General features: G+C 41.4%; 1 protein-coding gene across 1 annotated transcript; it reads right to left on the bottom strand.

Annotated features, from left to right (window-relative positions):
• Nucleotides 1-8498: 8498 nt before the first annotated feature.
• On the bottom strand, nt 8499-40811 carry nkx1.2lb (NK1 transcription factor related 2-like,b). The gene is made up of 3 exons (XM_061686396.1): nt 40503-40811; nt 39003-39234; nt 8499-9241 (listed from the first exon to the last, which is right to left on the bottom strand). The coding sequence occupies exons 1-3, from the start codon at nt 40809-40811 to the stop codon at nt 8499-8501; spliced, it is 1284 nt and encodes a 427-aa protein (XP_061542380.1).
• Between the last annotated feature and the right edge of the window lie 27937 nt (nt 40812-68748).

Below are 68748 nucleotides of genomic sequence, written 5' to 3'. Positions count from 1 at the left end.
ATATATATATATATATATATATATAATAATAATATAAAAAGCATGTAAAACAAGACATGTATACAAAATAGAATTCTAAACTGTTCTCTGTGCCTAAACTATCCAGTTCAATCCATCAGCAATGTTATTTGTTTGTTTGCAAAATAGTGTGCTGAGTTTTAATTGACTTTGGAGATCTGATTAATATGATTTAATAGACTTGCTTTAAAAAATAAAAGTTTGAAAGCAGAATTGGTAAAGGTGAAATAATCCATGGTCACAGATATGTTTGATGATGGCATGTCAGCATCTCATATACTTTGATTCAGGCTGCAACTGCGTCCGTCATTATATGGTTGATGCAAAAAACAATTAAAGATATTGAAGCCATAATTTATTAACAATTATAGAGTATTGATTATTTTGTGCAATTTAACAATATGCAGAATTATTTTTGTCCTATTACAAAAGATACAGCAAAAACTGCCCCATGGTAATCTTGACAAAACATTTTAAATGTGGAAATTCAGACAAATTTGGACAAATTGTTCTGGAAGTGAATTTCTGTAGGTTTGGCAGCTCTGGATACAAGAAACATTTGGAGGCTGTGATCGCTGCCAAATGGTGTGTAACCAAATATTAAAGAGGGGTGCCAATATTGCTGCACATGCTGGTTTCTGTTATTTTTTCTTTGAAATTACAACATCTAAGTTGAAAAAAAACAAGATGTAATTGGCCAAAATCACACCAGAGCAGGGGTGTCAAACTCTTTTTTTTGTCTCGGGCCGCATTGTAGTTATGATTTCCCTCAGAGAGCCATTAGAACAGTGAAACCATAGAAATGTTTAATCACCAAAATATATCATTACCATTACACAACAAATTGAGGGATAACTAGTTTTGAAAACAGAAGACAAGGATAATAGTTTGTTCAAGTATTGTTTAAGTTACTGTAGATTAAGGGTTTGGTAACAGAAAAATGCAATGTCTCAACATTATTGTTTATTATTATGACAATTTGGAATTTGGGTACAGATTTTAGCAAAAGTCACGGAAGTTGACAAGCATGATTTGCTTTCGCGGGCCACATAAATTGATGTGGTGGGCCGCATCTGGCCCCTGGAGTTTAAGATGCTATTACTGCATAGGGTAGACAGATGTCAAATTAAATCCTATCGGTTAAGAATGGGACTTCACTTATCATTTGAGTTGTAGACGTAATAACGTATGTCACATTAATGGCGGTAAATGTTTTTGAACGATTTATCTTGGTCATTTTTTTACATCACAAAAACTTGCCATTTTCAACAGTGGTGTGCAGACTTTTTATCCACTGTACCAAGATAGAAATGGGTATTATAATTATTACATTTACTTTTAATAGATTTCAGTTTCCTTTGCACTATAAATTTGATTTGCATTCAGAAAAACAAAAATGTCATTAATGATGTGGCATTTACAGACCACCTAAACTCAAAATTTTTCGGAATATCACATTTCATTTCTAAATACAGTGGAACCGCTTTTTAACGGATCCTGATTTAACAGATATTGGAAGGAATGGACTGGCGCCGTGAGCTACATGGCAAATATTTGGGGTTGCTGCTGCAGAGGGTAAGAGTACACCCTGCAACTGGAGGATCGCTGGTTTGTATCCCTACCTGAACGCATGTTGTCATTGTGTCCCTGGGAAAGACACTTAACCCACATTGCGTACGAATGAATGTGGTTGGATGTTTGGTGGTGGTCGTAGAATGGCAGTCTGCCGTCAGACTGCCCCATGGCAGCTGTGGCTACACAAGTACTAGCTGACCACCACCAGAGTGTGACTGAGGAGTGAATGAATAATGCGTGAAATTGTAAATGGTCTTTGAGTGCCTAGAAAAGCGCTGTATAAGTGTAATGCGCCAGGACGCATGCAAATCGCTTGTAAATTAGCCATGTGCTCACACACTGACTCGCTGCGCTCTTGAAAATGGCAGGTTCGAGTTCCGGATGGATGAGGTAAGTTTGGATCAACTTCAAAACTTGTCAAACATTTTCAAGCTTTTTTATATTTTCAGTAATTGTGTGTTTTAGGCCACAAAAAAAGTTTCAACAATTATTTTGTATTGTATGGTTGTATTTCTGTGTGGTCTGTGTTTTGGTTTGGGTTGTTTAGTTTTGTTCCATGTTTTCCATGTCTGTCGTGCGTTCATTTGGTTGTTGCGTCAACCTTCTACCTTGTGTCAACCAATCAGCTCTCTTCAACCACTCGTGTCTTGTCCAGGTGTTCCTCGCTGTCTCGTCAATCTGTATTTAGTTCCCTGGTTTCTTTCAGTTCTTGTCGTTTCATTGTTGTTGTCAGGTGTCTTTGTCACTGTCTGTCATGTCATAGTTGCCAGTTGTGTCGTTCAGTTGTTTCACCAGTCATGTCTTGTTTCTTGTTTTGGTTTTACTCAAGTGTTTCTTTGTTTCTTTGTGTTTAGATTTTGGACGTTGTTAATTTAGCATTTAGACTTTTCCATGATCCTTGTTTTCGGAATTAAATATAATTTTTTATATACTCCTGCACTACTGCGTTGCCTCCCTGCTTCCCTGCACTTGTGAACTCCATGTTTTTGCCTTGCCTTCCTCGGCTTCGACCACCCCAAGCGTGAAATAATGAACAGGACCCAGCGGGAAAAACATGGCGTCACCCTGCACACCACCAGACTGCCTCCCACCGTCCTCAGCCTGCCAACCATACCTACCCTCCTCCAGTAAGCCCTATTATTCCGTCTTCTCTGTCCTTTTCACCTGTGTCCCTCAATTTTCCTAGTTATTACCCGTGCCCTACAATTTTACCTCCACATTGTTTTTTAGTTTCTGACTGTCTCTGACTCTTCTGACTCTGACACGGATTTAGATTTTTTTTCTGGTTCCTTTCGTAGTTTTTCCTTTTTCAGTTTTTGTCACATTCTTTTTCAGTTTTTGTCACATCTCCCCTTTTCCAACCCCAGGGAGTCCAAGCCCGAGTCCTTTCACTCTGACCTTTTCTTAGGCACCCGTTTGGCCATCTACCCGGGACCGCCGTGTGGTGGCCAACGGAGGCGCCCAAGTAAAGGTAAAATGTTGCCCTCTTTTTTTCCCCCCCAAGTTACTTAATTTTTCACCAGTTCCCACACCTTGTTCCATGCCTCCAATTAAGTCACGTCCATCCAAACCTGCCCCCAAACCACCTCGGTCCATACCACTCGTTTTTTCTAGTTTACCTTCCCGAGTCCGTGTCCACTCTGCGCCTCTCGTACCCTCTACTCTCAAACCTCAATGGTGGCAGGCTGATTGAAACGACTGCAGATCCCGTTCCGGCTCCTCGGCAGCTACGCCAGGCTCCCGTTCCGCCACTCGTCCTCGCTCCGGCGGCGCTCGTCCAGCGGTCGTCACCCGACCAGCCGGCGCTCGTCCAGCGCCCGTCTCCCGACCCGACCCCGGCGGCGCTCGTCCAGCAGCCGCCACCTGACCCCACTCCAGACCCTATTGCCTGGCCCCTTCATTACCATTGGGTTCGGCACCATGGCTGTCCGCCTGAATAGCCCTGTAAAGACCCTGGTGCTTGGCGTCCTGGACGATCTCCTGTACCGCTCATCCAAGCACCTCACCTCGGGTGGCCTGGACGGCCACCAGACTGACCTGAGGGGTGGACTCTGAACCCTCCTCCAGGCCCCCTTCCACCCACCCTGGGTTGGTGACTTTTTGGTTTTCTTTTGGGGACCGTCTGGGATCCGTTCCTTTAGAGGGGGGTACTGTCATGGTCTGTGTTTTGGGTTGTTTAGTTTTGTTCCATGTTTTCCTGTGTTCCATTTTTGTTGTGTGCTCATTTGGTTATGTCCACCTGTTCTCGTCAACCTTCTACCTTGTCGACCAATCAGCTCTCTCCAGCCACTCGTGTCTTGTCCAGGTGTTCCTCGTCAATCTGTTAGTATTTAGTTCCCTGGTTTCTTTCAGTTTTTGTCGGTTAGTTGTCAGGTGTCATTGTCACTGTCTGTGTCATGTAATAGTTGTGTCGTTCAGTTATTTCACGAGTCATGTCTTGTTTCGGGTTTACTCAATTGTTTCTTTGTTACTTTGTGTTTAGATTTTGGACTTTGTTAATTTATCATTTAGACTTTTCCATGATCCTTGTTTGCCTTTGTTTTTGGAATTTAATGTAATTTCTTATATACTTCTGCACTTCTGCGTTGCTTCTCTGCACTTGGGCAGCCATGGCCCAATGGTTAAAGATCATCGCCTGCCACCATGGGGGACCTAGGTTCAAGACCCTGACTGGACCATCCGCCAACATCCCCCGGACTCACGGCTGTGGTGTCCTTGAGCAAGACACTGATACACCGAAATGCTCCCTGGGCACTTCAGCTGCCCCCTGCTCCAGTGTGTTCCACTAATGTGTATGTGTTCACTGTGATGGGTTAAATGCAGAGAACAAATTTCATGTGCATGCATGTTCATGACAATAAAAGGTGATACTTCTTCTTGGGTCTTCCATGTTTTTGCCTTGACATCCTCTCCATCGACCACCCCAAACGTGACAATTTCGGCCATGAAAAAAAAAGTGCTTCAATGCCTCCACCCATTAGTCCGTTAAACTGAGGAGGTTTTTAACCACCACGGTGACCTCAACCCCAGAAATAGGAGAGCCTGCCTCAGGGAATTGAGGAGGCCTTGAAGAATTCTCTCTACCCACACACGTCTCAAGTTGAGGTCAGCAGTGCCCCATCCCCACTATACACAGTGTTGATGTTGCACTGCTTCCCCCTCCCAAAACGCCAGATGGTAGACCAGAATTTCCTCGAAACAGTTTCTCCATGGCCTCACCAAACTCCTCCCACGCTCAAGTTTTTGCTTCAGCGACCACCAAAGCTGCATTCCGCTTGGCCAGCCAGTACCCATCAGCTGCCTCAGGAGTCCCACAGGCCAAAAAGGCCCGATAGGACTCTTTCTTCAGCTTGATGGCATTGATGGCCAACCTTGGTGTTGGACACCAGTGGTGAGGGACCGCTGGTGTCTACCAACAGGGTTCGGGGGTTGCCGCCACAACAGGCAACGACCACCTTACGGCCAAAGCTCCGGTCGGCCGCTTCAGCAATGGAGGCATGGAACATGGTCCACTTGGACTCAATGTCCCTAGCTTCCCTCAGAAGGTGGATGAAGTTCTGCCGGAGGTGGGAGTTCAAACGCCTTCTGATAGGGGATTCTGACAGATGTGCATAATGTACAACGAACCTTACTATTGTCCTCTTTAGAGAAACTCGAAGTAGTGACTGTATTTAGAGCTTGAGTATGCCAATCCCTTGTCCCCGTCTATTGTTTGCGCCGCTGGCTGCTTGGGTACACGTGAGTTGACGTTGTGCTGAAAGCGTGCAATATGTCACGTGACCTCATTGCCTCAGACTGCTCTGTTTATAAATAAAATTATTTTTTTCGATATTGCCGTTAGTCGTGTGCATTTTAATTCGGGATAGTTAAGTTAAGTTTATAGTGTATTTCCTTTGTTTTATTAGTCATTACTAAAACAAAGGCTGAAAATAGGTCTACACTTATGACATGCGCCAAATCAAGTGTCTTGATTATTGACTTGCCTCATGTTCCCAAGCACTGTAGTTTGTTAATGATAAATATAAGTAGTTTTCTAAACTGCAATAGCATATTTTAAAATCAAAAGCATATTAAGCTCTGGATCACAGTGATCTTTGGGCTCTTCTTTACCTCTCTCCCCAAGGCTGTTCTCCCCCGATTGCTCAGTTTGGCCGGACGGCCAGCTCTGGGAAGAGTTCTGGTCATTCCAAACGTCTTCCATTTAAGGATTATGGAGGCCACTGTGCTCTTAGGAACCTTCAGTGCAGCAGATTTGTTTTGTAACCTTGGCCAAATCTGTGCTTTGCCACAATTCTGTCTCTGAGGTCTTTCGGCAGTTCCTTCGACCTCATGATTCTCATTTGCTCTGACATACACTGTGAGCTGTCAGGTCTTATATAGACAGGTGTGTGGCTTTCCTAATCAAGTCCAATCAGTATAATTAAACACAGCTGGACTCCAATGATGGTGTAGAACCATCTCAAGAATGATCAGAAGAAATGGACAGAACCCGAGTTAAATATATCAGTTTCACAGCAAAGGGTCTGAATACTTCAGTTTTGCTCTCTTAATAAAGCTGCAAAAATTTCAACAATTCTGTTTTATTCTGTCAATATGGGGTGCTGTTTGTACATTAATTGGGAAAAAATGAACTTAAATGATCTTAGCAAATGGCTGCAATATAACAGAGAGTTCAACATTTAAGGGGGTCTGAATACTTTCCGTACACACTGTATGTGTGTGTGTGTGTGTATGTATGTATGTATGTATGTATGTGTAAACAAATAAGAGCTTCCCTGACTGAGAGAACTGCCTTAACCTTCCTGCATTCAATGATTCTCTTGCACACTGACTACTGTATTATTTGCTGGTTGTTTACTGGAGCAACAAATCTTAAACCTGTGAAGTCCATATACAAAAAAATGCCTTAAATTCTGGACAAAAAAAACTTTTCATATCATCTTTGCAACATCCGTTCAAAGTACAAACTGCTCAGTTTTCAAAACTTAAAAAAATTAAAAAATTGCTTGCACGTTATATAAAGTTTTAGAAGGACTAGCACCACCACCACTGAATTACTTTATCAAACAGAAAATAACTAATGTTTCGAAAACGCGAAACACCACAGCCACCTCTATAGGTGATTTTGAACTTCCTTTTCGGTGAACTGTATTTGGACAAAATGTCATACTGTATGAAGGTATTACGCTCTCTGATTGTGTACTACAATCAAAGAATCTCCTAACTTCATGATATTTAGGAGACATATGAAAGTGTGGATTAGGACCTACCAGATCTGGGACCATGTTTCAACACTTACTGTATGTAAACTTTGATGTACGTAACAAAGCAGTGGCCAGTAAGGCCATGTGGTGGCTGGCCGGGACGCTTTGGTGAGACTGGGGTGTGGTTCATGTCTCCCCAACTGGATCCCCCATGGGAAGGGGGCGCTAGCTGGGCTCTCCTTGTGGGTGGAAGCGGCCGAGTCCGCCCTTCCTCAGTGTGCTGGCATAGCAACTCCATACACCAGTTGACTATTGTGAGATGGTGTTTACTCACAAAGGAGTTTCCATCGACACTATCAGATTTTATTGCTTTTGCTGGGAGATGACAAACAATGACGCAGCTTGTATTAAGATGCCATGTTTTGACCTGTAAGAAGTACTCCATCACACCAGTAGCACTGGCTTGCTCATTATACCCTACCCTGTCATACCCTGTCCTTTTCTGTCCTCTCTCATCCTGTCCTATTGGTTAGCTGTTGCATGTCCTCACAGGGTGTCCCCCTCGTCCACAATTTGGCTCCTTTGTAACGTTACTTATAGTCATATACTGTATTATCTAGTTTGTTCAACTATTGTTCCTGTGGTTTCTACCCCTATCCCACATCTGTTCTGTTCCTCTGTCTGTCCCCTCAAAACTCCTTTATGTCCGGCTGGAATTTCAATAAACATCACAATAATTTAATTCCCCTGTTACACAGCAAAACCTCCGGCATAAAAAGCACACAGATCCACCATTCTGCATGAACATGCCCCAGAACAGGACAGGTTTAAAACCCAAAAGAAATATATATTATAGTTATCCGTGTTCCCTCAGGGGGAAATTCAACTGCCACTCTGATGTATCATCAGATCACTCATCTCACTCGGGAAAGGGGCGGAGAGGCGGGGTACACCCTGAACTGTTCGCCAACCAATCGCAGGGCACATATAAACAAACAACCATTCACACTCACGTTCACACCAACGGGCAATTTAGAGTCTTCACTCAACCTACCACGCATGTTTTTGGGATGTGGGAGGAAACCGGAGTAGCCCACGCAGGCACGGGGAGAACATGCAAACTCCACACAGGGCTGGGATTTGAACCCCGGTCCTCAGAACTGTGAGGCAGATATGCTAACCACTGCTTCAGAGTGCCGCCCTTTACTTAAAGTTAATTTTCCATAATATGTCACCTATATTCTAAATAATGAATGTTTGAAATTTTAGACATACACACTGACCAGCTTTTGTTATTATTCACTGTTTATTATCAAAGACATTACCATATGAGCCGTGTATCAGTTCACCCATGGCTTCATGGCCAAAATAGCCAAACAAAAACACTCACTGCTGAAGCTACACAGTACTTATAATAGATCGGGCAATCCCTTTGGTCATATACGTATAACATTCAGTTTCCAAACAGATTTAAGGACAGATCAGCTATTTGCTTACCTTAGTTTAACAGCATTCAGAATATGAAGCTGGAGCATTTGAATTAGTTCCACTTTTATATTGAGATTGACATTCAGTCAAAATGATCCGTCAAAAAACAAATGTTACAGAAATGTAAAACTCAAGCTGAGTTGAATAAATGTATTCATATGCTGAAATATGTCAATCTCTTGGCTCAGTGTGTGCATGTGTGTATCTCTGTGTCTACACATGGGAGCTGTAGAAGGCAGGTGCAGCATAGCTCTGTCCCCCCAACATGAATGGGGACAGAACGTGGCTGGTAGTGAGGAAAGGCAGCTGGACCAGGCTGCCTGCAGAAGGGTGATGGTGGCCTGGTGCATAGCCTGTGTGCATGCCTAGATGCCCACCGATTGGAGGTGATGGGCTGAGTGGACTAAGGTTCCCTAGAGCACCTCCTATTCCTCCTCCAGGACCAACTGCACCTCCTGCACCGGTGGGAGCCGAAGTGTCTGCACCAGGATTCTGTTTCTTCCACTTTGTCCGGCGGTTCTGGAACCAGATCTTTACCTGTGTCTCAGTGAGCGAGAGCGACAGTGCCAGGTTGAGCCGCTCACACACAGACAGGTACCTTGTAGACTTGAACTTGTTCTCCAGTGCAACCAACTGCTCGTAGGTGAAGGCAGTACGAGCTCTGCGGGGTTTCCCTGACTTTGAGTCTGAGCCTGAGCGTTTTCTCTTAGGCTTTCCTTGTGGGCCCTGGCCCCCATTGGGCTGCACATTGGTGATCTGGCCAGCAGAGCCTCTTCTGGGACTCTTTGTCTGTTTGTTCAGGTCCTGGAGGCTCTGCTGGTTGACGTCTCTGTCCTCACTAAAGTGCAGTGCTGAACTGATCTCCTCACTGCTATATGAACCATCTGGTGCCTCTGAAACTGGGGTACCATTTCTGTTGAGGTCATCCTCATCTGGACTTCTGTACACAAAGTTTTCTGAAACATATGACAATGAAGATTAGATGTTTTACATTATGAGATGATAATTCTTAACACAAAGGTAGTGGCTACATTCACGTGATTCATACAGAGATGTGGTGAAATGACATAATAGACCCTTGTCAGTTGCTAAATGTTCCTTCAAAGACTAGATCCCTCTCCGCTTTGTCTCAAAATTCCATTTGTCTCCATCATTTATCATCATTCCACAATGCCCCTTTTTAAAGCTTCCAAGGATGATACCCTTAACAAAGGGTACATACAGTATCTGTTGGATCTCGGAGAGAATAGTATGTCTGGCACGTTCACACTATAAGAAAATACTGGCCCTCTAAAGGGACTGTATAAGAAATATAGAGCTTGTGGTTTTTTATGAAATAATTTTTCATGTTTAATACATTTTTCACACTTTTATAAAATTTCTAACTATTTCAAAAAGTGTAGCAGAGTTATTCGTGGCTTGGAAATAAGTATTTTTTCTTGAATTCAATGAAGTTCAATCATCAACCTTGACAACATTTGTGGTGTTCTTGGTCAAGACCATTTCTCAAACTTGATCAGCAATCTGAAAGGTTGGCTATGGTGTGCCAGGTTCACTCAAGATTGTCAAGAAATTATCTGAGCAGCTTTGCCATATGATGTATCAAAACAGTTCAAATGTTTAGTTTATATTATTTCTAACAAAAAGTCTGTCAGTACGAAATCTTTATCTGAAGTTTTAAATTTTGATAGACCGAAATACCATGCATGTAGAAATCAATAACTGCAGGCAAAAACACATTTATTTGATCTTAATTGGGATTCAAATTCAACTATAAGGCATTGCAGAGTAGAATAATCGTGAAAAAATGGCAATAAAGAAAATAATGAGATTTCCCTTGTTCAAAATGTGCATACCTTTATTTCTTTATACTGTGGATTGCCTTTCTTAGCATCAATGATGGCTTGTGTGATAGTAGCGGATGAGGCCCTTTATTTTCTCAGGTAGTAAAGCTGCCCATTCTTCCAGGCAAAAAGCCTCCTGGTTCCATGAATTATTGGGTTGTCTTAAATTAACTGCACGTTTGAGATCTCTCCATCAATGTCAATGAAATTGGGGTCAGGACACTGTGACGGCCACTCCAGAACCCTCACTTTTTCTCGTGTTGCCACTGAAGGGTTGTCTTGGCCTTGTGTTTTGGATCATTGCCATGTTGGAAATTCGAGGTGTGTCCCATGTTCCGGGGTGATTCATGCTAATTGTCCTCCAATAATTTGTGATAACATGCTGCATTCATCTTGTCATAAACTTTGATGAAATTCCCTGTGCTGCTGTAGTTCACACACATGGTAAATATCCGAAATCCACCTCCATGTTTCACAGTAGTGATGGCTCTTTACATGCCGAACAAATTTTGCATGGCAGTTCTGGCTTTTTGCTCTACCCGACTGTGACTTGTTATAAAGAGAACCACTATCTTTCCACTTCTTTATCAGAGTTTGAACACTACCGATTGACATTTTTAAATCTTAAGATATCTTTTTATATCCTTTCTGGATTTTAAAGTTCAACTAGCTGTGGCTCCTTTACTGTTCTTTTGCTTTCCCCACAGCTTGGTATCCAGCAAAGTCACTGCAGCTTTGGATGCAATGTGCAGGGGGGTCTCAAGAGCTTAGAAACTCACTGACTACTATATATAAAGACAGATAATAATTACAACCAAACAATTTGCTTGTATGGAAACTTATTCTGGGCGGCACGGTGGCCAACTGGTTAGAGCGTCAGCCTCACAGTTCTGAGGAGCGGGGTTCAATCCCCGGTCCCGTCTGTGTGGAGTTTGCATGTTCTCCCCGTGCCTGCGTGGGTTTTCTCCGGGCACTCCGGTTTCCTCCCACATCCCAAAAACATGCATTCATTGGAGACTCTAAATTGCCCGTAGGCATGACTGTGAGTGCGAATGGTTGTTTGTTTCTATGTGCCCTGCGATTGGCTGGCAACCAGTTCAGGGTGTACCCCGCCTCCTGCCCGATGACAGCTGGGATAGGCTCCAGCATGCCCGCGACCCTAGTGAGGAGAAGCGGCTCAGAAAATGGATGGAAACTTATTCTTAATATTATTACTTTTATTGAGGGCAATTTGAGTGATTTCAGTTGTTGTTATGTTTTAAAAATCACACATGCACACACACATGCATATTACCAAATGGTGTAACCTCACCACTATCCCTTTCAGTCAGTCCTATCAGTCATATTATCCCAAAAAAATCCAATATTTCACAAATTCTCCCATGCTATGTAAACGTATGAGCACAATTGAATTTAAGTCATTTTGTGTCAGTTTCATATAATTTGATCAATGACAGTAATGACATCCATCCAATATCTGAGCCGCTTATCCCCACAATCCCAGAACTGGTTGCCAGCCAATCGCAGGGCACATATAAACAAACAACCATTCGCACTCACATTCACACCTACGGGCAATATAGTCTTCAATTAACCTACCATGCATGTTTTTGGGATGTGGGAAGAAACCGCAGTGCCCGGAGGAAACCAGTAATAACATACCTCACTGAATTGTATTTTGAAAAATCTATTTGACTAGTGTGAGTATTTGAATTATTCTCATTTGTTGTCATTCAAAAGGTAATGTTTCAAAGAAAAGAATCATTTCTAAAGTAATATTTTTCCCACCTTTAATGCGAGTGATTTAACTGTCCCAAATTAAATTTCATGTTAATTTTTTTCCCCTCACAGCACCCCATAGTGACAGAAAAAAATTAATTGTTGAGATTTTTTCAGATTTATTAAAAAAGAAACACTGAAATATCACAGCCATGTTCAGACCCTTTGCTCAGTATTTAGTAGAAGCACCCTTTTGAGCTAATACAGCCATGAGTCTTTTTGGGAATTATTAAGTTTTTCACACCTGGATTTGGGGATCCTCTGCCATTCCTCCTCGCAGATCCTCTCCAGTTCTGTCAGGGTGGATGGTGAACGTTGGTGGACAACAGTTTTCAGGTCTCTCCAGAGATGCTCAATTGGGTTTAAGTCAGGGCTCTGGCTGGGCCTTTCAAGAACAGTCACAGAGTTGTTCTGAAGCCACTCCTTCGTTATTGTAGCTGTGTGCTAAGGGTCATTTTCTTGTTGGAAGGTGACCCTTCAGCCCAGTCTTAGGTCCTGAGCACTCTGGAGAAGGTTTTCGTCCAGGATATCCTTATACTTGACCACATTCATCTTTCCTGGGATTGCAACCAGTCATCCTGTCCCTGCAGCTGAATAACACCCCCATCGCATGATGCTGCCACCACCATGCATCACTGTTGGGACTGTATTGGAGAGGTGATGAGCAGTGCCTGGTTTTCTCCACACATACCGCTTAGAATTAAGGTCAAAACGTTCTATCTTGGTCTCATCAGACCAGAGAATCTTATTTCTCACCATCTCGGAGTCCTTCAGGTGTTTTTTTTCAGTTGCCACTTTGCCATAAAGCCCCGACTGGTGGAGGGCTGCAGTGATGGTTGACTTTCTAGAACTTTCTCCCATCTCCCGACTGCATCTCTGGAGCTCAACCACAGTGATCTTTGGGTTCTTCTGTACCTCTCTCACCAAGGCTTTTCTTCCCCTATTGCTCAGTTTGGCCGGACGGCCAGCTCTCTGAAAGGTCCTGGTCGTCCCAAATGTCTTCCATTTAAGGATTATGGAGGCCACAGTGCTCTTAGGAAATTTAAGTGCAGAAGAAATGTTTTTGTAACCTTGGCCAGATCTGTGCCTTTCCAGAATTCTGTCTCTGAGCTCTTCCAGCAGTTCCTTTGACTGTATGTTTCTCATTTGCTGTCACATGCACTGTGAGCTGTCAGGTCTTATATAGATAGGTGTGTGGCTTTCCTAATTAAGTCCAGTCAGTATCATCAAACACAGCTGGACTCGAATAAAGGTGTAAAACCATATCAAGGACGATCAGAAGAAATGGACAGCACCCGAGTTAAATATGAGTGTCACAGAAAAGGGTGTGTGATATTTCAGTTTTTCTTTTATAAATTTTCTTTTGCAAAACTTTCAACAATTAAGGTTTATTTTCTGTCAATATGGGGTTCTGTGTGTACATTAATGAGGAAAAAATAACATATTTTAGCAAATGGCTGCAATATAACAGTGAAAACTTTAAGAGGCTCTGAATACCAGTACCCACTGTATATGACTTTTCTCCTATTGTGTAAATAAAGGGAACACTCTAATCACACATCCTTGATCTCAATGAATGTAATTTTCCAGTTGAAAGTCTTATTTCATTACATAATGGAATCCGTTAAGAACAAAGTAACATAAATTATAAATGTAAATCAAAATTATTATCCAATTGAGGTCTGGCTTTGGTATCATACGCAAAATAAAAGTGGATCATCACATCACAGGCTGATCCAACTTAAGTGGAAATTCCTCAAGACAAGTCAAAATGAGGCTCAGTAGAGTGTGTGGCCTCCACGTGGCTGTATGATCTCCCTACAAAGCCTGGGCAGGCTCCTGATGAGACGGCGGATGTTCTCCTGAAGGATCTCCTCCCAGATCTGGATTAAATCATCAGTCAGCTCCTGGACAGTCTGTAGTGCAACATGGCGTAGGTGGATGGAACAAGACATGATGTCCCAGATGTGCTCGATTAGATTCAGGTCTGGAGAATGGGCAGGCCAGTCCATAGTATCAATGCTTTGTAACAATACTCCCTACCAGATTCATATTGAACGTATGTTACACCAAGAACCGATGACCTTTGCATTCCTACCAGTGAACTCTCAGCCAAGCAGACCAGGCCTGTAAACCACCTATCATTTGTTCTAACTCAAGTGGACCCGTAAAATTAGATGAAGATCCCCTCACTGCCATCAGGGGACTTCACGATAACAAAGACCTTTCAGTGTGGACAGCCAAATGACTGAAAATCTGGGGGGCCTCATGAACAGATGTAGCAGTTCGGAATAATTGAAGACAATGGATTTATTAGTTAAACTGGCCTCACTGGATTTATTAGTAAACCGGCCTCCCCATGTACTCGCCAGATGAGTTAGAAGAGGCCCTTTGTTGACATTTTTTACCTACAATAGGACCTCTCACAAACCTGATCCAAGAGAGTCCCTTGGATCATTGGTGGAGCATGTGCTACGCCCACTGGCACTTAAAGAGGCACTGCAAGCTGAATTCTAATGACTGCAACATTTAGTGTGTAAAATTCCTGCTTTCAAACATACTAAGCCTGCATGAATGTTTTAAGTGTATATCGTGTAATCAATGTCCTTAATGACTGTTTCGTCTTATACAGATCTCTTTGAAAAGAATGATATAATTGTTTTATCTCAGATGATACGAAAAGTTACATAATGAATATCCAGCACTCTTCGCCACCAAACAAAGGTTGAAACAATCATTGCATATGTTAACCATTATGTGTGAGACAATGCAAAAGGTGGGAATTATTTTTATTTTTGATATATACTGGGTTTTAGCCCACAGATAAACTGAGGGTGAAATTCAAGAGTGTGGTCTATTCTCCCGAGCTGCTTTTTTGTCAACTCCACTCCCAAAAAGATCAAAAGCAGCAACTCTTCTCCTGATCTAGCGCTTACTCTTGTTTTCGCTTTCTTGTTTTTTCCTAGTACCTTGGCTCAACTCTAGCCCGCAGTCTAACGCAGGGGCGCGGCCACCAACAAGTCCATCCATTTTCCGTACCGCATTATCCTCACAAGGGTCGCGTACGTGCTGGAGCCTATCTCAGCCATCTTTGGGCAAGAGGTGGGGTACAACCTGAACTGGTCGCCAGCCAGCAGGGCACATATAAACAAACAACCATTCGCACACATATTCACACCTAAGGGCAATTTAGAATCCTCAATCAACCTACCATGCATGTTTTTGGGATGTGGGAGGAAACCTGAGTGCCCGGAGAAAACCTGAGTGCCCCAACAAGGCCAAATGGCAGGAAAATTACAAGCGCAACCGCGTGAATAACAACTTTCTTTTTGTCATCCCTCTTGTTTTTGCTTTTTGCGCATCGTCATACGTCGGAAGAACAGATCCACTCGACTAGCTTGATCTGCCTAAAGTGAGTACACCTTGCTGTTTACCAAGTCCAAATTAGTGCATAAAAATGGGATTAAACCAACGATCACAAAGATTCCCATCTTTATCATCGCTCAACACCCATCATCTCCTTTCACACTCACCTCACGAGTTCAGTCTTTCATCCTGTATCTCGTTCTTTATGAATGTTTACCTGTAATTTTCGTAAAGTCTCCTGCATCGGTTTCCGAAAATTCTCTGTAGTTTTCATTAAATTTTCTCTAAATTAAACTTGTGTACTGTGCATGAGTGCAACATTTGACCGCTGAATTCGAGAACTAATATCCTATTGAATGTAGCGAGCCTTCTAGAGAACAGAGATTGATAGAGGTTTTTCACCCTTTTCCCTACAGAACTACAAATGGAAGGAGACGTGGTGCCCTATACAAAACAAAGATAGCTTTGATTGTAACATTTTAACGTTATTTTTGAGTGAACTCAGGCATTTACTCTCTGACCCTCCCTTGTAAAATTAATTACACTTTTATCCAAACCAATATATGATTCATCATGCAGGAACTGCTGACACACTCCAGCCACGAGGCCTGGCATTGTCATGAATAAGAAGGAACCCAGGGCCTAATGCACCAGCATATGGTCTCACAATGGGTCTGAGGATCTTATCCTGGTACCTAATGGCAGTCAGGGGTCCTCTGGCTACAACATGGAGGGCTGTGCGGTCTTCCAAAGAAATGCCTCCCCACACCATTACTGACCCACCGCCAAACCGGTCGTGCCGGAGGATGCTGCAGGCAGCAGAACGTTCCCCATGGCGTCTCCAGACTCAGTCACGCCTGTCACACGTGCTCAGTGTGAACCTGCTCTCATCCGTGAAGAGCACAGGGCACCAGTGGCGAATCTGCCAATCTTGGTGTTTTCTGGTAAATGCCAATCGACCTGCACTTATGGACGTCGCGCTATCATACCGCCCTCATGAAAATATTCACAATTTTTAATGATGTAGTACATTTGTGAGCGCACTATAAGTGCACTATGTTATGTTTATGGATGTGTTTATTATATTATCTATTGGTGTTCATTAGCACTTTATTTGCAATATCATTGGAGAATTGTTCAAAATGTCAACTTAGTTCTTATTAGTCTCTTACCAATCCATCCATCCATGTTCTACACTGCTTATCCTGTTCAGGGACAAAGGGAGGAGCCTATCCCAGCTGACTTTGTTTGGACGAGTTGCCAGTCAATCGCAGGGCAGGCTGTTACCAAGTTCTGAGCAAATAAATTGCACGCATTCAAGTAAAACATGTTCTTGTAAGATATTTTGGCAAAATTGCATTTGTGTCAAAGTATTGGAGTCTTTTTTAAAGTTACTTTAAATTCTGCAAGCAAGTAATTAACTGTGATTACATATGATTAATCAAAATTCAAGCGTGATGAATCTGATTACTCGCATATCGGACAATACATATCAGTATGAGTGTAGGTATGATGGTCTGTGATGTGCTCTTTATAATGCTTATCAGGCACATGCACAGACATTTTTGGGGACAAGTGCTCAAGTAAAAAAAGGCACCCATTCCAAAATTATTCATACAAGTAACAAAAATCCGTAGTATGGAGTTAACTTATGTAACTTATTGTTAAGACAGCCAGTAAGACGACTTTTAACAAAGTAAGTGGAGGCTGCAGTTGATATATAAAGATATATCAAGTCAACACACGTTTTCAGAAGGAGATGGATGGTAGCTGGGGGCAAAGAGGGGAACATATGTCCAGTATACGCAACTTCAAAATGCTGCATTGTGTAATGGCGGACATGGGTGCTGACACTTACATATATCTTTGTTTAGTACGCAAATATGCTAATTGGACAACAAAGAAAAGCTGAAATACTCGCTAAAACATGCAGCTGAACATGCAGCATGTGAATGATCGGAGAGAAGTGCGTGTGTGTGTGTGTGCGTGCGTGCGCACGACGACGAGGAGGAGCCAGGCGCACAGCGGAGTGGATGAGAGACAGCAGCATAGTATGAGGGGGCTGTTAGGGACATTGTTCAGGATTAGCTCTCACACTTACTATTCAAATGCTTTCACACACACACAAACTACTGAAAGGCTCTCATAAGGACTACTCAAACACTCTCATACATACGAGTCTTGCTCACACTACTCTACACTACTCAAATGCTCTCATTGACTACTCACTCAAATGCTCTAATTTACACGACTCAAATGCTCATTTACACGAGTCAAATGCTCTCATTTACACTACTCAAATGCTCTCATTTACACTAGACAAATGCTCTAATTTACTCTACTCAAATGCTCTCATTTACACTACTCAAACGCTCTCATTGACAGTCAAATGCTCTCATTTACACTACTCAAATGCTTTCATTTGCACTATTCAAATGCTCTCAATTACACTACTCAAATGCTCTCATTGACACGACTCAAATGCTCTCATACACACGCGTCTTGCTCTCATCAACACTACTCAAATGCTCTCATTGACACTAGTCAAATGCTTTCATTTGCACTACTCAAATGCTTTCATTTGCACTACTCAAATGCTCTCATTGACACTTGTCAAATGCTCTCATTGACACTACTCAAATGCTCTCATTGACACGACTCTTATGCTCTCATACACACGCATCTTGCTCTCATAAACACTAGTCAAATGCTCTCATTTACACTACTCAAATGCTCTCATGTGCACTACTCAAATGCTCTCATTGACACTAGTCAAGTGCTCTCATTTACACTAGTCAAATGCTCTCATACACAGGCAACTTGCTCTAACAAACACTACTCAAATGCTCTCATACGCATGCGTCTTGCTCTCATCAACACTACTCAAATGCGTTCACGAGTTCATGTCAATCATGCTCACACGTGAATAGTGTAAATCTTTTATTAGGTAGTTCAATTCAAAAAGTGAAATTAGAGATAAACTGCACACACTCAGTGTGAAGTATTTCATATTTAAAATATGTATTATTTTGATGATTGCAGCACAAAGCAAATAAAAAAATTCCCCATATTGAGAAACTAAAATATAACGTCAAACGAAATAGTGAATGAATGAATGAATTAATGATTTTTAATGTAGAAATTAGGCTGGAATTTGGCTGGAATACTTCAGTGTTTAATCACTATGAGTACTGAAGAAAAACCTTTCAACTATATTCTAATTTATTGAGATGTGCCTATATTTAAAAAAGTCATGCAAATATTTGACTCTGACTGTGTGTATTCTGCGGCACGGTGGCCGACTGGTTAGAGCGTCAGCCTCACAGTTCTGAGGACCTGGGTTCAATCCCCGTCCCCACCTGTGTGGAGTTTGCATGTTCTCCCTGTGCTTGTGTGGGTTTTCTCCGGGCACATTTTTTCCTCCCACATCCCAAAAACATGCATTAATTGGAGACTCTAAATTGCCCGTAGGTGTGAATGTGAGTGCTTGTTTGTGCCCTGTTTGGCTGGCAACCAGTTCAGGGTGTACCCCGCCTCCTGCCCGATGACAGCTGGGATAGGCTCCAGCACGCCCGCGACCCTAGTGAGAAGCGGCTCAGAAAATGGATGTATGGATGGATGGATGTGTGTAGTCTGGAGTGCATATCTATGACACGAGTTTCACAACGACAATTAAATTCCTTCATTCCCTTTGGACACCCTCATTAGGTACACCGGCGCAGGGTAGCTTAAACGCGACTATTGCAACGAACCGTATACGTTTCAGATTGTAACGCAGCGTGTTGAAACTCTGCCTTGAGTCCAGGAGTAAACACACATCCACTGCGCTTTATCCTGAAAGGCACATTTATTCGGCAGCATCCGTGTCCGAATAATGCCGTCTCGCTCTTGATAGACGAGCCAGCCTGGCCCTACTGCATACACGACACAGCTTCTGATTGGCCATTACGTCATATCCTACAGCACCTACACATTAAAAGCAACCATTTTAAATCAATGAGGAAAAGGGTTATTGAAACACAATAATCAACAAGTATACAACATATATACATTAAATATATATATGCATGTACTATACAGTATAATGCTATGTAACGCTACTGCTCAAGTTAGGCTTACTATTGTACTTTATGGCTGTTGGTCAATGCCATATTTTATTTGGAAACCACTTACTTTTCAACTCATATAAATACACTCCTCAAATGTTTGCACACATACAGGTCAAACACACTCACATGAACATGTCAAATCTATTCACATACCATCCTCAAATCCATTCATAAAATATACACAAATCCTTTCACATTTCCACCTCAAATGCTCGCATACATACTTGTGGGAGATTTATTTTAAGATAGATAGATTTTGACAAATGTTTAAAACTTTGGGGAACAACACCAGATGACAGACTGCGATTAATAATAACCAAAACCGTCTGTTCTATAGGATGCTATTAGGGTTCCTCCACAAGTATGGAAAAGTATGGAATTTGATTTCATAAATTTCCAGGTCTGGAAAAGTATGGAAAATGGAACCTATTGTATGGAAAAATATTCATGTTTCCAAGACTGTTACAACAACTCTGTTTTCTAAAACTAAAAATTATGAATATCTAAAAAATATATAGCGATCGATCCGTGATTTGTTTTTTTTAAGGCACTTGGAAGCGCAGCTACAATGTTTTTGTCAGAGAACACAGTTTTAGACCATGCTCTTGGTGAGTACTCGGTTCTGATTGGCTCAGTAAATTCCATCAGTGTACATTATCAGCAGATTCAAACGTCTCAAGTAATTCCTGTCAAAAATCAATCCATTGTTCCAAATTAATGCGCTGCAACCATAGCCATTAGATTATACGAGCAAACATGACAACTTGACACAGTCAGATTTTCTAATAAATTAATGTGAAGCACTCTGAAGGCAGAAATTAGTGAATTTAAACAATAATGAGTGATTTAATCATTTACTTTATTTGGTGATTACAGCACCTTTAATGAGTGGGATTCTGCTGAGAAATTAAGGGGAAAATGAAGAGACAGAAACAGCACAAAGAGTTAGCCCTGTAAGATTTTAATCAACTTCCAGATGACAAGGATGAAATCAATGCGAAGAAAACAAATAGACAATTAAAATGCAGAGACATTTCCTGGCAGAAAAAAATGAAAAATACGAACTGAACTAGGGCTGTCACTATCGAATTTTTTTTAGAATCGATTATCCTACCGACTATTCCATCGAGTACTCCAATAAACCACGCACCCCCCCGCAGTTTGCCTACCGAGGCTGCGGATGATGCAGTCAACATGGGACTGCACTTCATCCTAGAACACCTCGACAGTGCAGGGACCTACGCGAGGATCCTGTTCGTGGACTTCAGCTCAGCGTTCAACACCATCATCCCTGAACTCCTTTCATCCAAGTTTCTCCAGCTCAGCGTCTCACCTGCCATCTGCCAGTGGATTTACAGCTTCCTGACGGGCAGGACACAGCAGGTGATGCTGGGGGAGGCCACCTCATCTATACGCACCACCAGCACTGGGGCACCCCAAGGTTGTGTCCTCTCTGCGCTGCTCTTCTCTCTCTACACAAACGACTGCACCTCAATGCACCCGGCTGTCAAACTCCTGAAGTTTGCAGACGACACCACAGTCATCAGCCTCATGAAAGACGGTGACAAGTCTACGTATCTACAGGAACTGGAGCACCTGGAGCTGTGGTGTGGCTGACACAACCTAGAGCTGAACACGCTCAAGACTGTAGAAATTATCGTGGACTTCAGGAGGCATCCTTTGCCACAGCTGACCCTCATACTGTCCAATTGCCCCTGTGTCAAGCGTGTGTCGACCTTCATGTTCCTGGGAATTACGGTCTCTCAGGACCTGAAGTGGGAGATCAACATCAACTCCATCCTCAAAAAGCCCCAGCTGAGGATGTACTTCCTGTGGCTTCTGAGGAAGCATGGCCTGCCACAGGAGCTGTTGAGGCAGTTTTACATCATCGAATTAGTCCTGGGTTCTTCCATCACAGTCTGGTTTGGTGATGCTACAAAAAAGGACAAACGCTGACTGCAACGTAAATCATAACTGCTGAAAAGATTGTAGGCGCCCATCTACCCACCCTTGAGGACTTGCACGCTGCCAGAACTAAGACAAGAGCATGCAAAATCCTCTTTGACCCTCCACATCCTGGTCACCACCTCTTCCAACTCCTTCCCTCAGGTAGGCACTACCGAACAATGCAAACTAAAACAAGCAGACATTCCAACAGCTTCTTCCCTCTTGTCATTAACTTCTTAAACACTTAACTTACAATTCCATTCCAACATGCTGCCAATTTCTTTGTCTTGAGTTTGTTGTCACATTTCTGTCGGGCCAATTATACATTACTCGTGCACTCACTGAAGTAGGCTCGCCACGCTGCACTATTTGCATATCTGTTGTTGACCAATACTGGCCACTCATGTGCCTGAATAACAACTGCAACATTTGCACAATCGACGTTGTCCCAGATTATCGCACTACTAGTCGCTTTAAACTGCATACATTTCTTGACCATTACCATCCATCCATCCATTTTCTGTACCACTTATCCTCACCAGGGTTGCGGGCGTGATGGCACCTATCCCAGCTGACTCACACGATTAGACCCTCGGGAACGTCAGCGCCGCCTTGACCAGCAGTTATGCATCAATTGCGGACCATATTATTGTTAGTTGACCCATTAAGCCAAAAGAACAAGGCTCTCCACGTACGGAGGACATTGTGGTGAGCAAAACTGATACCACTGCCAGCGCTTCCTCCCACATGACCGTTTCATTGTTTATCCTTGCCAAGGGACAACTACAACCGAACCCAGTGAAGATTCAAGCAGTCATTGATTGGCCCATTCCCTCCACCTGTAAAGAGCTGCAATGTTTCCTGGGATTTGCCAATTTCTACCGAACATTCATCCGTAATTATAGCAAAGTGGCCATACGTCTCACCAGCCTCACCTCCACCAGCTCTCCCTTCCAGTGGACTCCTGCTACATCCCAAGCCTTCAAGCGTCTCAATGAACTATTCACCAGTGTCCCCATCCTGAGATACCCGGACGCCTCCCTCCAATTTGTTGTGGAGGTTGACGCCTCTGACACTTGAGCAGGGGCTGTTCTCTCCCAGAAGGACCCTGAATCCCCAAAAACTTCATCCCTGCGCCTTCTTTTCCCATCGCCTCTCTCTGTCGGAATACAACTATGACGTTGGAATTCGGGAACTGTTAGCCATTGTCTGGGCTTTAGATGAATGGAGGCATTGGCTGTAGGGGATCGTTACTCCCTTTATCATCTCGACCGACCATAAAACTCTTGCTTACCTCCATTCTGCTAAACTGTTGAATCCCCGTCAAGCTCTTGGGCACTATTCCTCAGCCAATTTAATTTCAGCCTCTCCTTCCGCCCTGGTTCCCGTAACGGGAAGCCTGATGTCCTCCCTTCCTGCCTCCTGCTTTGTTGGGGCGACCACGTGGGAGATTGTACGGGTGGTTAAGGAGGCTCAGACGTCACAACCGGATCCCAAGACCGGACCTCCTAATCGGCTGTTCGTGCCCGATTCCACGCGCTCTGACGTCCTCCAGTGGGCCCACAATTCTAAGTTTACCTGTCACCCCGGAATCACCCACAACATCCAGTTCATTCAACAACACTTCTGGTGGCCCAGCCTGGTTAACTCATTTATTCCCAGCCATTTTTCAAAGGAGAACACCCCTCAGTACCAGCCATTTGAGAGGATTTTGACCGATCTTTCAAGGCACACAGAATGTTGTGTTCTATGGCTATGTAAACATGACACCCACCAAAAAAAAAAAAAAGATTAGAGTTCCATCTTTCAATCAAAAAAAAAGTTTCTACCGTTTTCCATTCTTTAGTAATTTGTGGTGGAACATAGCTAAGTAATACCATCCATCCATCCATTTTCTGAGCCGCTTCTCCTCACTAGGGTCGTGGGCGTGCTGGAGCCTTATCCCAGCTGTCATCGGGCAGGAGGCAGGGTACACCCTGAACTGGTTGCCAGCCGTGAACGTGAGTGCGTATGGTTGTTTGTTTATATGTGCCCTGCGATTGGCTGGCAACCAGTTCAGCGTGTACCCCACCTCCTGCCCTATGATAGCTGGGATTGACTCCAGGACTCCTGCGACCCTTGTGAGGATAAGCAGCTGAGAACATGGATGGCTGGATGGAATTCTGGAAATTCGGGTTTGGAAAAAGTAGGGAATTTTCAAATCTCAAATCTGTAGGAATGCTGAACAAGGGAAAACCTTAAAACATGAGGAGGCAATGATAAGAAAATCTGATGACTTGATCTGGCTAACTGCATCTTCTAAAACCATCAAGGACACTGGCTCAAATGAATCAAACACCACCAAATGGAAACGGGTCAGAGCGGTCAGGAATACGGTCAGAGGGGTCCACTGTATGGGTTTAAGTGCGAGACTTAGCTGTAGCCACCATATCAATTAAAAAGTACAGGAAGCTATTGCACTTTTCAGGGGATGACTGTGTAAACAGGCTGAGGGTAGTTATGAACAGACACTGGTTTTGAATAACACTTGTGGGTTGTGACTATTCGACACAACAAAGTTTGACAGGTGTTCTTTCTTGGCCTCCATACCAGTGCTATGGTTGTGACAGCAACAGTCTTTTGGAATTTGGTAAGGAATATGCAGTGACCTTCTCCCACCTGTGTTTAGCTTTGTGGCACTCCTGTCAAGTTGTGCGAGTACTCTCATTAAACCAAGTTTTGTTTTGGGCTGCACAGTTTTTGATGGAGGCCAGTCCAGGATTGGCAAGAGAAGTGAAACCAAGAGCTAAGATCATCAGCGTTTACAGAAATTAAGGGACAGGGGAGGGGACACAGAACTGATCAAAGGCTGCAGAGAGGTGAACTGCAGTGAGAGTGTTAAAAATTCTAAGGCACGTCAGATTTAACTGCAGCACAGGAGAAACCCACTTCAAAGAGTATAGGCGTATGATCAGAAATCACATTGTCAAAGATTTGACACACAAAGACCATAAAAGAGGACAAGGTCTAATGTACAGTGCTGTGAAAAAGTATTTGGTTCCTTCTCAAATTATTATTTTCTTTGCATAGTTTCCCCGCGTTAATGTTTAAGATCATAAAACTATTGTAAACACAAAGATAACTTAAGTAAATTTAAAATGTAGTTTTTGAATGGAGATTTTATTCATTTAGGAAAAACAAAATTCAAAGCTACTCGGGCCTGTGTGAAAAAGTAATTGGCCCCTTGTTAAATCATGAATTAACTGTGGCTTTTTGGAAAGCTGAGTTCATTTTCACAGACCAAACACAAGGCTTATTACCTTACAGACCTGTTCAATCAAGAAATGACTTAAATAGAATCTGTGTGACAAAATGGAAGGTGTGTGTGTCTCGTTACATCTGGCGTAAACGTAACATAGCATTTCAAGAAAAAGAACATCATACCAACAGTCAAACATGTTGGTGGTAGTGTAATGGTTTGGGGATGATTTGCGTCTTCAGGATCTGGATGACTTGTGATTTATGGAACCATGAATTCTGCTCTTTACCATAAAATCCTGAAGGAGACTGTTTGGCCCTCAATTTGTGACCTGAAGCTGAAGTGCTCTTGGATTCTGCAGGAGGACAATGATCCAAAACACACCAGAAAGTCAACTTCTGAATTGCTTAAAAACAAAATGAAGGTTTTGGAGTGGCTTAGTCAAATTCCAGACTTGAATCCGATTGTGTCATGGCCATAAAAAGCCTGTTCATGCTCAAAAAACCTCCCGTCTTGGTAAATTAAAATAATCCTGCAAAGAAGAAGGAGACAAAATATCTCCACAGAGATGTGAAATAACTTGATTAAGCATGTTTTGGCACGCTTGCACATCATTCATTTCCTGGCGTTTATCTGACAGGGGCTCTGTCTGGCGTACTGTTTGTTTGCATCGAGTGGCGTCTTATTTGTAAGGTAGGCTTGTGACTGGTATCAGGGAATATGTTTACAGTGCTTCGGGGTATAACAGCCGGTGTCATTTTACCGCTTTACAGGGCTTTCTGCTGTGAACCTTACTGTATGTGCTGCAATGGTGGAGACCTTTGAGTGACGTGTGCTCACTGCCTTCACCAGGAAGACAGTGACTTGGAGTTGGGCTGCGCGTTGCGCTTGCCTTCGCTTGTGTAGGCCTTCTTTTTGTAACAAATGGTTTAAACAAGATTAGCCTTATGTTAAGTGAGCCCTACTCTCTGTTCACCTGTAGCTGTTGAAGCCGCAGTTTGTGCCTCGTCTCCTCTATGCACTCGCGGCAGCGGCCACCCCCACCAAATGCCTTGAAACGCTACTATCGTCACTGAATCGATCAATAATAAATTACTCAATTAAAATTATGATTATGAATGTTTGTGATATTGTTTCCATAGTTCGTATGTTTTAATCACCAGTTTAAAATTCATTCCGACCCTTACCCCCTATTAAAGAAAAAAACAACAACAAACAGTTGCATCCTTCTGGGGAGGGACCAGTCTCTTTTTAAGAATAAAAAATCTTAACGTCGCTTAATGTAAGATAACTGGGATCAATCTTCACCAACATTTATGTGGACATCTCCACCTATTCACACTCCAACCTCTGAAAATATTAGATCACTTCAATATTTTGGATTTTTTGGGACGAAGCATTTTCCTCTCCATATATGGAGCGTCTAGAGTGACGCTCAGGCTATTTTGTTGCTTAATGTCAGAAAACTGCAATCAAGCTTCACCAAAAGTAATGCAGACAGTTCTACCTCTTCCCACTTCAACCTCTAAAAATATTAGAATGATCTCCCCAATGGTTTGAATTTTAGCAACGTTGAGCGTTTTCCTCATAAGCGTGACGCTTTTTCTTATAATGAGCGGCATTTAGTTTGCAAGACGGTGTACTGTATTTCCCCCACCATCATGGAGTTTGCCAGAGAGAGGTTAAAAAAGTGCATCAAAATTCTCATTCCATGACAAATTAAACAATATCCAAAGGCTCTATTATTAAAACAAAACGTAGACAAAGGAAAGAATTGACAAGACAAAATAACATGAGGAGACTGATTGATCCTCTCTCTCAACTCAACCTTTTTTTTAATCTTTTATCTTTTATTTATCTTTTTCTTTATCTCGTCAAGTGTTGTGGTTCTGTCTTTTGATTTGAAAGCCTGTACCGAAGTATTTGGTAGTACTGTCGGTAACAGTTAATATTGCCATGCTGTTTATGATATCTTTGATCTAATATTGGTTTCAATATATTTTCTACGAAAACATGGAAGTCTGACATCACAGTATCACATTGGCCGTGCTGAGAATTGAGACCAAGCGACCAAAGGCACTGGACCTCGATTTTTATTTTATTTTTTAAATTTTTTTATCGTTTTGCTTGCAAACATAATAACTGCCATCTTAAATTGGTTTAAAGATCTTTGTGAATATATCTGATAAATGTAGACTGTGTGAAAGACTGTGACGAAATGTAGGCTGTCAAATACTTCTAATAAAAACTTGTAATTGTTGAGAATTGTTATTGCATAGGCTGCAAGGACTGAGTTAGTGTTTGACATTAAGCTATGTTATTCATGTGATATGCATAAAACATACCAGGGAATGCAGAAAATGTACCGAAATTTCTCGTGTATAATGCGCACCCATGTATAATATGCACCCCCAAAGTTGACCTCAAAATTCTGGAAAACCTATGTATAATGCATTTTTACAATGCATGATTTTGCTTCTACCCATATGATCAAAACATGATTATCTGTATTTAGTTAGTTTTTTTCAAAGAATTATTCTGAAGTTAAGCACTTTATTTGAACACGTAATACTTTTTTTATTTACTTGCTCTTATTTTGAAATTTACAGCCCTACTTTTATTAAGTAAATGAGAAAAACACACAGTTGTGCTCATATGTTTGATTACCCAGGCAGAATTTGTAAGATGGGTACAATGCTTTAAAGAAAAAATAAAGGGCTGGCGAAACACATTTTATTTTATTTTAATGGGATTAAAAGTAATCTGTCAATCATTTCAGAAAAGGATTATCATTAAACAAAACATAACCATAAAGAAATGAATGATGGTTGTTGTTCAGTCATCAGTCGAATTTAAAAAACAAAACACAAGAAAAAAAACAATATTTCACAAATTCTGCCAGGGTATGTAAATTTATGAGCACAACTTTACATATATGCAGTCATATGTACCCGTCATATTGGAATGAAAGTGTAGGCTACACCTTTTTCATAACCTCTAGCTGGCGGTGTCATATTGGAATGAAAGTATACATCTTTCTCATAACCTCTAGATGGCGGCATACATTTATAAAATGTGAACGTTTTTTTCATTTCCCCCTTTCCCACCAAATCATGTATAATGCACACTATTGACTTTTGACAATTTTTGGGGGTAAAAAAATTTGCATTATACACAATATGGCGTGGCACATGATGATATGGTTCATAGTGAGTCTGTCCGCCAAATTAAGTCCAAGCCCTGTGTAATTTATTTTCTTTGTCATTGCCAATATTGGTTAATGTTGGCCACTCAGGTATGCAACAACTGTCAGTATCTTGTTTCACTTATAAATACTTTTTATATAAATAAACCTGATGTATTGGGAAGTCAATATCTTGTCCTCTCAGTGCAACAAATCTGTGTTACCAAATAGTACGGGTTGGTGTGCAATTTCTGTCCAGTTTTCTCAACTCTCCTGCATTGGGCCACAGTGCCACACTTGGGTTATCTTTGTCTGATATTTACATTTGTTTGATGAGAAAAAAATTCAAGTGGCGAAATTATGCAAAAAAACAAACAAACAAAAAAAACGGAGAATTTGACAAGGGGTCAAATCCTTTTTCACAGCACTCTATGTCCATGTCTGGGACCAGTCACACACTGTACAAATTAAGAGTGAAAAGGTCCTTCACCAATGGTTTCTCAAGACAGCATACATGAATATTAAAATCCTAAACAAAGACGACATATAATGCATATGATCCGATATGACTGTTTACATTCATGGAACATGTGAAACAACCCCTTTACCACTTAACATAAAGGTTAGTTCCACCCAGTTTAGCAGCTCTAGATTAATGGCACATAATGCATCTTTTCATTAAAGTTCAATTCCTGCCACTGTGGAATGCAGGAGTAAACAATACAAACTCATTTTGTTGACATTACTGTGTTTATTACACAATACAAACGTGCACAAATGAAGATTTCTAACTTCTGGCTCAGATACATAGTAGTATCCAGTCTAACATCTGCTGTAAATCCCTCTTTTGGAATCCCAAATTTTCGCCTTTTCTCTTCTGCCAGGTCATCCAGAAGACGGGTGTGGATTAATTATGCTGCTCCAGGCATCGCTTTTCATATTGCGGGGTTGACTCATTTGTGTCCTGCTGGGCACATGTGACTGTCTCTGTAACATTACATGGAACACACACTAAATACAATGGCACAGTGTGAGGTTAAATCATATAATCTACACTAACAATACTGTTATTTTGTTGCATGCACAATTAACTCCATGTCTGTGAGCTCATTTAACTGTTTTTTGGCTTGGCTGATACACTGATGCTAATAGCAATAGCTTGTACAACAACAGGAACGGCGTGAAAAGGCGCAAAAAACACAAAAACAAAAACCAGTAACAAGATGAACATAATTTTTGTAGGATACATTTGACCAAAACATTCTGACTTGGAGCCACAAGATTACACTGTTAGCAGTAAACTATCAGCTAACTGTGCAGCTAATTAGCTAACAGGCTAAGTAATAATAGGCTTAACAATAACTTGGTGAGTCTTTCAAGGGACCCCAGAATGAACTTAACACTTAGATAACAATAGCATGACAAAACAATGTTACATTATTTATGTATGGTATTTACCTCGAGTACATTTGCTGTCCATCTCTGATAATCCTTCCAGTATTGCAGCAGCCACACTTTGTTAGTAATACTTGAACAGGATCGCTTCTGATTCTGACTTCATCGCAGTGCTACGTTGTGGGTCAGAGTCGGAGCTAGCACGGCAAAGACAAAGGGTGCATTTACGGTCTGTTAAATGCAACGTTCCTAGCTGCACGCTCCTCAAAACAATGAACGTGACCTGGGGGTTGCTATCACGCCGGCATTTTAAGGAACATCTCAAGTGTCTTAAATGCCCATGAAGTTTTCGTCGTCCCTTGATTAGCTTAGTTTGAATACATATATTTTGCTGAGTGTCTGTTGTATTTGGGGCAGTGTTTAATGCTAAATCGACAATTCCACTGACTAATTTTTACTACACGCCTAACCAACCACATATTTCTAAGGTTTGTGCATTGGGCACATAAAGAAAAAAAAAATTCTGTTGGTTCTACACTGTTTTTGGATTCAATGTAATAGATATGATAATAAAAATAACTTATTTTATTTTCCACTGTCAACTGCATTTTTAATCCTGATTTTAACAGTTTTCCCTTAACACCGACAAATGCCCTTTGTGAGGATTTTGATGCCCACTTCAGTGCTAAGGTTGACACTGTCAGATGCAATATTTTATCTAAGGATGATATGCTTTTAACTACATTTGAGTGTCTTTCTTTACCTGAGGAAACACTGGACAGTTTTGCCCTGGTAAATATTGAGCCACTTGGCAAGTTTTCTGCACAGTGAGGCCCACCACGTCTTCAGGACCCTATCCCAACATCATTTAAAAAAATATTTTACGGAGTGTTTCGCGATGATGGGTGCCTTCCCTGCAGCTTTTAAAGCAGCAGTGGTAAGGCCCCTCCTGAAAAGAGCAATTCAGATTTTACCAATCTTTTGTGTGTGTACCAATTTGTGACGTTAATTGGGACACGGGATTAAGCTCGGATAAAAATGGTTGGGTTACATAAGACAAACAAATCATGTGAGTGACTCTCTGTTGCGGACATCCCTGACAGGGAAAAGCTGAAAGTCACTTCTTTAGGGAGATGTAGGCTACAAAAATAATTTCATGCATGGTAATAGTTGGAGAGATGTTGCTAATTGTTTGTTTATACTCATGCTAACCTCAGATAGATTCATTGTTTGTGTTTTCATCTTTTTATGGCAAGCTGCTGGGTTTAATAAACAGCTAATTTAAGTTTCTATTTTGCACTTACTGTTGATATGTACAGTATGTCCTTTTATTTTATAGCTAATATTTCTTTTGTGTTCATTTTTTGGAATTTCACTCTGTCAATCTGCCTGTATACGTACATTTACAAGACACTGAGATAAGTGTACTTGCATTCTGAAACGTTCCCACTTTAGTTTGTAAAGTGTGATGAGTCAGTTGAGCCTTTCAAGATTTCCGAATGGATGTGGACATGTATATAAATAAAAAAATTGTAAATAAGTTGTTTTATAAAAGGTACATATCGTTTATAGATCTACTGTGATCTGTAAATTCCAACTGTAAATGAAAACACTGTTTCATATCGTTGAAATTGCACAAATGTTTGTTGACGTTTGAGATTGCGCATATGATTTGAAACAAGATTTGCAACAAGATAAGAGAATGGGAATATTTTCCCAAATGTAGTTGCAATGTGCACCCAATCACGATTGTCTTTGCAGCTGTAAATTTATAAAGAGTAACAGTGTGGAATATATTGGACATTAATTTAATCCTGCTTAATACATTAAGCATAAAGTGGACATTTGTGGTGATAGTAATAATTTAGGCCACACAGAGTGTTCATTGTCACGCCAATGACATGACGTCATCTTTAGGAGTCGTTTCCATGAAGTGAAGTCGTCGAGGAACGCTTGTCTTATTTCACCCAAACATTCCTACGTCCTCCTACATCATTCCTCTGTGAATATCCTCGCTCCTCGATGGAATTTCTGGTGGGAGGAGCTTGCATGTAAACAGAGGCGCTGGGAACTAGGAATTCTATCCATCCATCCATTTTCTTCACCGCTCATCCTCACTAGGGTCGCGGGCTGCTGGAGCCTGTCCCAGCTATCTTCGGGCGAGAGTACACCCTGAACCGGTCACCAGCCAATTGCAGGGCACATATAAACAAACAATCATTTGCGCTCACATTCATACCTATGGGCAATTTAGAGTTTCCAATCTACCTACAATGCATGTTTTTGGGATGCGGGAGGAAACCGGAGTGCCCGGAGAAAACCCACCCAGGCACGGGGAGAACATGCAAACTCCACACAGGCGCGGCCAGGATTTGAACCCAAGATCCCAGAACTGTGAGGCAGACCTAGGAATTCCCAATTATAGAAATGAGATGCACCCAAAGACTCCTATTTATTCTGCACATAGTATCAGAAGGTGTTTAACAATATTAGTCATGCACAATTTGATTTTATTGCATGTTGCACTAAGCCAACTGGTCTTAAAACCAACTGGTTATTTGAACAAAGTTGTGCAGTACTTTCAACCCTCGCTGCGCGCCTTTTCGCACACACGCTGCTGGTTCTTCATTGGTGGTTGGCCAAGTAGGCATCAAAACTGAACCAAAATTTTAAAATGTGAACACTTCGAGGAGGATTGGAACGTTAGTCCCGGTTCTAATCGATTCACAATACTGAATGCCCAACCAACCCTAAGTATAATCGAAAAGTGTAGTCATCCAATCAGAAATATTATTTAGCTTGCACACCCCACCCTTAAGGAAAAGGTTCCTTGGCCATCTCTTATTTCATATTCCTCTATCAGAATATTCATTCCGCCATGAAAAATTACAAGGAACTTAATTTTTGGGATTGGTCTTGTTGTTTGAAAATGGCAGGTTCCTGAAAAAATTCCTAGTTCTGGGGTGAAGTTAATGTGAAATGACCTTAGCTGACCTCCCAGACAAACATACCCAACCTACACTTGTGGATCTTTCCTCCAGCAAAAAAACAATTGTGGTAAATTTAAAGACACCACTACCATCAACCACTGGTTAAAGCACCTAATGGAACACGGATCACCTGAAAAACATATCTGCAGATTGTAAAACCCTGCAGTAACACTGGTGGGTGCCCATACTTTTTTCTCTGAGGACCACATACAGAAAATTTTAAGAATGCAAGGGCCACTTTGACATTTTTTTTGTTTATTTGTTTGTTTGTTTTTTGCTTCGTGTTGTGAGCCAAATTTTGAGTAATGAGCAAGCTTCAGATACTCTGCCACTTGAGGGAAGTGAAAAACTTAGTTGCTGTTGCACTTTCAGCCATTTATTGAATGGGACAAACAGTCAAACATACAAATAGAAAATGAAAATTTTCGCAAGGAGCAAGAAAGACGCTCACACCGACCTAACCACATGGTGAACACCCAACTCGAGCTAGAAGAGCTCTCATACATGCAAATCGGTCGCCTTTCGGTGAAATTCGCAATTTTGAACTCAAAATAGGCCATTTCCATGAATCGTACAGAGACGATGAGTTTTTCTGAAGGCTGTCGCTGACGTCATAGACCCATTCCACACATCCACCATCCACACAGATGTAATTTTTGAATATTACTCCGTGGGGGACTTATATGCTGGCGCATCAGCTTGAGGTTCCGCCTGTGCGCTCGAGTCCGGCTTTGGATAAATCACAGGAGTTGACGAGACCAGAAAGAACACGTTCGCCGCTTCTGCTGATGATCTAAATGTCAGTCGCTACTTTTATTTATCAATTATTGATTATTTATCAACTAGTTCGTGAGCGAGACTACGATTTAGACTTTCGCCTTGGCGCTGTTTGATCCAATCCAGTTTAAGCACTAGTGACGTTTTGAACTAGACAAGTCACGTCTAGTTCACCAATCAAACAACACAAAAAAGTCACATGACCTCACAGAATGTCTTCTTTTGGGCTTTCCGAGCATAGGTATTAAAACTAGATAAGCCAGCCTGGCTGATCGTCGTGCCTACGTGGCGCCCATGTTGGGAAGGTCGTCGTTACCATGAAGGCAACGGCGCGCAACTCGTCGTGTTTACATTTAGATGAACAAAAACAACAGCTTTCATGTATTGTAGCATTTGTCTGGCACTGTCTGCCCAAACATGGATATTTCAGCCCACTTATAACTTGCGAAATCACCTTGCATTAAATTGCAGATTTTTTGTTGTAGTTTTGACTGTGCATACACACACGCCCACACACAGCAACATCAGAATTCACATTTTATTTTGTAATAATTTTTATTTTATTGATGTTGATGCTGTGTTTAAAAAAATCAGAAGTTACTCACTATTTACTCAGTACTTAAGTAATCATTCCACTGTCTACTTTTTACTCTTACTGAAGTATTTTTTTTTGGACGACTCCTTTTTGCTTGAGTCACATTATTGTCAGGTAACTGTACTCTTACTTGAGTACGATATTTGGCTACTCCACCCACCTCTGGAGCGGGCATTCTCTATTGCTACTTTTATGTTTAAGCAACATTTTTGCTCATCAGATCAGCCAGTGTCGTATTTGTTGCACTGGTCTTTTGTATTTTCGCATTGAGGTTCTGCGGGTCGTGGCCCTGGTTGGGGTCCCAGCGAAACCGCGTAACATCAGCGACAAGTGTTGATTTGCTAGTACATCTTGTGTTAATTAGGAAACCCTAACCCACACATAAACAAACAAGCATTTGAACTCACATTCACACCTACGGGCAATTTAGAGTCTTCAATTAACTTACCATGCATGTTTTTGGGATGTGGGACGACACCGGAGTGCCCGGAAAAAAAAACCCACCCAGGCACGGGGAGAACATGAAAACTCCACACAAACGGGACCGGGGATTGAACCCCGGTCCTCAGAACTATGAGGCAGACGCTCTAACCTGTCAGTCACTGTGCCGCCCAACATGTACTTGAGCGGTGTAAATAAATGTTTTTCTGCGTTTTTTTGCCTTACTGTACTCTTCCTGAGTCGTCCAGATTGCTTAATTTATGTTTATATCAAAAACATTCTCTGCGGGAGCCCCGGGGATCCCCCCAGACCCCCCTACAATGTTTTTTTTTGGTCACCGTTTTCATGCCTTTGGTGTTTGCATGCCTGAGCTCTATACCAGTAATTCTCATAGTGTGATATGGAGGCGCCCTCTAGTGTTACATAAAATAATCACTTCCCAAGTACAGTTCAGTTGTATTTAACTTTTGACCTCTAAACATTCCCATTTAATATTCAGGAACTGTTTGTTTTTAAAACATATATTTTGGTAGACTGTTAATTTAACCTATATGTGCAATACCATTCAATTATTTAAGTAGCATTTTTTTATTTTAATACCTGTATATTCAAGCACAGTGCTAATGTTCAAACTGCACACTATTACTGTGACTTACAATAATATTAAATATACTTTTTAGAAACAACTCGTTTATGATTAACACTTAGGCCTTACTGGAAGTCACTGATGGTGTAGTGGTGCACTCGCCTGACTTTGGTGCGGGCAGCGTGGGATCAGTTCCCACTCAGTGACGGTGTGAATGTGAATGTGAGTGCGAATGGTTGTCCGTGTCTATATGTGCCCTGTGACTGACTGGTGACCAGTTCAGGGTGTAGTCCGCCTTTCGCCCGAAGTCAGCTGGGATAGGCTCCAGTGCCCCGCGACCCTAACCAGGATAAGCGGTGTTGAAAATGGATGGATAGGCCTTACTGCGCTATTTTATTTTATCGATGGGCACTATGGTTGTACTTGGAGAGCTAATTTATTTTGATGTGGTACTTGGTGTAAAAACTTTGTTCTTAGGGGTGTGGCGCCCATGGAAGATATAGGTGTCCAGCCCCCCCACTTTTTCAACACCTACACTTTTCATGGTGCCGTGTCACAATAGCATTGCAGACTGTGTTAAATGCTATTTTTAGTATAAGCCAGGTCACTGATGGTGTAGTGGTACACTCGCCTGACTTTGGTGCGGGCAGCACCAAAGGGGGGGTTTGCTGGTGGGTTCAGTTCCCACTCAGTGACGGTGCGAATGGTTGTCCGTGTCTATATGTGCCCTGCATCTGACTGGTGACCAGTTCAGGGTGTAGTCTGCCTTTTGCCCGATGTAAGCTGGGATAGGCTCCAGCACCCCGCGACCCTAACCAGGATAAGTGGTGTTGAAAATGGATGGATTGATGGATAGTAAAAGCCATGAGTTATAAAAAAAACAAAAACTGGACGACAGGCTGCAAACAATTCACATGCCAAAATGTTGATATCCCTGGCTGAAAACCTTGGCAGAAGTTAACATTCATTGTTACATTAAACCTAAATGTGTAACTACCTTCTGCCTGGTAAAGAATGTAAAAAGATCACAAATATCAGTACAAGAGTATTTATGTTATTAAGTTCATTTTGTTTTCACTGCTTCACTTGAGCATTTTTAGGGTCACTTTTTCCATCCTTCTTTCTTGACTATTGTTGTACTGTTTACCGTTCTATGCCCCAACTATTTTAACACATCCGCCCTGCCATCTTCCAGTTTGAATGCATTACATTCCCTCATAAAATGGGGAAGGGCAGAGAGGTGTTTTGTTTTAGCTTTGTGGAAGATGGGCAGCAGTGGGGATGTGTAAATTGAACCATAATAATACATTTGGTAGTGAGGTATACAAGGCCCTAAATTCACATTTATCTTAATTCCTAGTTTTAGTTGCATAATATTTTATTTTCCATTTGGTAAATGGATATCACTTCTCTCAAATTGTGACTGGATCCTTAACCTAATTTTACTGAAACAGTGTCACATAATCCATCTTTTTCCACAATTACTATTTATATTATTTTCACAATACTATATGAAAGTTCATCAGTACCTTAAGTACAGATGTGTCTGTCATATTGCATCCCTTCCAACTTGTATACTGTATATTATCTGCTCATATCATCTAGACAAATTTGGCATACAGAGAGTGGCTAATCATAAAAACAAATTGAAGGCAACCGAATACTAAATATTTAGTTATAGTCCTTTATTTGGTTTAGTATATTTTTGTAATTCATGCCGTGTATACTATTATTTTTGCATTTAATTGTTCGAAATTCACATCTTTGGAGTTAATGTAGCATCAAAGGCAGCCTATACATTATACAATTACATTATCTATTGCACAAATATTTCCATTGTACTGTACTTGACACTGGTACCATCAAATTTTACTTCAAGGGTACTGACAAAACCTCACACCATCTCATATATATAATGTGCTATATATACAACAAAAGGTGGTCTCTGCTTCTAACGCATCCATCGGGACCTCTGATGGTGCTGGCGACGGTTTGATTTATTGATTTATTTTTGAGAAAGAAAAAAAAATATCCATATGTTTTCAAAGTACAATATTGATTGATGTGACCCATGGCACACGACTCCATCATTCTTAGAGGTGTTGCATTTTGCCCTACCATGGAGCTATAAATGTAATAAACACATCTGCACTGTAATGCAATCCAGTTCCACCACTGCACGCAAAACTGTGCATTTACTATTTTATAAATCTATTTTCTGGAGTAATTCTGAGTGTATATTTGTAGAAATGCACCTCATTCATCCCAATATCATTGTTTGAAAAGTTGCATGATCTCTGCACCTGTTCTTATCCTTATGAAACATCTACTCATCATACGCTATATGTAATGTAATATACAATGTAAATATGTAAATATTATACAGTTTGTTGTATGTGTAGCTACTTGTTTTTATTGTATTTGTTTGTATTTGCTTTAATTTTGCTTTGTTTTATTCTCCAGCAAGGTTGGCATTGCAAATGAGAATCTGTTCTCAGTTACCGTACTTACAAGTACATCTTAATAAATGAGAATATGGTAGAAAAGTTCATTCATTTCAGTGCGCACACATTATACAGTCATTCAACACTTGGGAAAATACTTTTCAGAGAGAAAATTACTGCCTTATTGCTACATTAAAAATATATATTTTTTTCTTAACTGTTACATAATGGTCTAGTTTGTAGTATTTTGGGTTTTCATTTTCTGTATAATCAAAATGATGTATATATATATATATATATATATATATATATATATATATATATATATATATATATATATATATATATATATAATATTGCACTCTGTGTGTAGTGCAAGATGAGTTACCCATTTTTAGAATTGAACTAAATTAAGCTTCTAAGTCATTGAAATGTGTGTGTGTGTTTATATGAAGATAAGCGGCTCAGAAAATGGATGGATATATATATATGGATATATATATATATATATATATATATATATACATGATTTGGGCCTCACCATTTCCACTGTATTGATTCAGATTGGAGTAAAATCCGTCTCCAACCTAACTCCACACACCCGGCGCGCTCGCACATTTTGAACCGTTTATCTTTGTCAAGTATCGACCGCAGCGATGTGGACTTCAGTACATGAGGCCTTCATAATGCCCCAGAGCCGTTTGAAATCCTGCTCTAAGGCCACACCGCCTCTGCCTGTCTGCCTCGACGACGGAACGACACGACATCGGCCACAGATTGAAACACCAACGCTCCTCATTGTACAGCGGCGGTGCAAACGGCGGTCATACTGATATTTAATCATTGGAGTTACGCATTGAAAACGTTTAAAAGAAATGTCGGTTCCTACCGTCGCGGTATTTTGCAACCTGTAACAGGCCTCCCACCCGAAATTGACCAGACAACGCTAAACTGTACTTTTGCAACTGTCCAGCCTTCTGCGAACAAATAAAATGATATATAGCCATCCATGTTCTGTCGCGCTTATCCTCGCATTGGTCGCGGGCGTGCTATGTTACACCCTGCACACCCTGAACTGCTCGCCAGTTGACTGACGTCATTTCACTAGAAAGACTTGGACGTCAAAAGCGATGTCCAAATATGCCATTATAAAAGTGAGGTAACTATGAAAATCATAGCCTGTGCATTCGTCCGATTTGCATGAAAGTTTTTGACATACACGTTCAAATTAATAGCAGTCACTAAAACATACAGCCATCATGTCAGGCGGTGCGGCTGAAACTAATTCGATGCGGGATAACAGCTGTGGGTTAATTCTATTCTCATTTCCAGTAAAGACAATGGCGCTAATAATGAAGACTCGGCGATAGACAAACGGTTCAGAATGTCGAGGAATTATTTTATGGTAGCCAGACAAGAAAATATGATTCCATTTTTGTTTATTTTGTATGTGCCTTTATACATATAACGCATTCTGATTGTTCCGAAAACCAGAACGGCGTCTGTAATTCTCTATAGCATGAACTGAAATTGATATCAGTGACGTATTTGGTAAAGTAATTTCAATATTTCGGTAGAATTTAAATTAGAATATTACAGGGACAAGGAAAACAATAGTTGTATCCGTTTTTTTTTGTATTGCAAAGCAAAATTATATAGCACATTTCATGTGCTTTTTAAAAAAAACAAAGGGGGAAAAAACAGCTTTTAAACTTTTAAAACAAAGAGAAATGTATAAATGCGTTGTACGTGATTACAAGCATTTAAAAACAAAAGGAAAACGGCTCATAAACATTTAAACCAGAGAAACGTAAACAAATACAATTACACCAGCGTACAGTGCAAGAAAGATCGTTTAAAAGTCGTAGTTAGATAATGATTGAATGCAATTTGAAAATGATATGAAATAATGATCGCACAATGAACCCCCCCCCCCCCCCCTATGTAAAATAATGAAATGGATATAGTTTGATATCTAAAACATTCGATTTGTAGTGTTAATAAGCGTCAAAGCGGACTTACTGCTTTGGTATTCGTGTACGCCGTAGGTTGCAGGGTCGGGCTCCTGCAGGCCCGCTTGGCATTCCCCTGCAGCGGAGCCTTTCCGGATGTCTCGCGCGCCTTGCGCGGCGACATTGGGCTCTTCCGAGTGCAGGCGGCTCGGCTGGAGCTGGACTCGCCGACTGCTCGTGAACTTGTTGGGGTCCAGAATGTCCAAGACAGAGAATGAGGTAGTCCGATGACCGGTGGGACCCTGGGGCGGAAAACAAAAACAAAACATATTCAAAATGCGTCTTTTGCGGCGGGGTTGACGTTTTTCACGGAGAAACTCTTGAATTGAATGAGAACTCACTGGAGGGTTAAAACAGTGCATCCTTTTTGGACGGCCAGTGCAACAACTAGAAGCTCATTTTACTAAAAGCAAACTACAAATGTCACAGAGTAATAATAGGATGGATTATCCATACCTGAAAAATCGCTTGATGTAGTTGTATCATTTTTCAACTCATTACATTTGAAAAATGTCGTTTTGCATAGATAGATAGAAAGATAGAAACTCTGAATTTATCGAATTCGAACATGTACGCTGGGTGCACGTGATTAAAATGTGTTACACTAACCTATATTATTTGATCGATTTCGATGAAGAGGTGGACATGACGTCAGTTTACCACATTGTAATCATGCGCAATCGAAAATGAAATACTTTTTTTTTTTTTTTTTTTTTCCCAGTGCACAATCACCAGGAAGGCCGTAATTAACTGTGGCCGGTGAACATCACAGCAAAACAATACTCGGTCATTTTGCATAATTGGTTGAGTTTGCACGCGTTTTACCTTCCAACATTTACAAGAAACCTGTCCAAACACCTTTATACATAAAAAAAAAAAAAAAAAAAAAAAAAGCGATTTTTAATCATTCTTCTGTCATGAATTTGATCCGCTGCGGCCATAATGTGACTAAAAGGTAGATTTGATTTTGAAGAGGGAAGCGCACTTTGCCCTTTTTCTCCGTCACTAAGGGCAGCATCGGAATTTCCCCAGCGTCACGTCGTAATTAGGGACGATGACATATCAATTCGGACAGCCCACGGAATGATGAATATCGGCACACTTTTGGAGCGCAACACCCTCTTAGGTGTCCGTGCCTACACATAGCCACTGACAAAAGCGGATTTTACACACACACACACACACACACACACACACACATTCATATATATATATATATATTCACTAAATTACATGAAAGAATTATAATACCTATGTTAAATTACTGTCTGTGTCACCAGATTGCATTTGTAATCATTTCAATTTCGTCGCATTACCCACGCAAAACCCTTTTCTATCATTTCTACACGTGAACTTGCTTTGCTGCCTATTTGAAATCATTTGAAAAGCCAAATCCTCCTTGCCCTTCTGAGATCTCGGAAGTTTTTGTTTTGTTGATCTTGATTGCATTTGATACTAAATCTGCATCTTTCCCCCATCATGCTGTGTCAAAAGCATCTTCCCTCTCTACCTGCTGCGGTGGGACTAACACAGGGTTCGTCGGCGGAGGTTCCGAGTGGTTCTGTGCATGACTGTCTCTGATCCCGGACAGTACGCTGGAGAACATCCGTTTTTCACCCGGAACCGCTCCGTTCTGTTTGTCCAAATGATCCGGGTTGACTGCGGGTTGGACTCCTTCTTCGTTCGAGCTTGGTACCGGTTCTTCTCTTGTCACGGCAGCCTGGAATCCTGCAGCGGGGCACGGCGCGGCTCCCCCTCGATTCATCAGGGTCTGGACGCCATTCCCCCCAGATCCTTGCACCGCTGTATCCCGGTTCATGACTTTACTGTTCCCGTGCCATGTATTTAAGATCCAGATGAAAAAAGCAAACAGAAGTAGCTCAGACCAAACAGTACAAAAGCAACTTTATGTTATTCATATCAAAGAACCAGATCAGCTACTTTCCCACCAAAGGTGGTCGCCGAGTCCACTCAACATCCAGAGTTTCCAGACTGTTCAAGTTTTCCATAGGCTTTGTGAGTGGCGTCAATTGGCTGCTCAGCACGTGCAGTTCCGTCTACGTTTCGTCTGGTCGCGTTCCGCGCCTCCCGTCATCATCCGCGCTGCGCACCGCTTTGGATCGAGACCTCCTGCTCTGTGCACTCGCTTTGTTGCTGTCTTTTGCTTGCCCCAGAAAGCTGGGCAACATCGGAGGGAGGAGCGGGCAGGGCGGGCGGACGGGACCCCCCCCCCCCCCCCCCCACCCCTCTCCCCATAACCCTTAGCTTTCCTATCTAGCTCCCATCATCAGCTCGAGCGGCTCCTGCCACCTCTTTGCGCTGCTTCTCCAGAATACACCTCTGTGGTCCCGCGTACTGTTGAAGGTATTCATCGGTAGGTACAAGGTACAAGGAAAGCAAGTGGAAATGGACTTCGCCCGACGCATCACTACCTAAATGCAGTGAATTTGGCTTGCGAAACCGACTAGTTTTTACACACAATGAAGTCAGAACCAACGTAAGTTAATATTATGGAATATCCATATCAATTATGAACCCTAAAAAAAATATTATGGGTCATTTTCACATCATTTGATCAATAACGGTCTCGATGCCCACGGAATTTCCTTTGGAGAATCCAATGAATTTTACAAAGGTTGTTATCCATCAAAAAGTTAATAATGATTCATTATTTATTAATTTATGTTTTCCAAACTTTTAATCCCAAAATGTCTTTTAAGTTTCATTATTTGCAGCATGTTTTCTGAAAGTGCTAATTACACTTTTGGATATATAGAATGTTTCTCTTATAGCTTAATATGCCTTTTCCATGAAAAATAACAAAAATGCATCTTAGTGTTTGAAGAGCTCCTCTATTGATTTAATAAAAAAAAATATATATATATATTTTTTTTCACCACTGGTCCTTCTGTGTCACGAGAGCTGTCTTGGCCGTTAAAGCCACCGGAGAGACCCTCATTATTGTGCTGCAATACACCAGAGGGATACGTGAGCTGAAATGCCAGGATGAGGCAGCCATTTTGCATTCACACACTCGCAGAGAGCGAAATAAATGGTGTTATTTCTGAGATATGAATGAACATGTACGACTTTGTGAACGTGTTGGAACTATTACCAGTATTAAAATTGTATGAAGACAAGAGTGTAACAGGTTTAATGAGTAGTTAGAACCACGTATATAATTGCATCTGCAGAGTTTGAAGAGCAACACACAATTCGTGACACTCACACTTTCTTTTTTTTTTTTTTTCTTTTTTTTTTTGAAGCTGTTAATGTCTTTACCATTACGCAACAAATGCATTTCAGTGGGCCATTTGCTCTTTAAATAAGGACTGCTTTACTATGATTACCTACAATTTTAAATCATCAATCACTTTTTGAAAATAGAACTTTAAGTGTGGCTGTTTCAACATGGGGGACATTTACCCATACAACACCAAGGCGACATAAAAAGAATTGCGAAATTAGATCCCCCCCCTCCCCACAAGTGTCTTTACCGTTATTCCTCATTACATGAAAATGACCCTTATATTTCTTCATTCAGCACAGGGGAAGGTTACAAGGTACATTGGAATCTAGAGTTGGTGTCCAAAGAAAACTATGCAACAAAGGAATGACCCGGAATGGAGAAGTGAGTGGTTGTGAATTGCGATCAGCTTTTAGAGTCTCAGTCAGTTGGAATTGGTGTTAGCTGTTGCCCAGTGGAATTATCAAGTGCTTTGCAATGTTTATTAATGAGCAATTTTAAATGATGTGTAGCTGATGTGTCGCCTCTAGAGGTTTATTTGTACATCCCCATGAGAAGAGCCCTTATCTTTAAAGCTGATTCGAGAGCAAGGCCTGTTCCCAAAACTCAATTACGGACGAATAAAGCTGGTAATGTTCCTGCTGCAGTGAAATATTGATTCCTAATCCTTGGCAGTCATTATTATGCCAGAAAGTAATAGACCACAGAATTGGATTTTGATTTAACACATGACGTGTTTATTCTAATGCTGGGATCTTAACATTCCAGTGACTTTTAACCACAGAGCGGAGGGGGTGAGCTGATGAAGGACATGACCACACATTTACTGTATACTGTTGCACAAGGGGAAAAAGTTGATGCGACATCTTTCCTCTCACTCTACTTCCCTCATACACGTCACCATGTCTACGTAATTGCCTTGGTCAATGAACCTTGGGAGGAAGAAATTAAAAGTTGGGGAAAATAATTGAACGGAACACTGAGATCCGATTAGCCAGTTAGATAGCTGTAGCCATCACAGAAGATAACATATTCTGCTTTGACCAGATGATAGATAGATAGATAGATAGATAGACTGGCCGACAGATTTATTTATTGATTGATTGATTGATTTATAAGCATACTTAACCTATTTTATTCATCGTGGGTATTCCCCCCCCCCCCACACACACACATTTTAATGGTTGAGAAAATGATACAACAGCATCCAGAGAACACCGGGGGGCGCACTTGTGCATATTCATACACACGGACCCCGTACACTCACGCTCATCGTCCCTAGTAGCGTCGTGCATGCGAGTTATTGCTACAAATGTATAGTATTTATTTTTATACAATACATTCTTCGAATTACTTTGGAGAAAAATTTTGTGAAAACTTTATCAATTCGGGGTGGTATTTCAAACCATAATCAAAGTAAACTGACTATGATGTACGGCACAATAATTGTCTAGCAGCTTTGAATCCAATGTTTTAATCATGTATTTGCGTGTATGTCTAGCAGCGTGCGGTGGGTGTAACGGAATTATAATGACTAGTAATTGTCCTCCCTTTTACCACCCAAGACAACATGAACATGAGCGAGTCAGGGAGGGCGCGCGCGAGGGAGCAAAAGAGCCAGCGTCTGTATGGTGACTAATAATTCTCATTAAGGTTAATGAGCTCAGTGTAGCCCCCTCTTTATTAAATTAATTGCAGACTGTAAAAAAATCTTAATTACAACAATCACACTTGCAACTTGAACTGCCCAATCGGATACCGGTGACTACAGTGAGATGAAAAGCCTTTTATTACACCTCCATTCCTATGTAACAATGCTTTACTGAGAAGAACTAGGAAACAATGTATTTCCCCCATGACTAGCCCCTTGAAAAACACAAATTAGAATTTAAAATGTTCCCTTATGCTAAGCTCATTCTGCATTTTAAAGTTCAAGATTAAAATTCGAAGCGCGATACCAAGGTACCCTCATTTCAGTATTTTAAACAGTATCTACAAATGTTTGATTTGTTATATTATTATTTATATATTCTCTGAAGGGAAATAATTATTCTTCTCTTTCTATTGTGGTCAACGCATTACATAACACACACGCAGATGAGGATGGACAAAATAAAGGTAAGTAATAAGATAACTCATTGTGAAATTATTTTGATGAGGAATTTTATTTTATTTTATTGTATTCAAGGTGGGGATCACATTGGTCTGTAAAGGGGACATATTTAAACCTATATTATGCATCATACATATTATGGCCCACGGACCGATACCAAATGCCACATTGATAGACTGGAAAACAAACAAACAAACAAACAAACAAAAAATAAACATATATCCATCCATCCATTCTTTTTTCGTACCGCTTGTCCTCTCTGGGGTTGCGGGCGTGCTGGAGCCTATCTCAGCTGACTTCGGGCGAGAGGCGGGGTACACCCTGAACTGGTCGCCAGCAAACGCAGGGCGCATATGAACAAATAACCATTCTCACTCGCATTGACACCTATGAGCAATTTAGAGTCTTCAATTAACCTAACATGCATCTTTTTGGGATGTGGGAGGAAACCGGGGGGATTGTGCGTGGGGGCAGTGGTCCGGTGCCCGTTCCCCTCCCTTTGGCACTGGTCGGGATGTCCCCTGGGTCCTGGGTGGTCGGTGGAGTCCCCCAGTTGACTAACATGCATGTGATATGGTGTTCATTCACAAGTTCGATAGACATACTAAAGGCTTTAATTACTTGTGCTGGAATCGCGAACAACAACACAGGTTCGACTAACATATCAACTCACAGGTTCTTACAGGGGTTTAGATATTAAAAAAGAATCCCAATTGCACCACTCGTCAATAGCACTGCCTTGCTTATTTTCCCACATCCTGTCCTGCCCTTTTTTGTCCTCTCTTATCTTGTTCTCTTGGTTAGTTATTGCACATCCTCACCGAGTGCCCCAGTGGGCACGTTCAAGTAGAGGAATTGACCGGGAGGTCACTCTTTCAGACACTAACTAAAATAATGGTTTTATGAAAACAAAAAACAGTGCAACATAATGTGGCAGTTAAATGAGGTAAACATTCCACGAAGAACATACACTGAATTGACAATGGCAATTAACGTAACAGTAAGGACATTCATTATTGCAAAAAAAATAAAAAATAAATCGACATTGCATTGTGCACGGTGGACGACTGGTTAGAGTTTCTGCCTCACAGTTCTGAGGACCGGGGTTCAATCCTCGGCCCCGCCTGTGTGGAGTTTGCATGTTCTCCCCGTGCCTGCGCGGGTTTTTTCCGGGCACTCCGGTTTCCTCCCAGATCCCAAAAACATGCGTGGTAGGTTAATTGAAGTCTCTAAATTGCCCGTAGGTGTGAATGTGAGTGTGAATGGTTGTTTACTTGTATGTGCCCTGCGATTGGCTGGCAACCAGTTCAGGGTGTACCCCGCCTCTTGCCCGTTGATAGCTGGGATAGGCTCCAGCACGCCTGCGACCCTAGTGAGGAGAATTATTATTATATTATTATTATTATTTTACACGTATTATTTTATTTTTACTCTAACTAATGTTTTAGTTATTATCCTAACACTTTCATGCCAGGAGAGCTTCGTTTGCATAGGACTGTAAGTAAGGCTCTATCAAGTATCTTAACATTTTGCAACAGCCGTACAAGTGTAAAAACTTAAAATGCTAACAAAAGTAAAATAATATTACTCCCCATTCAATGATGTGTGATAAAGGTGTTGAGAACACAGTGAGTAAGGAAGAGGTCTGCCTAAAAGCAATTTTTAACTGTTGTAGAAGTGTATAAAGAAGTTAAACCACTCTGATACAACCGATATTATTCCCCGGCCACAAAAAGTTCAAAAAGTTGCTACTTATGCCGTTAACTAGATTATAAATTTATTATAAGCATCAATATGATGTTTCAAAATGAGTAGGTTAGTACAGTAGTTACAAATAGTCTATTTAGCCTACCTAACCCAGGAGGGATGAGAGCCATCACTCTCAAAAAGGGGGATGTGGTCTAAAACTCATATTATAGTATGAATTGAATTCTTCCTTATGTTTTCTATAAAAAAAAAATCAACAAGCTTTGTCAGTATTTAACAGCCTATCTTTAGCTTTCAACTCTCCTGTCGTCAACTGTGAGCACTTTATGCCACCCCGGACTCTGTAGCAACAAATTATTATTCTACACATTCTGACTTACTAACATTATTATTAACATTATAACTGATTGTAAAACAAGGATTCACTGATCAGTCTCGTAGCCCACCTCAAAATTTTGTTGAGGGAGTTCTTGTTTTCAAGGGATAGCTTGCTGAAACAAGATAAAAGTAAGATAAAATGAATTCAATGAATCAGCGGTAGAACATGTCAGCAGTTTGTTAAAGCAAAATCATCAGACCTTTGAGAATACTGTGATTATAGTTTGAGGAGGATTCTTATATTCGTATTACTATTATAAAGAAGATGTGTTAACCATGTAGCTGATATCACTTGAACTACGAGACATACGCTATGATCAGCTTTTTTCATATGTTATTCGGTTTGACCTCAAACTGTTTTTTAAATTTTAAATTCAAACATTTACTGTGATGAAAAAAAAATACCTTCAAATACAGAAAGCTTTATGCTTCAAAGAATCAAGATTCCATATTAACTTTATTGTCTCACAGACGAGCATGGTGGACAACTGGTTAGAGCGTCAGCCTCACAGTTCTGAGGACCGGGGTTCAATCCCTGGCCCCGCCTGTGTGGAGTTTGAATGTTCTCCCCGTGCCTGCGTGGGTTTTTTCCGGGCACTGCGGTTTCCTCCCACATCCCAAAAACATGCATGCTAGGTTGATTGAAATCTCTAAATTGCTCATAGGTGTGAATGTGAGTGCGAATGGGTGTTTGTTTGACTGGTAATATGTGACCTTGTTTACCAGTTTAATTGACACAGGAACAAACAACTTTTTGAATTCTATAGAGATTACATCCCTTTCCTTGTATGTTTTTCTTTCCGTTTTGAGAAACAGGAAAGCGTATCTTTTCTTGTATGTCAGGGATAGTTTATGACAAGTCTGCAAGGTAAAGATCGAGTCTGATAGTTTATGCTTGTCAAATATAGCCCGTCAATATATCTTCCTTTCAACTATGCGTGTTGAAGCAGCACCTCGAATGCAGGATTTCATAAACTTTCAATCTGAGGGTATTAAAATTAAGTAAAAACAGTTTAAAACCTAATAAAACATAGTTTAACATTATAGGTTCGTATGTGGGAAATTTCATGTGATAATGAAAAATTAATCGAGATTTTGCAGAATGGAGAGAGCATGCTGTGACAACGCAAGAGATTGCGTGATTTCCGAAGATGAAAAACATGGAGGGAGTGGGTAGTGGTGGTTGGGAGCCTTTAGCATAGACCTGGAAAAAGCAGGTGCTACAAGACAAAATTTCTCTTTTCATAGTATTTTTCCTTTTTCAGCAGCGTTTTTTTGCTTTGTTCTTTTCTCTTTTCCTTCACCAGCTTCGCTAAAGGCATTAACTCACAGAAAGCCATTTCAGATTCTCGCAGCTACGTCAACGCCAACTCGTCTGCCATGGAGGATCCCAGCTCCCCCGCAGAGAAGCCGCTGAAGATAAAAAAAGCATATTCTTCGACTTTGACAGACGATTTACTTGAATCGACAGAGACACAAGACTAGTGTCCCCCTCTCAATCGACAAGAAATTGTCGATTACACTCGACTTGCTTCGCCAAGAGATCACCGAACTCAGAAACAGCTTGGAGTTCACACAGCAACAGGTCAAGGAGCTAAGATAAGATAATGCTGCACTCCGATCAAACATGATGTCAACGTCAGCGGGATTACAAAGTCTCAAATTGGAATATAAAATCATGAAAGATCCACGCTGGACATTATATCACAAAGCATGCGCAACAATCTCCTTTTCTCGGGCATTCCAGAAAACGCACCGCAAGACCCCCCAGGCGGAGATTAAAAAGTTCCTGATGTCTCCGCTCAAGATACAGCAAAATACAGTCAACAAGATTACCTTTCACCGTGTTCATCGATTAGGACGCCCCCGCCCAGGAAACCGACCACGTCCTATCATTGCAAAATTTTAACATTTCCAACAAAAAGTGTTCGTGAAATTGAAAGGTTGTGAGCTCAAAGGGATCTCGTTTGGAATGAACGACCATTTCCCCAAGGAGATCAACAAGAGACGTAAAATCTTTTGTACCCGATGATGAAGAACCACCGTGAGAAAGGCAAAGGAGTGTGGCTGATTGTCGACAAGCTATACGTCAACGGCCAACTGTTTCATGATGCCAACGTCACACCCTGGCTCTTCTAGATAAGTACTTCTTAGGATCTGTTGTCATTAATTGTCAAAAGCGTATGGTATTTTGTTTCATTCCTTCCATTTTTGCTTAGACAAACAAAAGAACGGAATCACACAAGCCACCGGCATGAATTCTCACTCCTTTCTGTCCGTCTTCCTCCTCTGCTTGCTCCCACACACACTAAACACAGTCGCACAAAAACTCTCCTTGTGTACTACAAACAACTACCACACACCATATTATCCCCAAATCACTGTTTGTTTTCTCTGCCCTGTTTGTTTGCTAACCTTCTATGTAAACTGCCTTTGCTGCACTTTATCACCCTCTTTAAATAACATTTGTCAACACAACACCAAAAAAAATCCTGAAAACTGTAAAAACAACAACAACAAAGAATACATACTACCCAGTCTATTTTAAATTACTATACACACACCCATTATATGTCACACTTAACTTCTGTGTCATGGAATGTCAATGGCATTCACCAAAACATCAAGTAGATGTCATCTTATTAAAAAGAACAGATTTTAACAGTTAAGATACAATAACTCTTGAGTACAATAATAAATCACGCAAATTTCTTGCGAACCAACTTCAGAGCAATAAAGAAAATCATTAATTACAGCGTTTTACTACTTTTAATGACTTTGTCTTGAGCTATTCAAGATTCAAACGGCAGCTGGACAGTCACCGCTAGAAATAAATGACATATTTTACAATTATTAAAGCATCTTATACACATCTTTGAACAATCCAGACCAAAAGGAAATTCAGAAATTTAAACCTTTATGAAAGATTTAAACATTCCTCAACTAAATACAGAAATTAGAGACAGTCTTGATGCGCCTTTAACCATCACAGAATTGGATAATGCATTAAAAAAAATATGCAATCGGGACGAGCACCTGGCCCTGACGGAATTTCCGTCAAATTCATTTAACATTTCTGGCCAATACTATTACCTCTATTTTTCAGAACAGTCAAGGAGATAAACGATGAAGATCAAAAAGGTACCAATATGAACACAGCTTCAATTTAATTTACTACTAAAGTCAGGCAAAGACCCCACTCTCATGGCTAATTATCAGCACTTATCACTGATTAATGTCGATATCAAGATAATCTTGAAAGCCCTTGCAGCGATACTTGAAAAGGTACTCCCGTCGATAATCCACTATGACCAGTCAGGTTTCATTAAAGGTAGAAGTTACACAAATAATGTCAGACGTCTATTAAATTTAATAAGCATGTCACAGCGTAAAAATCTAAACGCAATCATCATGTCACTTGACGCAGAGAAATCTTTCGATAAAGTGCACGTATCCTTCATGATCCAATCAAAATGACTCATTTTGGGGAAACCAAAAAAAAAAAAAAAAAAACCACAGCTGTGACTGTGTTTACTTTACAGACTCCAAAAAACAAAAGCTTTATAATGAAGCTCTTAAATTGTGACTGCTCAAACTTTTCTATTTTCTATTTCAGCCCACTTCTAACTTGAGAAAGCACCTTGTGATAATTTGCAGATGTTTCTATTGCTGTTTTGGTAGTGGATAGGGCAACATTTGCCCTATCCTCTGGTGTTGCACACACACACACAATCATTGTGTTCAGCAAGCAGCTTCTCAATGAAGTTATTTAAGCGAATAAAGCAAATAATGTTTCTGTATAGCCCAATTCAGGTGTTGTTGGTTTTTGGGCACTTAAAAATTGAAATGGTGGCAGGTATGTGTCGACTCCCATATATTATTATTATTATTTTTTATTTTATTTGATATTCATGCTCTGATCAAAAAATAAATAAATCAGATGTTACTCACAAGTTACTCTTTACTTGAGTAGTTTTTTCATTGACTACTTTCTTACTCTTAACCAAGTAAATATTTGGATGACTAGGTTTTACTTTTACTGGAGTCATATTATTCTAAAGTAACAGTACTCCTACTTGAGTACAATACTTAGCTACTCTACCCACCTCTGTTTATACATTGGAGAGCAAATTAAAACAATTCGCCGAAAGCGACAGTCACCACGAATAGAATGACATCACAAAGTTTTACTCTACAAAGAGGAAGCAGACAAGGATCTCCACTTTCAAAAATGTTATTTGCAATATTCATCGAACCTCTTGCTACTGCTATACATCAGAATTCTAATATTAAAGGTATTGCTCGCCAGTGACAGAACACAAACTCAGTCTCGATGCTGATGATATTCTTTATTTACAGGAACCCAAGTCATCTCTTCAGGCAGCATTCAATCTCATTAAAACATTTTCACAAATATCAGATTACTATATCAACTGGACAAAATCAACAATACTCGCAATAACAGCAAACCCATGGAATCCTGCAGAGCAAATCCCACATTACCCATTCCTAAATGTAACATTTAGTATTTAGGTAGTAATATTTCGTCAAAACTCATAGAGATTACAAATCTAAATTACACAACACTTCTGTAAAAAATTTCAGATGACTAAATATGCAGGAATAACCTGCTTATATCACTCCTGGGAAGAACAGCCACAATAAAAATGCAAACCTTACCGGAAATAAATTATTTATTCTCAATGATTCCATGGAAAACACACGTTTAAATGGTTCCAAACATTAGATTCTGCCGTAATAATTTTTTATAAAAAAAGAAAAAGAAAAATAGAATAAGTTTATCCACTCTTCAGAAAAGTAAACAGGAGGGAGGCCTAAATGCTCCCAACTTTAGACACAATTGTATAGCGAACCAATCATCAAATGGATGCACCACAACGAGGAGCATCATTCTTGGCTAGAATTGGAACAGACAGACTGCAACAACATCAAACTCTCAAAACTCCCATTTATTTCCACAAGTCTTGAACGCCATAAATGTTTCAAGAACCCAATAATCACATTCACCTTAATGCCTTGGTGGAAAAGTTTAGAAGCTACAGGATCTCAATTAGCTCTCCAATTATGCTCTCCCCAATCTGTTAGAATCCAGATTTTGAAATTAACAATAGATCGCATTATTTTAGCAGATTGGAACAACGTGGAATTGACCACCTACAACAATTATTTAACAAGAATATTTTTAGGACACGTAATGAACTGTTCCAATAATTTCAAATAACAGGCGGATACTTCCTTCAATACAATAAATTAAAAGCAGCAATAAAAAAAAAAAAAAAAAAAAAGAATACCAACACTCCAAACACCCTCGAACTGCCAGAGTTTGTTAAGCAAATAGTGAAGCTTCTCCCGGAAAGGTAAAAAAATCTCTCAAAAGTTTATAAATTAATCTCATGCACTAAATCGATGCACTTACCAATCACTAAATGGGAAGAAGACCTTTCTATGCCTGCTGGCCGTAATTACTGGATACAGATATGTAATAAGATGATTAGAATGACAAAAAACACAAATTTACAGCCTAACCCTAACCCTATATATATATATATTTACAGCCAATATAAAGTGTTCCATAGAACACACTTTACTCAATACACTATGCATAAAATGGGCTTCTCTCCATCTAATATATGAGCGCAATGTACCAAAAATACCCCAGACACCTATTTTCATGCTACATGGGAATGCACACCACTTCAATGCTTTTGGACTTCAGTTACGCAGAAATGCTCTTATATTTTGAAATGCAGGATTCCACTTTGCCCAAAGTGGTGACTTGTTTGTATGTGCCCTATTATGCTTAAGTCATCATACTTGGTGACTTAAGCATAATAGACATCCCAAATAAATATTCACAATCATTACTCGTTGCATTAGTTACCGCGAAGAAAACAATTTAGTTAAATGGGAAAAATAAACTATTAACATCCATCACTGGCTAAATCTCATCTTATATTACGTTAGAAAAAAAATATCAGCAGAACGAAAAAATCAATTACATATATACACTTCTTTACCATGCTTAATCTCGATTTTTGATTCCTTTGCCTGGGTAAAGTGCCATCTGACAATAAGAAGACTATATTGTAAGTGTAAAAGTAAACCTTTGACTTCTGTATTTTTTGTTGTCGAGGTTGTTGTTTTATTATTATTATTATTATTATCATTATTTTAGTCACTTTATTTGTTTTTATTCATTTGGGGACTTGTTTGTTTTTAGTTCTCACACTTTAGACTGATTTGCAAAATGAAAGGACACATGCATGGAGTGGGGATCTTCTCTTCTGAACCCTATTGTAGGAGACCGCGATCAACAGATGGAACACCCTGACGGGACAGGGTGCCAACGCGAGCCCCCACAACTCTGCATTCCTTCATGCCCCTTTCTCCTGTGCATAAAAGGCTGGAGCCCCTTTTTTCTGCGCCTCTTGTTTCACCAGCCTGCCGAAGACACTGGCACAAGCCAGGGAGCCCTGCCTCTCACCACGAGGCGGCGAAGACGCGCTCAACGTTCCTCGCTGTGCCAACGAGCGCGGAAGGCAGAAGCACTCTGCTCGCGCCCCGAAACTACACTTTTGTGTGTGTGTGTGTGTGTGTGTGTAAAACAGCCATCCAGAAGGAATTGCGGCGCAAGTTACCTCTGAGCCCGTGACGAACCAAGACACTTCAGCAACCCTACCCCTGCTTTTTCTCTGTTTTTAATTTTTTTCCTCCTTTTTCTTCAAATTCACCTGTTCGGTGACCCGGCCCATCCATCTGGAAGACCGACCAGCCTGTCTAAATTCTGTTCTACACAACATGAGTACAGCATGTGGCTTCTGGAGTGCAAATTGGATCATAATAACGTTCACAGAAGTTGGCAACTCTCGCAATGTCACCGCGCATGCTCATTCCACCCTCATATGACGAGTTCAGTCATTCACCCTACATTTTGTTCTCTACATATGTTTTCTTCTAGTCCAGTCCCTCTGCACTGTTTCCCTGTAGTTTTCCCCCTGAGATGTAATTAAACTTTTGATAAAATTATACTTCAGGTGTCGTTTGTGTGTGTTTGAGTGCAACAATAAACTGCTGTAATCTAGAACTCTTATTTCGTCCATGTAGCCAACCTTTCAAAATAGAGAGATTGATTAGAGGTTTTCGTCGTTTCCCCTAAAGTTTCTGAATATAAAAAAAGACATGTTGCCCCTCTACGAGACAAAAATAGTTTGATTAAAACGTTAAACGTAAAATCGAGCTAAACCGGAAGTAAACGCAGGCGTCACTTCCGCATATTCTTTTCCTAATTACGTTTTTATCCAATACCAATATACGCTACACTGTGTGGGGGCGGACGTCCCGGCGGGCATTGATGGTGGAGTTCCGCTGTGGCAGCTGGCGTCCGCCTTGGTCTCCCGCCTCGGTGGGGCCGGTGGACCGCCCTGGGTCCCTCGGTGTGGGACGTGTCCCGTCCACACGGTTGCTCTCAGGTGGACTCCTGGGCCCGACCCTGCCTCTCGATTGATTTGGTGGGGTCCTCGTGGTGCAGGCAGAACAATTACGGGACACTTCTGTCAGTCATTGTGCATGCGAAACGGTGTCACTTCGCTTGCCCTGGGACTTATTTGCTGGGTGTGGGGGCACTCACCTATTGTGACAAATAAGTCATGAATATGTGAATTGCTTGGGTATCCCCTCACTCAGAGTTTGGTCCTATAGACGTTTGTAATTTACATAGCCAGTCCCACCACACTTCAATTGTACAGCCGGGTTCATAACTCTTTTCCTGAATGCTTACCCTCCTGTCCATCCCTCACAGGGTGTAGCACTACTGCCCCATACAACTCTTATATCAAATGTGTCATTGTTCGAAGTATATAATGATTTACTTTCCTCATCTTGTTTACAGTTAGTGCTTTGGCTTTTGTTGTCTTCTTTTCTCACTCCCCTCTAAACCTTGTTCTGTTTAACTGATCGTCTCCATTAAAATACTAAGAAACCACAGCGGCAGCTGAAAAAGTCCACTCTGACACACTAAAGCTGTTCTGTCATAAAAGGGATCCAGATCCTCTTTTCTGCTTGACCTAACAGTCGAACATCCATCCAGCCATCCATTTTCTGAGCCGCTTCTGCTCACTAGGGCGGCGGGCGTGCTGGAGCCTATCCCAGCCCACAGCTCTGCCTCACTTGCCAACCCTGACCGCACGTCACTGGTGTCTTCGTATTGTTATATTTAGTTAATAAGAATGTTGCCCTGAATATTACACACAGGTTGATTTTAGTTACAAGTCTATTATGTACAACAAATATTGGTTATCTGTGATTAGATTAATCTAATCCCTCTTTGTAAGAAGACTGAAAATACTGATTTAAAAAAGATGAGGTGGTAATGTTGAAAAGATGCTGTGTAAAAAAATGTTTTGTTAGTAGATATGATCTATAAAATGCTATTTGAACAACCTCAAAATTTAACTGCCATCTCCAGCCATTTGGGATAACATAGTCCTCCCCTGACCCCCCACCTCTCCTTTCCTCCCAGAGAAGCATGCGCATGTGGATTCTGGTAAATGCCCCCCTCAAATTCCTGCTTCTGCTGACATGGTAAGAAGATCTTCACATCCCTCAATACCAAGGTAGAAATTTTTATTGTTTTACAAGGATGCTGTTTTAACGCATATGATGTTTTACAACACTTTGAAGTACCAATTTTACAGTACGTGATCCTTTTTTTGTTGTAAGAGGTATTTAAGCTATTTAAGTGAGAAAGAGAAAAACATTTCAGGGCCATACTAAGCATGTGTCTCATGAATGGTTTTACTGTACGTCGGGATGCATCTACTCTAATCTTAGAAGCAGTATTATGCACTGCACTTATTGCACTTCAAAATTTTGTGGACTGTTATACCGTACCTTTATTTGATTTGTGGATGGTTGTTCATCTGATAGTAATTTAATAAATTTATTAAAATTGTATTTTTTGTTGAGATTTTGTATATCACACACTCGACAAATACCCTCAGTAAAAAAAACAAAAACTAATACTGAAACTAATAGCAACTAAAACGAAGCATTTAAAAAAAAAAAAGCTAATAAAAACTAACAAACCTGCTCTAAAAGTAATGAAAATTAACTGTGTATGAAAAAAAGTAAAAACAAAATAAATATTAATTATAATGGAAAATCCCAAACTATTATAACCCTGCGCAAAGACGGTTCTATTTTTGTGTGAATAATCGGGTCCAGCGGATCTGATAGTCTTCATCCCCAGAACAGTGGCGATACAGTACATGCCCACAGAGCATAACCCAGCTGACCATGGGTCAAGGTCAGTCTCTGCAGCCATCCTTTGCAACACAACTTGATTGTCTGGACCAGCCTCCCATGCCAGCAGCAATTCTATGAACCTAAAGAAACCTTCGATCTCATCAACCCTTTCACTGATACTGATCGCAACCAGCGCCACAGAGGTTTTAAAAGACCTGATGTGCACTCAAAGGTTTGAGGGTTTTTCTGCATGGAGCACACTCATAACATCATTGCACACTTAAACCACATAGCTCGTTCCTTCACGCTCGTTCCTTCACGCAGCCCACACACACCAGCCCACACCAGACAATGTCTGCCATGGATGACACATCTTTTGCACAGCCTCTACCAAAGAAGCATTGGAAGACAAGATCCTTGTGATCAAACGTGTGCAGCATGGGAATTTAAAGAACTGAACTGCATTGCAAGTGGGCAAAAGCTCTCATCCCAAACCAGTCTAAGGAAGCAGTGTCCTGTCATTGACAGCAATGGATTGCTGAGAGTGTGAGGCCGCATTACTCTGTGTGAACTGGGAATGGATGTAACCAACCCCATCATTATTCCAGGTACCCATCACTTGGCAACCTTGCTTGTGCTTTAACTCCATCACAATGTGAAGCATCAAGGTAGACATTTCACAGAGGGTTCCATCCGTGCTGCCGGTTCTGCCATTCTGGATCATTGGAACCAAAAGGTACATCACAAGCTTTCTCTTCAAATGTGTCATATGCAGGAAGCTTTGGGGTAAGACAGAACATTAACTGATGCTAAATCTACCGGCAGAACGGCTTCAAGCATTACCACCTTTTAGCTATGTGGGTGTTGACATCTTCGGGCCATAGAATGTGGTCTCACGTCACACCAGAGGTGGTCACGCCAACAAGCAAACGGTGGGCTGTATTGTTCTGCTGCATGTGTACAAGCACTGTTCACATTGAGAGCATGAGTATCAGCAGCATTATAAATGCCCTCAGAACATTCTTTGCTATCCGAGGCCCAGCAAAGCAGATTCACTCTGACTGTGGCACAAATTTCGTTGGTGCTTGCCATGAGCTGAACGTGGACACCTCAAGTTGCAGTTCGGTCACCGTGGAGAAGTATCTTCAGAAGCAGCAGTACAAATGGATTTCAACCTACCCCATTCATCTCATATGGACAGCGTATGGGAGAGAATAATTTCGGATAGCCGGTCGCATCCTTGACTAAATGCTCCTTCAAAATTGACCATCTCGCCTTACACATGAGGTGCTGCCGAAGTCATAGCCATGAGTGCTGAAGTCACAGCCATGTGTGCTGTGATTAATTCAAGACCTGTCATTCCTGTGTCTTCATATCCAGAAGCACCACTTATCATGATGCCAGCTGTGCTTCTGACCCAGAAAACATCCCATCCCTCTACCTCCACCTGGAGACTTTGTGAAATTGGTACTCATCAAAGAGGAATGGAAACGTGGTCAGAGCCTCGCAGAAAAAATTGGTACTGGTGTCATCAGGAATACCTGAACACACTACAGTGCTGACACAAGTGGTAAGACAACATGTCTAATCTCAAGGAAGGAGATGCAGTCCTGATGAGAGACAACCAGGTGAAAAGAAAGGAGTGGCCAATAGCCAACGTCGTGAAAGCCTCACCTCGCCGAGATGGAAGAGTGACAAAAGTGGATATTAGCGTCTTAGTCCTTCTGTCTCCTGAGGACAAGTGAAGAGTAAAGTTCATGTGGGGTCATATAAAGGCGGCCAGGGAATGTTAAGGACTCATTGGACAGATGAATAATCTTTATTTCTTTTTTGGAGCCCTCTTGTTGCCGTTCTACGGTAAAATCACTTCTCAGCCTGACACTTACCTCATTTCCTGTTAAGAGAGGAAGCCATCATAAATCAGGAAGTAAGTGACATGTATAGCTGACGCATTATTAGGAATCCCATGGGTGTTCCTAGCAGGACATGCCTTGCTCCAATATTACTGGCTCTAGGACACGCGCCGCTGCACTATGATTGACCGCTGTATCATAGTAGAACACGCCCTATGGCTTCCGGACAGGAAAAGAAGTATTGGACTTACAGCGACTGAAATAAGTTTTCAACACATCACGTTCTCACTACATATATTTCCAAAGGTGCTATTGACATGAACATTTCACCAGATGTTGGGAACAACCCAAGTAACCCATACATACAAGTAGAACAAATTAGCTCAGAAATTAAGTTGTGTGTAATAATGTGAAATGACACAGGGAAAAGGTATTGAACACGCCAACTGGTATTTATTTGATACTTTGCACAAAAGCTTTTGTTTGCAATGACAGGTTCAAAACGCCTCCTGTATGGAGAAATTAGTCGCATGCATTGCTCTAGTGTGATTTTGGCCCATTCCTCCACACAAGCAGTCTTCACCTCTTGAAGGTTCCGTGGGCTTCTTTTATGGACCTTGAGTTTCAGTTCTTTCCATAGATTTTCAATTGGATTCAAGTCAAATGATTGGCTGGGCCATTCCAACAGATTTATTTTTTTCTCTTTTAAACTAATTGAGTTTCCTTGGCAGTAGGGTTTGGATCATTATCCTGATGAAATGTCCACCTTCATTTCATTTTAATCATCCTTGTGGAGGGCAGCAGATTTTTGTCAAGAATGTCTCGGTCCATACAACCCCAATTCCAATGAAGCTGGGACGTTGTGTTAAACATAAATAAAAACACATGTTCGACCTATATTTAATTGAATACACTACAAAGACAAGATATTTAATGTTCAAACTGCTAAACTTTTTTTTAGCAAATAATCATTAACTTAGAATATTATGGCTGCAACACGTTCCAAAAAAGCTGGGACAGGGTCACATTCATCCTTCCTTCAATAATGTGAAGTTTACCAGTATCCAAATCTTGAAGGTTCCATGGGCTTCTTTTAATGGACCTTGAGTTTCAGTTCTTTCCATAGATTTTCGATTGGATTCAAGTCAGGTGATTGGCTGTGCCATTCTAGCAGATTTATTTTTTTTCTTTGAAACCGAGTGAGAGTTTCCATGGCAGTATGTTTTGGATCATTATCCTAATGAAATGTCGACCCTTGTTTCATTTTCATCATCCTCGTGGATGACAGCAGATTTTTGTCAAGAATCTTAGTATGTTTACCCATTCATCCTTCCTTCAATAATGTGAAGTTTACCAGTACCATTTGTTGGAAAGCAGCCCCATAGCATCATGTTCCCACCTCCGAACTTCACTGTTTTCTCCTCCAAACATTGTGTGCATTATGGCATCCAAAGAGTTCAATTTTGCTCTTATCAGACTGGACTATATTCTCCCAGTATTTAACACATTCACGGCCATTGACAGCTTTAGAAGTCAAATAACCATGTTAACTGGGAAAGGTGGCAGTGAATGAGGTTTTAACTGGTTGGTGCAAATGTTGTTCAGCAAACTTTAAACCAGCTTTGACATGCTTTTTTTTTTTTTTTTTTTTCCAGCAATGGGGTCTTGCCTGGTGAGCATGCATAAAGGCCATGGCGACACAGTTTTTCTTGTGACAACAGTACCTGCCAATTCCAGGTCTTTTTGAAGCTCTCCACAGGTGGTCTTGGGCTCTTGGAGAACTCTTCTGATTATTCTTTGCACTCCTCTGTCAGAAATCTTGCGAGGAGCACCTGATTGAGGCAAATCTATGGTGGTATGATTGGCTTTCCACGTATGTATTATGCCCAACTGTGCTCACTGGAGCATTCAGAAGCTTAAATATCCGTCTGTAACCAATGCCATCGTTATGTTTTGCAACAATTTGTTTGCGATGGTCTTGAGACAGCACTTTGCTCTTACCCATCATGAGATATGTCTTGACTCACACCTTGGCAATGACACCTTTTTGAAGGCTATCAAATAGGACTGAACCAGCTCATATTCATTTGCACTGACAAAGGGCTGGATTGATTATTGAAAGATTTTAGCTGTTGTCTTGGCTTTCCATCCGTGTTTGCACGTCCCTTTCTTCATGTGTTCAATACTTTTCCCCGGTGTCATTTCACATTATTACACACAACTTAGTTTGTGATCTTATTTGTTCTACTTTCTTTGTATGTATGGATTACCTGGGTTGTTACCAACATCTGGCGAACATTTCATGTCAATAGCACCTTTGGAAATATATTTAGTCAGAAAAATGGTGAATCCCACTGACCCTAACCCACCCTAATCCTAACCTGAACCCATCCACTTTAGCCCCAAAACATTCCCTCAACCTAACCATAAAAAAATTATTTGTTTTTATTTCATACAAATGTGAGATATTCGGGATGGTTGTCTCATTATATCTGTGTAGCCTGCCCTTCCCGCAATGGAGGAGACAATCATGTTGCATTTCATCCTTGTCCAACCTTCTTATAATGTATGCTTCTTAACACGCAATGTCTGTGAGTATTCTGGAAACGTTGAGAAGGCTCATACTGCTACTTGAAGTGCGTTATTAAAGTGTTACTGTGGAAATGTTATTTACAAACTAATTTTGGGTGGTATGATGATGTTTGCACTACGGTATTTTATTTATATACTGTTCTCATCTCATCTTCATCGTATATGTACTTACTTTTTTGCACTTGAATTTACCAGTGTTTTGTAATAGTTTGTGCTACAGTTTAACACTGTAAAACAATCAAACAATTCCCCAGCTTCAACTGGATGTATTCAAGAGTTTCTTCAACTGACTGGATAGCCTAACTGCTGTTGAGACGAGAACATCAGCTGTTGACCTATGGATGGAGACAGCTGATCAGTGGTTCAACCAGGGACAATGGGGATGCATCTGCAGCAATTTCTTCATCTACCATGAAACAGAAGCAGAAGCCAGTGGACTGTACTTATTAAGACCACAGGATGAGTAACAGGCACTCTCTCCTGGTACTTCTACTGTATGAGTAAACCACAAAAAATTATGCGCACGCCAGTTTGTGTGTGTTTGTGTGTGTGTGTGTGTGTGAGGGAGAAAGTGAGACAGTGTGGGATAAAAAAAAACTGCTTTGATGTGGTTATTTAGCTGTGTAGTAATATATTTATGTTTTATATTGTACATCTATTTCTCTAGATAATGCAGTGAAAGGTCACACCGGATCAGCCATGCAACAGGTGTCTGTTAAAAATTAGTGTGCTACTTTTCACACAGCTGGAAGAAGAGAGTGGCACTTGAGCAAGCCCAGAAGCGCCTCAATCTTCCAGTCCATGGACTGAGTGTCAAACTAGATGGGGTCTAGGTTGCTCAAGATTGACAGGATTCTGGAGCAGCAGAAAGCACTTTCAGAGGTCCTATCGCAGGACAGAAGCACTCGGCACCTAATTCTGAGATATCAAGATCTGGATGTGCTGGAGTCAGTCAGCAAGGCACTTGGACCACTGCTTGAATTTACAGATGCTCTATCAAGGGAGAATTATGTTAGTGTCTCACCAGTACTGAGCCTGTTTAACACAAAATTTTGGCACCAAAGGAGGACGACACTGACATGACCAAATTCATAAAAAAGAATTTTGGAGTACATGAATAGTAAATATGAGGATCGAGACACACAAGAGCTCCTGGATGTGGCATCCTTCTTAGAATCAGAATCAGAATCAATTTGTCAAGTATGTCCCAAAAAACACACAAGGAATTTATCTCCGGTAGTTGGAACCTCTCTAGTACGACAACAGACAGTCAATTGACAGAGAACACTTTTGAGACATAAAGACATTGAGAAAAACATTCACTGAGCAATAAAGGGTTGCTAGTTATCTGGTAATGCCGGTACAATTAAAACATTTTTTTTTTGTTTGCAATTGTGCAAAACGATGCGGAGTCCTCTAGCACTTAGAGCAGTTTGAATGACAAATATAACAATAGTCCGGTGCAATGACCATTGTGCAAAGGGCACCGAGATTTCAAGGAGTGTATGCAGTTTAAAGTGACTAGTAGCGGGATAATCTGGGACAATGTTGATTGTGCAAATGTTACAGATACTCCTCAGTCAGTGTGCAAGTGGGGCAGATGCTACTCTGACATGAGTGGCCAGTATTGGTCAACGACAGAAATGCAAATACTGCAGCGTGGCGAGACTACTACAGTGAGTGCACGACTATGTAAAATTGACCCGACAGAAATGTGACAATAAATACCAGACAAAATAATTGGCAGCATGTTGCAATGGAGGCAGCACGGTGGGCGACTGGTTAGAGCGTCTGCCTCACAGTTCTGAGGACCGGGGTTCAATCACTGGCCCCACCTGTGTGGAGTTTGCATTTTCTCCTCGTGCTTGCGTGGGTTTTCTCCGGGCGTTCCAGTTTCCTCCCACATCCCAAAAACATGCATGGTAAGTGAATTGACAACTCTAAATTGCCCGTAGGTGTGATTGTGAGTGCTAATGCAATATTGCAATATTTTTTATACTAGCCGTTCGAACTGCTCTAAGTGCTAGAGGACTCTGCATCTTTTTGCAAAATTGTTTTTTGTCAATGTCTTTATGTCCCCAAAGTGTTCTGTAAATTGACTGTCTGTTGTACTAGAGCGGCTCCAACTACCGGAGACAAATTCCTTGTGTGTTTTGGACATACTTGGCAAATAAAGATGATTCTGAACAAATAACTATTATCAGAATCAGATTCTGATTCTGATAATAGTTATTTGTTTGTATATGCCCTGCGATTGGCTGGCAACCAGTTCAGGGTGTACTCCGCCTCCTGCCCGATGATAGCTGGGATAGGCTCCAGCACGCCCGCGACCCTAGTGAGGAGAAGCGGCTCAGAAAATGGATGGATGGATGGATGTTACAATGGAATTGTAGGTTAGCTGTTTAAGAAGTTGATTGCAAGAGGGAAGAAGCTGTTGGAATGTCTGCGAGTTCTAGTTTGCATTGATCGTTAGCGCCTACCTGAGGGAAGGAGCTGGAAGAGCTGGTGACCGGATGTGGAGGGTTTTGCACGCTCTTGTCTCAGTTCTGGCAGCGTGCAAGTCCTCAAGGGTACCGACAATAATTTCAGCAGTTTTGATTGTCTGTTGCATTCAGAGTTTCTCCGTTTTTGTCGCAGCAACAAACCAGACTGTGTTGGAAGAACACAGGACTGATTCGATGACTGCTGTATAGAACTGCCTCAGCAGCTCCCGTGGCAGGCCGTGCTTCCTCAGAAGCCGCAAGAAGTACATACTCTGCTGGACCTTTTTGAGAATGGAGTTGATGTTGATCGCCCACTTCAGGTCCTGAGAGACTGTAATTCCCAGGAACTTGAAGGTCTCGACTGGTTGACACAAGGCAGCTGGACAGCGTGAGGGGCAGCTGTGGCGAAGGAGGCCTCCTGAAGTCCACGATCATCTCTACAGTCTTGAGTGTGTTCAGCTCCAGGTTGTGTCGGCCGCACCACAGCTCCAGCCGCTCCACTTCCTGTCAATATGCAGACTCGTCACCTTCTTTGATGAGGCCGATGACAGTGGTGTCATCTGCAAACTTCAGGAGTTTGACAGCTGGGTGCGTTGAGGTGCAGTCGTTTGTGTCGAGAGAGAAGAGCAGCGGAGAGAGGACACAACCTTGGGGTGCCCCAGTACTGATGCTGTGTGTGGATGAGGTGGTCTCCCCCAGCCTCACCTGTTGTGTCCTGTCCGTCAGAAAGCTGTAAATCCACTGGCAGATGGCAGGTGAGATGCTGAGCTGGAAAAGAATGAAATATGAGAATTTACGAGGCGAGTAGAATGGCTTACAGTTCAAAAACAGCGACTCTAAATCCAGGCTGCATTACGGCACCATCGGGGACACCCTCACAAAGCCATGTCTCCGTAAAGCACAGGGCGGCGGAACGTCCAAAGTCTTTACAGGTCTTTGTCAGAAGATGAAGCTTGTCCATTTTGTTGGGTAGGGAGCGTAGATGCCTGCTTAGGTTTTCTCCGGCCACTCCGGTTTTCCCACATCCCAAAAACATGTGTGGTAGGTTAATTGACAACTCTAAATTGAAATGGTTGTTTGTTTGAATGGTTGTTTGTTTGTATGTGCCCTGCGATTGGCTGGCAACCAGTTCAGGGTGTACCCCGCCTCCTGCCCGATGACAGCTGGGATCCGCTCCAGCACGCCCGCGACCATAGTGAGGAGAAGCGGCTCAGAAAATGGATGGATGGAACTGATTTTGGGCAAAAAAGTATCGCTGTACGATATTATGAGCTGTCTTAGCAGACATGAACTCTTGCTGCGCTTTGCTCTTAATGTCCACAGTTTGGACTCCATCCATCCATGGATATTCTACCCCACTTATCCTATTCAGGGCGTCAGGGTAAAAGGCAAACTACACCCTGGATTGGTCGCCAGTCAATCACAGGGCACATATAGAGACACATAACAATTCACACTTATATTCACATCATCACAGAGTAGGAACGGAACTCACGTTGCCTGCACAAAAGTCAGGTGACTATACCACAACACTCCCATCGGATCACCAACACCGTCTCTAGGTCGGCGGCGGCCCTTTGAACACCACAGGTCGATGGGCTCTTGGCCTACCTTGGCGACGTTGTGTTCGGTGGTACGACCTGGTCGAACAATAAGCTAAAGACTTTGGCTGAAAGTCAGGCTCCCCAACGTCATGTGTGACGAGTTTCAGCTCTGTATACCTAAATGAATTACCCCAAAGTTCATGCCAAAATCACAACGGTTGCCTGCACTGTTACAGTACAGGGGGAATATGAATGTAAGTGTATTTGGGGTTACAGCTTGGCCGTTCGACTAGCTAGAGACGTCAAACCGCTTTTAGCCACCATAAGCTGGGATCTCCTACATCGTGTGTAACAGGTTTCAGCCCTGTAGACCCAAAGGAAGTACCTAAAAATTCATACACAAGTATAGGTTCATGGCAAAATGGCTGCTAATGGGAGCGTGGATGCACTTTATCCAAAGGCGTAGAATGAGTTATCACCGTTTCAACGTGTTAGTCTGCTGACACCAAAGGTCGACAGACTTGAGGCCTTCCTCAACGACAATGTATTTAGGGGTACTGCTCGGCTATACGACGGGCTGCAGATGTCAAACAGCTTTTATCTGAAAGCAGGTCCCTCCGTCCTGTGTCACGAGTTTCAGGCCTGTAGACTCAAAGGAAGTCATACAAAGTTCATGGTAATGTCATAACAGGCGCCTGACCTATTATAATACACAGGGCATGCATATACAAGTGTATTTGGGGGTGCTGCTTAGATGTATGATGAACTAAAGACGTCAAAGTGACTTTGGCCAAAAGCCGAGATCCCCCCACATCACGTTTAACAAGTTTTAGCCTTGTAGACTCAGAGAAAGTGCCCCAAAATTCGTGTGGAAGTCCTGCGGCAAGATGACCACAACTGGGAACATGGATGGACTTTATTCTGAAGCCCAGAACTTCGGAATCCCTTATCATAACTCAACTCCAAAGGTATTGTTGCATTTAGCTGACCGAGGGCTTTGAGAGGAGCCCCTGTTGAAGAGTTAGTACAATTAACGTATTGGCCTGTGTTGGATTGTTCTATTTTGTACTCATGAAGCTATGTTCCATTATATAACAATTAAGTTCAGTTTCCAAAACACAAGGGTAATACATGATTAAGTTTTGTTATCCGTTCACGGAACCTGCACGTCGGTTGTGGAAAACTTGGTTGGTTGAGGAACCAACTAAGAGAACCATTTCTCTTAGTTGAGGAAAACTAAGAGAAATGGACAACTGCCAAAAGTCTCAAAATGCTCCTGTTTCCTGCCACGCAAGGCAGAAGTTAAAGCAGACAAGTAGTTTGTCTCGCTGACATAGCAGGTTATTGAACTACTGCAGCAAAAGGACATTTTCACAGCATTACTGTACTTAAGTAACAGCAGGAAAACTTGAAAAGCTTTGTCACAATAATCCTGGACTCAACAAAAAACAGACTGGATGCACTTTCACTGGAGATACAGCAGGTCAAAGCAACCTTACGTTCCATTTTGTTTGTCAGTCTATCTAACAGTCACAAATCTGAACGTTCACTTGAGATATTTGCAATTTAGCAATCAAAGGAGGTAAAACATGCAAATAAGAACTTGATTTTTGTTAAACATATAAACACATATTTTTAAAAAGGCCATTGTGAGGTTTGGCTCAACAGAGAAAGGAAGAGGCATAGAATTTGAGGTCTTTAATTGGTGTTCAATTTATTTGGTGTTCAAAAATAAAGAAAAAGAAAAATGTTCCGCAGAGTGTCTAAATGAAATACTAATAATATTTATCACAGCTTTTGAGTCTATGAAATAGGTAATAAAAGAATAAATTCAATACTTGATGGTCAGACTACCATTCGTGCTTGGCCTGTTGAAAAGAAGGGGAAAAAATGCAAAGCAGCCTTCTTTACGTGCTTATATAGTCAATGGCCATACCACCAAACAATTCATAGAATCAATCACCAAAACAAACATCAATATTCACATGTAATACACATACATTTTCAAGAATGACATTAAACCACTATGATATTCATCCATCAATTTTCTGAGCCGCTTCTCCTCACTAGGGTCGCGGGCGTGCTGGAGCCTATCCCAGCTGTCATCGGGGAGGAGGCGGGGTACACCCTGAACTGGTTGCCAGCCAATCGCAGGGCACATAGAAACAAACAACCATTCGCACTCACAGTCATGCCTACGGGCAATTTAGAGTCTCCAATTAATGCATGTTTTTGGGATGTGGGAGGAAACCAGAGTGTTTGGACAAGGCAAAAGATGGGTTTTGCTTAGCTAGTCATTGAATGTGTTTTTACGAGCTACAGCCATAAAACATATGATGGAATAATATCATAGGTGGCCGACTGGTTAGAGCGTCAACCTCACAGTTCTGAGGACCCGGGTTCAATCCCCTGTCCCGCCTGTGTGGAGTTTGCATGTTCTCTCCGTGCCTGCGTGGGTTTTCTCCGGGGACTCCGGTTTCCTCCCACATCCCCAACACATGCATTAATTGGAGACTCTAAATTGCCCGTAGGTGTGACTGTGAGTGCGACTGGTTGTTTGTTTGTATGTGCCCTGCGATTGGCTGGCAACCAGTTCAGGGTGTACCCCGCCTCCTGCCCGATGACAGCTGGGATCCGCTCCAGCACGCCCGCGACCCTAGTGAGGAGAAGCGGCTCAGAAAATGGATGGATGGATTATTTATTGAGAACTAGAGAAAATCCTTAAGGCTTGAGAAACCTATGACCAGCTGTGTCAATTAACGAAGTACAAATACTTTGTTACTGTACTTAAAAAGATTTTTCAGGTATCTGTACTTTACTTTGGTATTTATTTTTATGGCAACTTTTCACTCTTACTCCTTACTTTTTTATACAAACATCTGTACTTTCTAGTCCTTACATTTCAAAATATGACCTCGTTCCTTGTAAAACATTCTAAAGTTAGTGACAACATGGGGAAAAAAGCCAGGATGTGGCGATGGCAATATTGCCCATGTTTCACCTGCGTCAAAAGCCCTGCCAAATCAAGTTAAGGTGAACACTCATTCTGGCGAGTGTGAACAGTGTTCGTGTTTTTTCTCACATATGCTGCTGCCACAGACTGTCTGTAGTCACTTTTTTAGAAACCTAACTTGCTAAAGTCTGGCTCGTCTGCCGTAAATTATGTCACTTTTGAGCATTAAAATAATATTTTCAACATTTATTTCAGCGGGTAAATAAAAACCCTCCTTGGGTCGTCCTTGGACCTTATCGTGGTGGAGAGGTTTGTGTTTCCCAATGATCATCGGAGCTAAGTTTTCTGGGGCTTTATGACCCTGGCAGGGGCACGCATGGCAAACAGGTCCTAGGTGAGGGACCAGACAAAGCACGGCTCAGAAGACTCCTATGATGCATAAAAACAGTGGAAATTTTTTTCCCTTGCCTGGACGTGAATCACTGGGGCCCCCCTCAGGAGCCAGTCCTGGAGGAGGGGTGGGGGTGGGGGTTTGAAGGCGAGCGCCTGTTGGCCAGGCCTGCACACATGTAGCCTGCACCCATGCAGCACGAAAGGGAAATGTGGGTATCCCTTCTCATGGGCTCACCACCTGTGGGAGGGGCCATAAAGTTCAATAGGACAAGACAATGGAGGCAGACTACGAGGGGAAGAAATAGACATGTACAGAGCTAGGGTTGCCTGTAGGAAGTGTCAAGGAGACATCCCTGTCGCTTCTCCACCACCTGGAGGTTTTTCCACATTTAAAAGAGTGAAACACCAGTGAAGGGTGGTCCCCAACCTGATGACCTTGCAGTCAACCCAATGGCACTGTTGGAGATGCGTCAGGCAGAAGAACTGCCCTGTAGACCAACCATCTCTTATTTATGTTTAACTGGCATGAAAACAAGAGAGTTGTCTATAGGTGAAAACAAGCAATTGTGAAGCTGAGAGAAGATGGAATGTCAATCAAAGCCATTGCACAATCATTTCAGCTCTCAGGAAAAAGAAAAAAAACAAACAATGGTGTACTAAATAACAGATATTGAAGATGAACCATTACCAAAGTGACAAAAAGGATAAAAATCTTTGAGAAATAATGTTTTGCTCATGATTCCAAACATCCACTTTTAGTTTTCAAACTCTGTTGAAGTAATGTCATGGCTTGGGCATGCATGGTTTCTTCTGGGATAGGCTCATTAATCTTCATAGATGTAACACACACACACGAGTGTGTGTGTGTGTGTATATATATATATATATATATATATATATATATATATATATATATATATATATATATATATATATATAGTACACACACACACACACACAGACAGTATATCAGTATATCATGTCTAACCCAGGGAGGCTTCTACCCAGAACTAGGACATGCTGGGGATGTCTCTCGGCTGGTCTGGGAATGCGTCATGTTTCCATCAGTGGAGCTGGAGGTAAAATCCGGATAAGTGGGAAAAGAAATGATTCGATGAATAGATGGATGGATGCAAGTTTTTGATGTTGCTTTGGTTTGCATTAATTTTGGTATCTGATTATGAGTATGTAGAAATAATGATTTATAAAAGGTTTAGAGACTGGCATTT

The sequence above is a fragment of the Phycodurus eques genome, chromosome 9 (genome assembly GCF_024500275.1).
Source record: "Phycodurus eques isolate BA_2022a chromosome 9, UOR_Pequ_1.1, whole genome shotgun sequence".
NCBI classification, from domain to species: Eukaryota; Metazoa; Chordata; class Actinopteri; order Syngnathiformes; family Syngnathidae; genus Phycodurus; species Phycodurus eques.
Note: the sequence above shows the minus strand (reverse complement) of the source record. Positions and strands in the feature narration are given on the sequence as shown.

What these genes read in the sequence shown, in the direction of transcription:
- nkx1.2lb (XM_061686396.1), bottom strand. Translation starts at nt 40,811, where the DNA reads ATGAACCGGGATACAGCGGTGCAAGGATCTGGGGGGAATGGCGTCCAG. An exon ending in TGTTAGTCCCACCGCAGCAG is followed by an intron (nt 39,235 to 40,502) that starts GTAGAGAGGGAA and finishes TTTCCGCCCCAG; the next exon opens with GGTCCCACCGGTCATCGGAC. An exon ending in CGTACACGAATACCAAAGCA is followed by an intron (nt 9,242 to 39,002) that starts GTAAGTCCGCTT and finishes CATATGTTTCAG; the next exon opens with AAAACTTTGTGTACAGAAGT.